At 45.8% G+C, this 52,972-nt stretch overlaps 1 protein-coding gene across 2 annotated transcripts; it reads left to right on the plus strand.

The window, feature by feature from the left end:
- Positions 1–14,257: 14,257 nt before the first annotated feature.
- Celf6 (CUGBP Elav-like family member 6) lies at positions 14,258–42,378 on the plus strand. Of its 2 annotated transcripts, XM_021171844.3 has the most exons (13): positions 14,258–14,554; positions 18,081–18,163; positions 26,606–26,654; positions 38,847–38,975; positions 39,070–39,149; positions 39,265–39,408; positions 39,505–39,637; positions 39,718–39,867; positions 40,078–40,140; positions 40,409–40,489; positions 40,577–40,720; positions 41,260–41,415; positions 42,067–42,378. In XM_021171844.3, exons 1-12 carry the CDS (start codon positions 14,293–14,295, stop codon positions 41,385–41,387), a joined length of 1,446 nt encoding a protein of 481 aa, XP_021027503.1. In that variant the 5' UTR covers positions 14,258–14,292; the 3' UTR covers positions 41,388–41,415; positions 42,067–42,378. The 2 variants fall into 2 exon arrangements, with proteins under 2 accessions (XP_021027503.1, XP_029337881.1); XM_029482021.2 differs by lacking the exon at positions 40,078–40,140.
- Positions 42,379–52,972: the final 10,594 nt, after the last annotated feature.

Raw genomic sequence — 52,972 nt, forward strand, 5'->3', positions numbered from 1 at the left:
TCATCTTCCAAGCTACAATGAGGGGCTATTTTTGGTTGCGGGGGACGTTCTTTGTCTGAAAAGTTAGGTGGTAGAAATGTACCATTAACCCAAATTGCCCAATTCCTGCCAGAAGGTCCAATTTGTAATGGTTATATCTGCATTGGAAGTATCTTGGGTTGTGCTCACCCAGCCTCCTCGGTGCTCATTAAACATCCCAAAGGCTCGGGCTGTGAGGTTGATACATTTTCCTGGTCCATTAATTTGAAAACATAAAGAACCCTGTTCTAATAAAGACCAATTTTCTCCTAATGGTGCTCGGGTGGGATCATAGGGTAGATATGGTAAATCTAATGTTCTATTAGTAGTAAAGAATTTTGGAAAAACTATAGCATCATGGAGAACTGGCATTGATTGGTTTAGGGAAAGTCGAGAGAATGGCCCATCTCTGTTCACCCATCATACTAGGAACCTGAGACAAGTTCAGCATTGTCAGGATCAGGAGCAGTTCTCGGGAGGTCAGCATCTTCCAAACCATCCTTGATTACTATCTTGCAGGTGAGTCATTCCGGCAGCCAAAACGGGTTGTCTTCACTCTGTGGAAAAACACAAACAGCTCCCCTGGATCTTATCAAAATAGGATCCGGGCCTTTCCACAGACCAGATAAGACATCCTTCCATTTCACCATTTCTTTTGGTCTATCAAGGTCTGAGCTATGTCGATTGGCTGCAGAGCGACCTTGCTCGTCAAGATTCAAAAAATTAAGTGTAAAGAGTGCCATAGATACAGCTACTCTTGGCACTAAGGGCAGAGTCTCATCAACTCCCCCTTTTTGTTTTATAAAATAAGACTTGAGTGTACGGTGGGCACGTTGCACAATGCCTTGTCCTTGAGGATTATAAGGAAGGCCAGTCAGGTGAGTGACATCCATTTGATGACAAAATTGCTGAAATTTAGTAGAGGTATATGCTGGCCCATTATCAGTTTTAAGAATTGTGAGCTTGCCCCAAGCACTCCAAGCTTCTAAACAGTGCTGTATAACATGAGAGGCTTTCTCACCTGTTAAAGGTGTGGCAAACATAACACCAGAGCAGGTGTCAATGGAAACATGTAAATATTGATTTCTTCCAAAGGAGGAAATATGAGTGACATCCATTTGTCAGACTTGTAATGGCCTGATGCCTCGGGGGTTTACCCCTACATGAGGAGTAGGGAGAAATTGACAACAGTTTTAACATTGGGTGACAATGTCATGAGCTTCTTTCCTGGTTAAAGTGAAACGGCGGTGTAATGTTTCAGCCATCACGTGGAAGCATTTATGAAACTCCCTTGCAGCCTCTGCCTGCTAGGACAGAGCAGCAGCCACAATTCTAGTGGCTTTGTCTGCCAAGTCATTTCCATGAGACATAGGGCCAGGAAGGCCAGAATGAGCCGTAACATGAATAATATACACAAGATGTCTTCTATGTAACAGGGCTGACTGAATTTGCTGAAAAATGTGAGCAAGCTTGCTAGAGGGTCTAATTAAGCCAGCAACTTCAAGCGGATTAACTGCATTAACCACATATAAGGAATCAGATACAATATTGAGTGGTCCCGGAAAAGTTTCAAGGACCTCTAGAACTACCAAACACTCTACAACTTGGGGTGATGTCTCATTATATTGTTTAGATGTTACTTGGCCATTTGCTACATATGCACCTATACCAGATTTGGATCCATCTGTATACACTACTACCCCGTCCGGAAGTGGGTGTTTGGCTGTTATTACTGGAAACACTATGGCTTGGCTTAAGGCAAACTGTAAAATTGGATGTTTTGGATAATGATTATCAATTTTTCCTGAATAGGAGGCAACCAAGACTGCCCAATCGTTAGTTGTTGCTGACAGGGTTTGAACTTGAGCAGAGGTATAAGGCACAATTAGCTTATGAGGTTCTTTCCCAAAATGAGTAATGGCTGCTTTTATTCCCCGAAGTGGAAGTTGAGCAACTGCATTAGGATACCACTCAATGATTTTTGCAGGGGAAGCATTAGGGTAGACCCACAATAAGGGTCCATTTTGCCATAAGACTGCTGTTGTTAACTGTGCAGTTTTTAATATGCACAATTCAAATGACTTTGACTTGTCAATGCGTTGTAATTGAGCATCTTGTAAGGCCTTTTCTATAGTTTGTAAAGCTTGACATGCAGCTGGGGTAAGTGCTCTGTGGGAGGAGATGTGGGTATTTCCCTCTAATATATCCCAGCATTTTTTGGAAATCATTCAAGGTATGTAGCCTGCCACTTCTTCCTCTAAGTCTGTTTCCTCAGAGGAGCTAAGTTCCTTATCCGATTCTGAGCTACTGACAGCTAGTGCCTTGAATTCATCTAATGGCGGGTAGAGGCTCCTTTCCTTATGTGCCTCTCCAGCTCGACCTTTCCTTTTCTCTCCCTTTCCATCCCTTTTTCTAATCTCTCCCAGGCCATTTTGTCCCTTATATCTCTTTTCCTCGGGCTCAAGGCCCGGGGAAAGGCCTTCATACTTCGGTGTACCTTGTTTCCTCTCAGCTCTTACTCTCTCTCCCCACTCTGTCTCTGATAGACTGTCTTGAATTTTGTCCAAAACTTTCTGCCCCGCTTCAACCATTTGCTGACAATCCTCGATCTTACCAGTTTCCACAATGGCATGGTCCCTGCTTTAAGTTTGCCGTTCTGCTGTTCCCTAACTAGATCTCCTTTCAGTTTGTCCCATGAGGCGACAGTTAATGACCCTGAGCAAGCATACCATGGTGCCACACGGTCTATCTCCCTGACAAATCCCTCTATAGTCTTAGTGGCGATTTTCAGGCCACACTGCTTCAGGACCGACCGCAAGGCCGTTACAACAGAGTGGGAGATTCCCATACTGGTCGCTGTCCAGGCCTGACTGTGACTGAGGATCAGTCAGCAGTTCCAGCGGAGGAAGCAAAACGAAACTGAAAGGGAAGGAATAATCGCAGTGAAAACAATCAAAAGGGCATCTAATTCTGGAGAAATTTCAAGACTGTACATACCTTACAGAGCCTTAATGTCCCGCAGTTCTGATTCTGGCCGGCGAACGGGGGATCTCCCTTGTGCCAGTGTGATGGTATAAAGTTCCCAGGTTCCTCGGCGCCACTTGTCCCAAGCTATGGTTCTCGCCGGCAAGAACACACTAGGACAACTGGAATCTTCTGCAGCAAAAGCTTTATTGCTTCTTCAGGAGGGAAGACCCCGACCCCGGAAAATGGGGTCGCTTATATAGCCCTCAGCCATGGCGTTTCAGCACCTGATGTGGCATGTCAGCTCCTGATTCGTTGCTCGCCCATCACCCCACTACTACGTCCTGAGATGGGCAGTGACTAAGTGTGAGTTCACTCTCGCACTTGCGCACAAGGCTTGTTTACTAGTTAGGCACACCGGAGGCCAGCACCATCTTATAATGGCAATTGCTCGTGGCTCGAGATTGCTCGCAGCACGGCTCTCCACAAGGCGGGGCATAGCCCAATCCTTGAAAAAGAGAAGTTTAAGCATAAACAAGAGTGAACCTAGTTTGTTTTTTACTATAAGATGGCTTTTGAGCCTACGGTGGTGGCGAGCTGGTTCTTCATCTCCCTTCCTCAGAACTCACTATGTAGCCTAGGTGATGCTTGAACTCAGAACAATGCTCCTGAGTTAGCCTATGGGTACTGGACTTACAGGCATGAAATCCTTGGTTTCCCCCTCTCCTCCTCCTCTCCGTAGTGTCGAGAATTAAATCCGGTGTTCTGCTTAGGCTGAGCAGGTACTGAAAGATCCTGGGAGAATGTAAAAGGTCATAGAAGCCCTGAAATTGGTAAAATAGATTTTATTGTTAGTAGAACTGGCTTCACTGATTTAGAAAAATAAAGGTGCACAATGCTATGGCCACTCCTCGAACCTGTGTGTCTGCCAATGTTCTGACCAGGTGTGTGCCCATTGCTGCACCTTCATTAGATTCTTTCCTTGTTTCCCTTCCATACCCATTTCTTGAGGAATCAATCATTTTAGAATAGATATTGTTTAGATCTGGAAATCCCCTACTCCCCACTTCTCCTTTCCCCCCTGAGGGCCTATAAAAACGGGGACCTCTTTCCCTCAAGGTTGACTCCTCTACCCCTGCGTGGGATATGAGTCGTCCCCAGAGCTCTGGCTTTCTCTGAATAAAGCCTCATGTGGTTTGCAACAAGCTCAGTCAGTGGTGAGTTCTTGGGTGTCCACTATTGTCCTGAGGCCTGAGCAAGGGCTCCTTTCAGAGTCTTTCAGTACTCCTCTGTGGGGTTACAGACTCCTTTTTTTTTGTACACAGCCTTTTTTTTTTCTTTCAACGTAATATTATTCATATGTAAACAAGTCTTTAGTGCCTTACTTTTTCTTATAAATATATTTGTATGTGTTTCTATATAATGTCATATGTATGTTTATCCACAAAGACATACATATATGTCCACATGTCCATGTCCTCTGAACTCCCTACCCCTTGACTGTCCCTCACACATCTTCACAGCTCTCCACTTCAGTATTACACAATTCCACCAGTGCTTAGGAAATCTAGGAGGTGAAATCTAGGAGGCCGAGCAGTGGTGGCACACACCTTTAATCCCAGCACTTGGGAGGCAGAGGCAGGCAGATCTCTGAGTCTGAGGCAGACTCCAGCTACAAAGTGAGTTCCAGGACAGCCAGGCTCACACAGGGAAACCCAGTGTTGAGAAATGGAAAAAAAAAAAAAAAAGAAAGAAAGAAATCAATCTAGGAATCCTGTTTAACTTTTTTCTATCCCAATCTTTGTCCATATGTGCTCATTCTACATCAACAGTTCTTAGGTCCATTTATCTCTGTTTACACTGCTCCATCTTGGCACACTTAGAATTGCATCCTAGTCGATGCACTTGACTTGATTCTTCCAGAAAAACAATTTTTAAAAATTGTAATTATGTATATGTGTTGTTTATGTATTTGAATATAGGTGCCCATAGATGCCAGAAGAGAGCATTAGATGCCCTAAAACGGAGTTACAGGAAGTCGTGTGCTTCCCAACATGAGGTAAGATCTGACTCGGGTTTTCTGGAACGGCCCTCACCACTGAGACATCTCTCCACTCTGAATTTCTTTTAGGTTTTTAAACATATTTGACTGCTAGATCTCTCAGCATGGAAGTCCAGCTTCCTGCTTCTAAAGGAGCCATGTCTTGAAGTGCCATCTCCTATCGCTCTACCTGTATTATCTACAAAGAAAGAGACTTGGCTCTAGCAAAAGAGGTGATACTTCCTTACCAAGTACAAACATTTCCATAAATGCAAATGTCTGAGTTTTGTAAGTCTAGATAAACATCAGTGTACCTCACGTGACACAAGTAGGCAATACATGTTCCAAAGAATAAACCTCATGAAGATAAAGGGAGCCACAAGTGCAGGAACACACCCGTAACTTCAGTATTTGGGAGGTGACAGAGGCAGGAGGCCCTGAAGTTCAGACATCCTTGCCTATGTAATGAGCTTGAGGTCAGCCTGGACTACATGAGACCCTGTCTCAAAACAAACAAAAACTCCCCAGAGCAGAACTTTATGGGAAAACTTATTAAATGTTTAGAAAGATCTAAGAAGACCCATATGTATATGTATAGGTATATGACATGATCATGGATTAGAAGTTTCAATATTCCAAGAGCTTAATATGATCTATAACATCAATGTGATTCCAAATGAAATCCATTTTTTTGAGATAAGGTCTCTCTATGTAGCCCTAGCTGTTCTGGAACTACCTATGTAGACCAGACTGGCCTCTAACGCACAGAGAGCCACTTACCTCTGTCGCTCAAGTGTTGCTATTAGAGGTGTGCACCACCAAACCCAGTGAAGTCCGTTGTTTGTTTGTTTGTTTGTTTGTTTACATATTGCATTAGTGGAATTCAAAACTAGAGCCTTGTACCTGCTAAACAAGCAGTCTACCATGGATGGACACTTTTAAGACCTCAGTTTTTATTTATTTTTTTATTTCTATTTATTTATTTTGGTTTTTCAAGACAGGGTTTTTCTGTATAATCATGTCTGTCCTGGAACTCTCTCTGTAGACCAGGCTGGCCTCTGCCTCCTGAGTGCTGAGATTAAGGCACACATGGTCTGTGGCACCATGCTAGGCTAACATCCCAATTTTTAAATTGTTGAATTTGGAAATGATTTTAAAGTAACTGAAAGAATAAAAATCCAAGAGTTACAAACTTTTTTTTTTCTTTTGTTTTTTTTTTTTTGTTTGTTTTGTTTTGTTTTTTGGTGTTTTTTTTTTTTTTTTGAGACAGGGTTTCTCTATATAGCAATGACTGTTCTGGAAGTCACTTTGTAGACCAGGCTGGCCTCAGACTCAGAAATCTGCCTGCCTCTGCCTCCCAAGTGCTGGGATTAAAGGCATGTGCCACCACAGCCTGGCTCTCTGTGTAGTCTTTGGTTTTCGAGACAGGTTTTCTCTGTATAGCCCTGGTTGTCTTGGAACTCACTTTGTAGACCAGGCTGACCTCAACTCAGAAATCTGCCTGCCTCTGCCTCCTGAGTGCTGGGATTAAAGGCGCTGGCCACCACCGCCCGGCTTCTGTGTAGTCTTGATCATCCTAAACACCATCTGTAATCTAGGCTGGCCCCAAACTCACAGAGATCTGCCTGCTTCTGCCTCCCTATTGCTGGGATTAAAAGCATGCACCACCACTGCCTGGTCCATTATCTATTCTTAAAGGCCAATACACATATTAATTTTGTGGAATATTACCACGACAATACCAGATGTCAAGAGTCATTATGAAACCAGGTATGGTACATGCCTACAACCCAGCACTTAGGAGGTGGAGGCAGAAGAATTAAGAGGTCAAGGCCAGCCTTTGAAACAGAGTAAATATGAGGTCATTCTAAGCTACATAGTAAATAAAATAAATGGATAGGTAAAGATCCTTTCCCAATCTGTTGGTGGTTTTTTTGTCTTATTGATGGTGTCTTTTGCCTTGCAGAAGCTTTGCAGTTTCATGAGGTCCCACTTGTCAATTCTCAATCTTACAGCACACGCCATTGCTGTTCTATTCAAGAATTTTTCCCCTGTGCCCATATCTTCAAGGCTTTTCCCCACTTTCTCCTCTGTAAGTTTCAGTGTCTCTGGTTTTATGTGAAGTTCCTTGATCCACTTAGACTTGACCTTAGTACAAGGAGATAGGAATGGATCGATTCCCATTCTTCTACATGATAACAACCAGTTGTGCCAGCACCATTTGTTGAAAATGCTGTCTTTCTTCCACTGGATGGTTTTAGCTCCCTTGTCGAAGATCAAGTGACCATAGGTGTGTGGGTTCATATCTGGGTCTTCAATTCTATTCCATTGGTCTATTTGTCTGTCACTATACCAGTACCACGCCGTTTTTATCACAATTGCTCTGTAGTAAAGCTTTAGGTCTGGCATGGTGATTCCACCAGAGGTTCTTTTATCCTTGAGAAGAGTTTTTGCTATCCTAGGTTTTTTGTTATTCCAGATGAATTTGCAGATTGCACTTTCTAATTCGTTGAAGATACTAATATCCAATATATATAAAGAACTCAAGAAGATGGACTCCAGAAAGTCAAATAACCCCATTAAAAAATGGGGCTCAGAACTGAACAAAGAATTCTCACCTGAGGAATACCGAATGGCAGAGAAGCACCTGAAAAAATGTTCAACATCCTTAATCATCAGGGAAATGCAAATCAAAACAACCTTGAGATTCCACCTCACACCAGTCAGAATGGCTAAGATCAAAAATTCAGGTGACAGCAGATGCTGGCGAGGATGTGGAGAAAGAGGAACACTCCTCCATTGTTGGTGGGATTGCAAGCTTGTACAACCACTCTGGAAATCAGTCTGGCGGTTCCTCAGAAAATTGGACATAGTACTACCAGAGGATCCAGCAATACCTCTCTTGGGCATATATCCAGAAGATGTCCCAACCGGTAAGAAGGACACATGCTCCACTATGTTCATAGCAGCCTTATTTATAATAGCCAGAAGCTGGAAAGAACCCAGATGTCCCTCAACAGAGGAATGGATACAGAAATTATGGTACATTTACACAATGGAGTACTACTCAGCTATTAAAAAGAATGAATTTATGAAATTCCTAGCCAAATGGATGGACCTGGAGGGCATCATCTTGAGTGAGGTAACACAATCACAAAGGAACTCACACAATATGTATTCACTGATAAGTGGAGATTAGCCCAAAACTTAGGATACCCAAGATATAAGATACAATTTGCTAAACGCATGAAACTCAAGAAGAATGAAGACCAAAATGTGGACAATATGCCCCTTCTTAGAATTGGGAACAAAACACCCATGGAAGGAGTTACAGAGACAAAGTTTCAAGCTGTGATGAAAGGATGGACCATCTAGGACTGCCGTATCCAGGGATCCATCCCATAATCAGCTTCCAAACGCTGACACCATCGCATACACTAGCAAGATTTTGCTGAAAGGACCCAAATATAGCTGTCTCTTGTGAGACTATGCCGGGGCCTAGCAAACACAGGAGTGGATGTTCACAGTCAGCTATTGGATGTATCACAGGGCTCCCAATGGAGAAGCTAGAGAAAGTACCCAAGGAGCTAAAGGGATCTGCAACCCTATAGTTGGAACAACATGATGAACTAACCAGTACCCCGGAGCTCTTGTCTCTAGCTGCATATGTATCGAAAGATGGCCTAGTCGGCCATCACTGGAAAGAGAGGCCCATTGGACTTGCAAACTATATATGCCCCAATATAGGGGAATGCCAGGGCCAAAAGAATGGGAATGGGTGGGTAGGGAAGTGGGGGGCGCTATGGGGGACTTTTGGGATAGCATTGGAAATGTAATTGAGGAAAATATGTAATAAAAATATTAAAAATTAAAAAAAAGATATGGTATAGCTGAGCCCTCAGGTAGTACTATGTCCAAAAAAAAAAATGAGTAAACTGTGCATAAAGACAAAAAAAATAATAAAATAAAATAAAATAAATGGATAGCTGGGCATGGTGGTGCACACCTAAATCCTGTAATAAGTAGTTTTGGCTGCCTGCTTTGTGCTCTCAGCTGGTAGCAGGCACACACCCACCCAGGAGCTATCATGGATCCACAGATGAAAGACACACACATATTAGCTCTTTTTAATACTTCCTTTGATTCTGCAACTGGGCTCTCCATAGCTAGCATGCCCTTACCTTTACTCCTGGCTCAACACCTCTAAATCTGCCCTCAACTTAGTTGCTGGTCACCTTCTGTGAAACCCAATGGTTTTGCTGCCAAGATACTTTCCAGCTGCCCTTCCATGGGCCGGTTTCCTTTTCCACCTACATTTTGGAAGATCTCCCCTCCATCTCTGAGTCTGTCCCCACCCCCCTCCCAAGTAACTCCATCTCCTCTTCCTGCCCTCTCCTCTCTCCTCACCTGAGGGAACCTGGAAGTATCACCTCTTTCTTTCCACCCAGCCATTGGCCACTGGCATTTTTATCAATAGATCAATAAACAGTTGGGGGCAAGGATCTTCAATATCAGTAAACGCAGATTCCCAATCAAATCAAAGCACCAGAACCACTCCTCTACAAATCCTAGCACTGGGGAGGCAGATGCAGACAGGTTTCTGTAGGATTGAATCCAGCCTGGTCTACATAGTAAGTTCTAGGCCATCCAGTGCTGCACAGTGAAACCCTGACTCTAAATAAATAAAACCTTTAACTGATGATAGGGCTATTGGATCATGAATAAACAAACTCATCAAACAGGATATGAGACCCAGTAAAGAGCTTATTCATACATAGACACCAAAATAGAGGTTAAACTAAAAATTAGCACGAGGACTCCTAACTCTTTTGAATCCCTATAGAATGGTGGTGGTAGAAACCAACTTAGAATATTGGTACTTCTCCTATGAAAATAACACAGACCAAATCGACTAATTTAAAATGAAGAAGGTTGCAATTATGTCTTCACTGATGTAAGAGAAGAACTGAAAAGTCCCATACCATGGAGCACGCCTTTAATCATAGCACTTGGGAAGAAACAGGAGGATCTCTGAGTCAGAGGCCAGCGTGGTCTACAGAATGAGTTCCGGGTCAGGCCAGGGCTACACAGAGAAACCCTGTCCCCCCCAAAACCAAAACCAAACCAAACCAAACCAAAACAAAACAAAACAACCCCCTCCCGGAAGCCTATTATTTGTCATAATGCTAGAGTGGGTAACTGGGAACAGGTTTGCCCCTGAAGGTGATGGGAAGGATTTAAAAACACTAGAGGGAGGAAACACTGCAAGTCATGAATGAGATGAGGTCTGAGAAAGACTAAGATTCAGCACCGAAAGCCTAGCATTTGAGATAATGTTCCACGATGGGCACAATTGCCAATTCTGGAGAATTGTATTCTGGAAAACACTTTGGATAATGTCATAGGGATGGGAATTCAGAGCTGTGGTCTAAGGATTCCCCCCCCCAAAAAAAAAATCTCTGGAGCTGGGGAGATACCTCAGTGGCTAGAAGGGCTTTCTGTACAAATATGAGGATCTGAGTTTCAGCCCTCAGCATCTTCATTTGTTTGTTTGTTTGTTTGTTTCATTTGTTTGTTTTAAAAGGCTAACTATGGCTATATGCACAACTATAATCCTAGTACTGTGGGAGATTCAGAGACAAGGGAATCACTGGGTTTGCTTGCTCCCAGTGGATGTCCAGAATCAATGAGAGATTTGTCTCTAAGGATACAGCAGGTCACATGATAACTTCTTTTGGCCCCTCCAATAACATACAGGGGTGTACACACATGATTGCACAACACACATGAATGTACCCTAAAAAAACTTTCACCCAGAGGTCTCAACTGAAGAGTGAGTTGGAAACAGATCGATTGCTCCAGAGGCTACAGCTCAGCTTTGAATCATCCTAATTACTCAAATTAGTTTGATTATCTCAAACTGATCGAGATGCCGGATGCCTTTGAGAACAAGTTTATTCGGGAGGAAGAAAATACTACTCTCCTTAACCTACAATTATTTCTAAAAATATTTTTTCAACACAATGCCTATCACATAATCAGAAGTACCCAGGCAAATAAAGAGAATATTAATGAGGGAATAATGTCAAAGAATTTCCCCCAAATTATCAACAGACAACAAATCAAAAATCCAGGAGTCTCGATGAGGGCCCAATGGCTTAAGCACTAGATAATAACCCTCATCTAAGCATATAATATTTAAACCACAGAAAGCCAAAGACATAGAGAATTGGGGTCAGGAGACAACCAGCGGAAATATCCCACCCACCTACAAAGGAACAGGGACAAGAATAGCATGGCATATTTAAGAAAGAAAAGATTTACCCACCACTCTTGAATGAAGAAATGAAAAAGGAACCAAATAGATGGTTATTTCTCTTGTTTGTGAATATTGTTACAATATTGTTACAATATGTCAATATTGTAACAATAACATTTTTAAACAATTAGTGTGTATTTCGAGTGTGTGTGTGTGTGCCACAGTACATGTGTGTGGAGGTCAGTGGACAACTTGTAGGAGTTTGTTCTCTCACACTACTATGTGAGGTTAAATTCAGGCCATCATGCTTGGTGGCAAGTGCCTTTATGGATACACTGAGCCTTCTCCTCTAAGGGCCACAACATCAGTTTTGTTTTGTATCTTTTTTTTTTCTCCCAATGTGATCTACATCAATGTAAATACAATCAAAGTTCCAGGAAGCTATTTTATGCTTTTAGTGATTGTCAGCTTAACACAAACTAGAGACACCTGTGAAGAGGAAACTCCAAACTAATTTCTTCCATTGGTCTGTGGCCATGTTTGCCAAGTGGGAGGGTTCAGTCCATTGTAGGAGGCACCATCCCTAGGCAGGTGGGCTTGGGCTGCATAATATCTTTTAAGCAAGCAGAGGAAGCAAGCCAGCAAATGGCATTCTCCCAGGGTTCCTGCCCCTACTTTCTTCAGTGATGGATGGATTGTGACCTAGGAGTTATACCATGAAATAAACCTTTTTCTTCAGAAGTTACTTGTGATCATGGTGCTCACTGTGGCAACAGAAAGCAAAGTAGCACAGGGAGAATTGGCAAGCTGACTCTGGAGTTTATATGGGGGGGGGGAGTAGATAGCAATGTAGCAAAAGATAACACAGCTGAGCATCCACAGCAACAGTGTATCAAAAGATAACAGAGTGGAGCATTGACGATATTTAATTTCCAACTTGTCACAGAATAAACAAAACCGTTTTTAATTTTAAAAGACCCAGTTATGCCCACTTTAAAAGTTACCTGCTTTAAATGTAACTACGGTGCTTGGAGGAACACCTCAGCGGAAGAGAACTTGCCTAGCAAGGATCAGTTCAGGGCTGAGCACGGTAGCACACACCTGCACTCCTAGCACTGGGGAAACCGGAGCAAGAAAGAACCCAGAGTTTGAGGGTAGCCTGGGCTATATCACAAGAACCTGTCAAAGAAAAGAAAAAAAGCTGCTCCACCAATAAGAAAACACAATTTGAAAAGTAGATCTATCCCCAAACGAACTACTAAAGATGGTATGCATAAATGACCATGAGAGTGCACACCCATGAACTCAGAACTGGGAAGTGGAAGCAGAAAGAGCAGCAGTTCAAGGTCCTATTCAACTCATAATTAGTTAGTGGCCAGCCCAGCAGTTAAGAGCAGCAAAAGACGTGGGTTTGATTCCCAGCACCCACAGGGAGGCTTACAAAACCCCTAAGTTCCATAACTCTAATTCTAGGGGATCTGACACCGTCTTCTGGCCCCAGTGGCACTAGGCATACATGTACTGCACATACATACATGCATATATATTCATGCATGCAGGCAAAACTCAAACACAAAATAATCAAAATTTTATAAATTTACTGTTTCTGTGATGTGTGTATGTGTGTATGGTGTGATTTATGTGGGGTGTGTGTGTGATGCATATGTGATGTGTGTGTGTGTGATGTGTATGCATGTGTGTATTTGTATGAGTAGGGGCAGAAACATGGGTCATGGCAAGCTTGCTGAGATCAGGAGTGGGCTTTTTCATTCCACGTTGTTGAGGCTCCCTCTTGTTTCTGTCCCTCTGCTAGCTGGCCCTCGTGACTCTCCTGTTTTTTTCCTCTTGTTGCCACGGAAGTACTAGGATTACAGATGCGAAGCTTTGCTCCTGGTTTTTCCACGCGGGTTCTGGGTATCCAACTCAGGTCATCGAGCTTGTTTATTAAGAGCCTTTATTGGCCATGTCGCCAATCCTTTATCTTTATGAATGTAGCTTGTGAAAGGGGGAGTGGGGAGGTAAACACTCAAGCACTGTGATTTGTCCGATAGCTTTTAAGATATCAACACACACAATGTATCAATTTCCGTTTCTTCTTTTGCCCTCAGCTCTACAGATGCTAGGGCCGCCTTACGCCCTAACTTCTTTGACCCACAGCATCCTTTTCAGGAAAAGAATATAACACTCCTGAGTCACAGACTAGGGAGGAACCAGGCAGAAGCTCTGAGTAAATATGATAATATAAGTTCTTTCGCTCTCCTGAGAAAGATATCAGTGCTTGGGGGCTTATTTTAGAATACAAGAGACGAGAGTGTGTTTGAGTCTCAGGAGCAAGGAGAGGTTGAAGATATAGGAGAGGTGTACGATGGAGCCTGGAAGGATGAGCTCCGCAAGACTGGCTTCGGTCGTAGGGATAGAGAAGTGGAAACCCTATCTGCCCCACAGAAAACGGTCCGGCTGTTGGAGGTGTGCAGGGAGAGATCGTCTGATCGTCTCCGACTCCAGCAGACAGCGCCACGCATGACGAAGCTACTTCCCATCCACTGCCACGCCCGCACACCCTCCACACACAGGGCAGCTGAGGGTCCGGTTGCCATGGAGAGCTGGAGCGCGTGAGCCCAGCCGCCCCTCTCGCCCCGCGCCCCAGCTCAGCCAACTCCTTCTCTGATTGGCCACCGCTATCTCATTATGCAAATCACTTGCGTAGACTCTCCCTGCTAGCTGTCTGACGTCACTAAGCTCGGGGGCTGGGGCTCGGGGCTGGGCTTGGCGCGCTAGGGCGGGAGCCAGGAGAGCTCTGAGGGGGACTCCAGCCGGACTCAGGCGCCCCGCCTTAGACCACGCCCATTTTCAGTCCGCCCCGCCCCTCGCTCTCGGCTGGGCCCCGCCCCCTGGGCAGCCCCCCGTCCTCGTAGGCGGGCCCCGCCCCCTCCCCCAGGCCCTCGCCAGCAGTCCAGGGAAGGGACGGCGGGACAGGCGGGACGCTCGGGAGGGCGGACGGGGCGGGGACATGGCCGCGGCGCCTGGAGGGTCTGCGCCGCCCGCCGGCCCCAGCCCGCGCTTGGCTTTCAGCACCGCGGACAGCGGCGGCGGCATGAGCGGGCTGAACCCAGGTCCCGCGGTGCCCATGAAGGACCACGACGCCATCAAGCTCTTCGTGGGGCAGATCCCGCGGGGCTTGGACGAGCAGGACCTCAAGCCGCTGTTCGAGGAGTTCGGCCGCATCTACGAGCTGACGGTGCTGAAGGACCGGCTCACCGGCCTCCACAAAGGTGCGCGGGGTCAGCCCAGCCCAGCCCAGCCCCAATCCAATTAGAGCGCAGCCCAACCCAACTCTGGCCCCAAACGCAGGCCCAACCCCAGCCCTACTAGAACCATCCCGACTCCAGTTCAGGACCTGCCCCACCTCAGTTCTGTTCCCTCCCCAGGCCCCAGAGCCCCAGAGCCAGAATTGTCTCTGTGGCATCCTTCTGACTTCACTCTGGTTCCCTAACACGTTCTTCACTCTAACCTCCAAATCCCTTGTCACTTCTCACATCCCAGCCATCCCCACCTCCCTGCTGAACCTCTCCACCATCCCTTCCACCAGACACCCAAAACCCTGGAATTTGGAAACTTATTCTACCTTCCAGCTCTGGAGTCCCCGATCTCCTGACCCCTGGACCCATGGTTTTCCTGAGCACTTTCTCTCTCTGGTGCCACCCTATTCAGGCCTCACTGCACACACATCTTGGATTTGCACTCCTCCTTCTGGCCTCGAACAACAAACCAACCCCTAGGGCCTCCATTTGACTTTCGGGTCTGACAGCCTTAAATACCTCATACCCAAATTCTCCTCTTTAGAATTCAGACCTAATATATACAGTCCAATTCACCCCACCCCCAGGAGGTTCTCAGAGATAAATGCCTTCTCACATTTGACAATAACCCAATATTCCATACATTTTTCCAGAACCCAACGCTCTTTACCTCTTCTGATTTGAATCCAGAATCCTAACCTCAGCTGGGAGCATCAACCTGCCTGTGTACCCTTCCTCTTAGGTTTTCCCCTGTGTGAATACACTCCTCCACCCCCTCTAATTCCCACTCCTGTGTATCTCTGCTTCCTCTCAATCCTCTTGATGGCTTCCTGTTTTCCTTTCTTTGCCAGCTGGTCCCAGACCAGAGCACTCTCAGGGTGGGTCAATCTAAGTGAGGAAGGAAGATGGGGATGGGGGGGGGCTCTTCTCATTGCCCTTCCTAGGAAGACAGAGGCACCGTGGTCCTCTCCAGCCACACCCCTTTCTTCCTGTAGAGAAGGGAGGAGACTTGTTTACACGCAGAAAAGTCTGTCCGGGCTGAGCTGGAATAACAGAGCCAGAATCATATCATGATTATTTGAGGAGACACATCTTCATTTCCCCACTGGGAAATAATGCGGTTTCGGGATTTTTGTGGGGGAAGGGTCACCAACTACCCTCCATAATCTTCCTAAGAGAGAAATAACAGGTCTTAGGGGTAGGTCCATTCTGAAGGCCTGTGAGCTAACATCAGACTGATACCTTTTTCAAGCTGGGAGACCCCAGGGCATTCCTTGGCATACTAAAGTAGAGGGCTTTGAGAACATGCCCATGAAAAAACTAGGCCATTTGAGTAGGGGTACAGATTCTACCTTTTGGGGGAGAGGTTATGTTAAAGTCCTATAAGGACAAGGCCACATCATCCAGACTTCCTAGAATTCAGTCTAACCCCCTGGCTGTCTTCATGCCCAGTCATTTGTGGCATTTTTTTTCCTAGACAGTGAATTCAGTGGGTGAGCATAAACCTCATCTTTGCAGTTGATCTGTAAAGCAAGTGCGTGGAGTCACTGCAGTTCTCACTCAAGCACTCCATGTCTGAACTGTCCCCTCACTCTGTCTTCCTTTCTCAGTTAGCACTAATCCCTCCTGCTCATCTCTTACTCACCTGCCCCTGTGGCCACACTTCCCTGTATCTCCAGCCTTCCAGCCTTATACCCTCTAACCCAAGCAATCTCAATGGGCTCTTTTTGGTAGCACCTGGTCCCCAAAGCTTTTTCTAAAGCCCCACTTCCAGTGTGAGGACATGTTATGATTTAGTGGCAGAACAGTAATGTATGTGAAACCCAGGGGTCAGTGATTTAGTCCTCCATTCACTCTATGCCTCTCCAAAGCAGATGTTGCCTTGTGAGATACGGAGGTAACTCAGAGGGCCTCTAAGTTAGCATCCCCACTCTCTTCGCAGCAACCAATGATGTCTGAACACTAAAGTGACTCATTTTCATTTCAATGGCTGAGTACTGTGGACACCAGCACAGTGCTTTGAAAACAACCCTAGCCTGGGAGTTCAAAGATCCCAAAGCTGTGACGGACACAATCTCTGGCTTCAGTTGCCCTGTTGATAAAATAAGACTCTGTCTAGGAATTCTCAATAAGCAGTAGGCAATCCATCCATCCTCAGGAGGCAGCTCCATAGAAGATACCACGGAAAAACAAAACAAAACAGGCCCCACTTGCTTTCCTAGCCAGCTCTGAGTGGAGAACTGGGCCAGCTCCGAATGGCTTCCCATAGGCATGTGGCCTTCTGTTGCTCCTTCTCCTTCCTCTACTTGAGAGGTCCGTTTTGAAAATACAGATCTTATCATGTCGCATCCCTAGTGAACACCCTCTAGTGGCTTCTCCATTGCTCTCAGGAAGGAGAACAAAATTTATTTGCGGTCTCTAAGGCTACATGTAACCCAATGCCTGCATTCCTCACTAGCCACTCTGCTCATACTTTCAAGACTTCTCCCATATCCAGCCTTCTATCTGTTTCTCCAACACACCACATTTTGGCTCAGTTTTCATTCACCACAAACGAAACAATCACACACCTCTTCTCACCTGGTTCAAAAGGATTCACTGTTCCTGTTCTCGAGAATTCATGGTTTCTATTTTATCGTCACCATTACTTGACCACTATGTATGCTAGGCAAGAACTCTACCATTGAGTTATATCCCGGCCCTCAGTGTCTTCTTGGAGGCAGTCCTCAACCTTTGGAGACAGACTCAGGTGTTCCTCGAGACATCTAATCTCCAAGACCTCTCCATCTCTAACCCATCATAAGGCCCAACCATAATAAGTAAGTATTGGATATCTTCAGGATGAGTGTGTTCTCAGTGAATATTGAAAAGGAAGAGAAACCTCCTTCAAAGTTTTCTAGGAAACTGCAGTTTCTGAAGCTGACACAGTGGGATAGTAGACCCTACTTGTTATCTCATCCCAGACTCCATCCCTGCCTCAAAAAGTAGGATTGTGTAGAAGAGTCCAAGCTGAGTCGAAGCCCTTAAACCTGAACCAAGCCTTACCGAACTCCAAACTTAGGAAAGGAAGTGTTGGGAAGTAGTGGCCTTCAATCCTTCATCTTCCTCCCCCTTTTTCCCTGCCACTTGGAACTGGACTGGGAAGGAATCAAGGCTGATCCTTGGAGACTATAAGTCTATATCTAAAATAGATGGGTGTTGGAGAGAAGCAGCGTGCTGCATTGTAGAAGAAGGCAAAGCTGCTTAGGAAGGTCTAACCCTTATGGATGGGCTGGGGAGAGGAGCTGTGCTGTGGGATTGGCCAGGAGAAAATGAGAGGGAGCCAGAGCTTGGGGCAGAGGTCCTAGGCATGGAAGACTTTCCATCACAGAGCACTTCCCAGGGCAGAGTTCATGTTTAAAGGATAGTGATCCCAAGTTTATTAACTTACTTGGATCTTACGAAGCAGAATGTTTAGGAGGTTTCAGAAAAGTTCCTGAGCTAAGCTCTTCCTCCTCAGGCTGTGCCTTCCTCACCTACTGCGCCCGGGACTCTGCCCTCAAGGCCCAGAGTGCACTGCATGAGCAGAAGACCCTGCCAGGGGTAAGTCAACCAAGGCTGGGGATGGGCTGGGTGGGAGTCACCTGACGCTTGAAACAATGCTCTACCCCTCTGTGCGCAGGTCAAATCACCATACAGGGCTGGGTTGGCACCAGCAGCTAAAAACAAGGTTATCTACCTGGGAAAGGGTTTATGTATGTGTTCCTTGAGAAGTCAAGCCTTGTATCATACTCAGTCTTCTGGCTCAAAAAGGGGAGGGGGGCTCAGGACTAAGTGTTTCAACCTATCTTTTAAAAGAGATATCAATGGGAATTTGGTTAGAATTTTTCCACTTTAACTAAAATCGTGATTTTGGGTATTATTGTCACTCCTGTGAGCATGTCTGTCACTCCGTGTGATCTCCACTCTTGTGCTCCTGGATGGGACTTTCCTGTGGTCTTTTTCCTGTAATATTTTGGGGATACCTTGACTCACCTAAATTGTCTTCACTCCATATTATAAACATAACTAAAGTTAAAAGATACTTCTTGATTTTATAGGCACTTGGGATTTTATGATCTGGTCTCAATTAATGGATGGTCACAAGCAAAGGAAAATCAGAACTTACCATTTGTGTCATGGTGACAGTTAGGGTCAAGCATGGGTTGCCAAGAGGAAACCATGGCTCCCAGCCTCATTTTCTCCTAGGAGACATTCAAGTGTCATGAGTAGGCAAAGTCTGGGACAATGTCTATTCCAGACTTAAGAAATTCATTGGTCTATAAAGAGACCAGAATAGAATAAAGGCACAAAGATGCAAAACATATCATGAGATGATGTGTTCAAGTAGATCTCAGATGGGGAAAGAAGAATTTAATGGGATTCAAACACAAAGGCATTATAACATGATAATTAAAGATACTTGGTTTTAGTCTTTCAGACTTAGATCTGAATATCATCTATGGCTCTTCTATAATTCCTTCAATTCAAGCTTGCAGTTTTCTCCTCTGTTGGGATTGGGTTGTACTAAGATCTTAGTTCATCAGACTGTAGTAAGGAAAGTCCCAGTAAATGTGACTGTTGCCTTAAAATCCTGACAAAGGATCTGATTTTCTGTAGATGTCCCAGGTGTCGAGAACAAGATCAATTAGAATAAGAACCAGGTACCCATTTCAGCTTTATTTTACAAATCAGAGCTTTCCATGAACTCACCAACTCTGTGATCCTGGGCAAGTTTAAAACCCGAGTGTTGCTGGACACACCTTTGATGCCAGCACTTTGGAGGCAGAGGCAGGCAGAGCTCTCTGAGTTCAACCTGGTCTATATATCAAATTCCAAGACAACCAGGCCTAGATAGTGAGACTTTGTTTCAAAAAATAAGATAAAACACCCGAGTTTCTTCATCTGTAAGACTGAATTCATGGGCCATGAGCTTAGGCGTGTGAAGTACATAGCACAGCAGAATGTAAACACACGGTCTGGGTTAGCTAGTGGTAGTAGCAGTAATAAGTGAAACAGAAACATTAGAAGGAGCCATCGTAGAAAGCATCATTCATCTAACCGTGGGAGCAAATGGTTCCTGCTGCAAGCACAGACATTGAGACAAGCTGGAACACCCATGCAGGAAACGGTGTGGTAAAAATTCAGAGCTGGAAGGAACAGGCGGGTGTGAAGCTGTTGGACCCACAGGGGAGGGTCCAAGAGAGCCTGGGCCAGAGTGGGGCAGAATCCTATGGAGGGCTACGGTTGAAGGGGGAAAAGGTGCAAGATTTGGAGATTTGGACTTCACTGGGAAAGCCCTGAGTAAACTAAGATGAAGACTTCCAATGAAATGAACAGTACCACTGGGGCTTTATAAGAATTGGGACTCTTTAGAAAAGGATGGCAAAGCTCTAGAGACCTGGAAGGATTTCTAAAGGAGAAGAGCAAAATGGTAACAACCAACAGTCATCAGCTCCAATGTTCATGGCGTTTTATGTGTGCCAAGTCATTTAATCCTTCGTGAAGAAGGTATTGTTATTGGTACCCCCATCTTACAGATGAGAAGTCTCGAGTCTTAAAGTGAACTGCCCAAGTTCATGTCTCTGAGCCCAGTTAGTCTACTCACTCAATCACTCCACTAGTTCATGAGAAAACTTGGTAGCAGACGGGTTCTTAGCTTCTGGAGAGTATAGCAATTGAGGGCTTCTGCCCTCTACCATCCTTCCTTCTGCAAACCTCCAGTGTGGCTTGGCTTCCTCTGTTACTGCCAACATTGGCTTTATTCCCCCTTCTCAACTTAACAAAGTGAAAATTAATATTTAATTATCCTCCTAAATGAAAATCAATGGCACTGTTGGCTAGCCCCGGCAACATCCATGCCATCAATCTCTCCTCTGCGCTTGCCAGGGGCAGCAGCGACTTTCTCGCCAGAGTGGAACAGGCAGGCAGGCGCCTAGCTTTCTGCAGGTACTGAGTCCCGGGCATAGCTGCCACCTGCTGGAGAAACAGGGATAAGACTTCTTTGTGCAGTTTTGCTGGACTCTGGCGGGACTGTGAAGGGAAGGAACATCTGTAAAAGCTGAGCGAATCCACAAAAAGAAATCCCGAGTATTCACGGGAAATAGCACAGATTGTTCTGGAGCAAAATCTCCTCTCAGATCCTCCCCACCCCCGTTTACCAACATTGCCAGTCTCTGCGGTCCATTGAAGCTTGGCTCCCTACTCAGGACTTGCTTCGAACTGCAGCTATCTGTCCCACCTGGCTCCCAAGTCCTGAAGACTTTTCCCGATGACGCTACTGCACGCTTTTTCTTTGAGCCTCACCCTAGTTCTAGAATCGTGAGGAGAAAGAGGCCAACTTTATCCCCACTTCTGGGATTAGGAGGTTGGTCTATCTCCCTGTCCATGCCCTCACTTCTATGGAGGAATCGACCCCTTCAGATATTACGAAGGAGGCAGGCATGCAAATAGAGGCATGTGTTTGCTTGCACACGTTGTGTCCCAAGCAAAACAGCTTGGAAGAGGGGAGAAAGGAGGAATTAAATCGAGCTACTTTCTAAGGACCAAACAACACTCTCAAGAAGCTTCCAGCCCATAAGTAATTCATTGTACCCCACTGGAGCTACACCTGGACGTGTGCATCCCAATCAGGAGTCGGGCGGAAGGAAGGGGCCTTTCTCTTCATATCTGAGGGTCTGGAAACCTAAAAGCCAAAGATCGCTTCAGAAATTCTGAGGATAATGTGAGAACAGACCGGAAGATGTCTCCCCCCGCCCCCCGACTTCCCACCGGCGCCTGCAAAGATGTCTGTGGCTGTGTGTGAGTGGAGAGCCCTGTGCATGCTGGGGTCAGAGGAAATGGGTCACACAAGTTCTGACAGTCAGTTGTGGGTGGATTTAAGAAGAGTTAGGGATGAAGCTTTAAAGATTGCTCTGGCTACAGTGTGAAGACTGTGCTGAAGAGGGACCAACAGGGGAGGCAAGATAGGACAATGTCACTTCTGTGGAGGAGAATGGTGAAGCATGCTGCCCTGGAACTGGGTTGATGCAGGCATGGAGAGGGAAGGGATGGGCTCATGACATGCATACAATCTCTAGAGGCTCGTGGGATCTGAGAGTGAGCTGGGTTAGACGTGTGGTAGAACTGAGTGCTGAAAATGATGCCCCTCGGACCCCTCAGCAACGGTCATTACTGATGAGGAATTCTGATAAACCCCCTTCCAGTGGGGGAGGGGGATGCTGGGTGCAGTACAGAATCAGCACAGAGCAACCAATAGCCCTAAGGCGGGTGTTTTCTAAGTCTATCATAGAAGTGGGATAGATCTTGCCTCCTTTTTGCCGACTGGGTCAACAGAACAGGGCCTTGTGCAGGTCGGTTACCTCTGAGCTTCCTCCCCCTGCTTCCTGGAGTAGATTGTTCTTTTCTCTCCCCTTTTTCCGAGGCTGATTTCCCCTTCATGGCCCTGACAGACGAGGGCTTGGAAAACTCTTCAGGAAGCAGATGATCAGCCAAGGCCAGGGCTCACCTGAATCCCCCGTGGCAAGTTTGAAGCCAGGCTGCCCAGTAGCTCTCATGAGCAGCGTTCCCCTCCAGCATGAGTAGCATGCCTAAACCTCAGACGTTCCCCATCATCCCTGCCTCCTGGGGCTGAGGCTCAGAGTCTGGGAATCAGTAGTCTCCCAACCGCTAAGCCAGAAACCTGAGAGTCAGCCCCCGTGTCCTCTCTTCCCTCAGCCTCACCCTCAAGAGAACTGTAGCTAGCTCATTTGTCCTGAACATCTTTTGGGTCTGTCCATTTCCTTCTACAATGGTCCCAGTCTCTCTCACCTTCCACCTGCACCACTGACTTTCCTGTTTCTTCTCACCCCAATCTTCTCTCTGCACCATGACAACTTAGGAGATGCTTTCCAAGACTAAACAGACCGGGCCACGCCCCCTCCTCCTTTTAAAATCCCTTCCTGGACCCTCCTAGCATGTGAAATATATCCAAATCAAAATCTGTGACATGCATTTTTAACAGCCTGCCCTGATCTGGCCCGTCCTGCCTTTCAGTTTCACCTCCTTTCACCAAAATGAAAACAAAACACCCTCCCCCAAATTATAAAAGCCAAAAAGACAAGAGGCACACAAAAAGATGAACAAAACTTTCCATATCTGGTATACCTACTAAGATCTGGCTACTGCAATTTTCACCATAACCCTGAAGTATGGGACCATAATTTCCCCTCACACCCCTCTTAGGAGCGGAGATTCTGAGACTGAAAGAGCTTAGAGAAGCTTCCAGTGATGTAACTAGGATTGAAGTTCACATCTGTCTCACAAGCAGCTTCTCCTTCAGGAGCTGGAGCCCTGGCTCCCTCAGGCTCGACGCTCCCTGTCTCTACTCTAGGTGTCTAGAATACTCCGCTGCCAGCCTTGCCTCTCCCACTAATTCTACCCACTCTGATCACAAGGCCCAGGTCAAACTATCTCAGTGGATTGTTTCCTGTGTCAGCCTCTTGAGCTGCAGCCAGCCTCGCTCATAGCTTCGTCTTGCCTTGTCAAGACAGACGAAGGTCTTGGTACCTCAGTGTCTCATTTGCATTCATGTCTTAAAAATGGAGTTGAGTGCCGGAGAGTGGTTCAGTCAGTAAGCTACTTGCTGTGCAGACCTGGGGACATGAGTTTCATTCCCCAGAAGACCCCACATACAAAGCCAACAGCAATGACCCATTCCTGTAATCCCATGGTGGCAGGAAAATCCCTTGGTTTGCCGGTCAGCTGTTCTAGTTGAATCAGAGAATTCCAGGTTCAATAAGAGACAGGATCTGAAAACAAAACAAAACAAAGCAAAACAAACAAACAAAAAAACCATAGAGGGAGCGCTTGTTAAAGGCACTGGCTGCTCTTCCAGAGTACCCAGATTCAATTCCCAGCACCAGCATGGAAGTTTACAACCATCTGTGACACAGTTCCAAGAGATCTGGTGCCCTCTTCCAGTCTCTGTGTACACCATGCATACACGTGATGCACAAATATACACGTAGACAAAACACCTATACACATAAAATACAAATAAATCAACTCTGACCTTCACACACACACACACACACACACACACACACACGTGGACAAGCACACACAGTGGACTTTAGCTGGCATGATGATTCCTATCACCCATCAGTCAGTAGGCTAAGGCAGGAGGAGTATCATGAATTTGAGGCTAGCTTAGGCTATTGGCAAGTTCTAAGGACAGTCTACATAGTGAACCTCTATCTTAAAATCAAAACCATAAATAAATAAATAATCATGGAGTTGCACAGTAGGATGCAAAAATCACAGACTTTACCAATAGGCAGACCTGGAGTGAGCCACAGAGTACCCACCAAATGAGCTTTCCTACTTGCTCTCATTCTCTCTCTTATTGTCCTAGAAAAATGTGTTTCTCTCCCTGGGCCTCAGTTTTCTCATCCAGAACATGGGGACAGTGGTACTATCTCCTGGAATGGTTAGAGGGATTTGAAGACATATGTATATGTCTTCATATATGTATAAAGAGTCCCAGGTGAAGGCTTGGCACCGGATGGACTCTCAGAAATGGGGCCCGTATCTTTTCGGTGAGCCTATGAAGGGAGTCTCCATCTAAGCATCACTGAGGCTCATCACAGAGCTCAAAAAACATTGGTAGCATGCCTGACTGGGAGAAGGCATAAGCCTTGAGCCTCTGAGGATTGGACCCTGGTGAGCTCACGTAGGAATTCATATGTACCATCTAATACACACTCTCCATCAAAAGGTCAGGTGGTTGGGAGGAGGAAAAGGAGCGTCCCCCCAGAGCACCAATGAGTACCATCTCCCAGGAAACCCAGCCAGGAGCTACCATGGAAACCGCTGCTGTCACGTGCGCTCGTCACTCTAGGCTCCAGAGAAAAATTCTCAGGTTCTATTTAAGAACTAATAAAATAATGATGGTTTTGCTCACTCCCAGTGATCCCCCCCAGTCCGGGCTTCTGTCCCTCTCCTTCCTCCTACCAGGCTCTCCTTGCTTCCTCAACCTGCTCTCTCTCCCTTCCTTTCCTACCCATTCTCACCAGTAACTCTCTTTCTTTGCCCTTTTCTAGGTCTGTCTCTTACTTTCTCCCATAATTTCTGTCTTGCTGTGTTTCTTCATCTCTCCCATGTCTCTGCTCTCCATAGCTCTGTCTCTTGGTTTCTCCTCCACACTCACAGGTGGCCATGCCTAGGGACTGGTCCTGTCCTCCTGGTCCCTGGTCCAGGCCAGTCCAGACCTGTCCAGCTCGCCCTGATCTGCTTGGATTGATCTGTCATCCCCTCTAGACTACAACCTGAGTCCTGTCGGTGTCTCGGCCCCCACCCACAGCCTGGTACACTGCAGGTGCTCCACTACCAGAGAGGGTGGGTGTGTCAGAGCCTCGGGTGGGAGGGAGGATTGCAATGGTTCAAGCTTGGACTGTTTTCCTTTCTTTTTCTTTCTTTCTTTCTTTCTTTTTTTTAAAAAAATGAGTCTTCCTCGCCCCTCCCACCCCAAAATTTGATCCAAAGAAATTGCTCAGCTGTGACTGCCAGGGTGTTACCATGGTTACTGGGTAGCACTTGTGGCTATGGTAACAGGAAGCTGCCTGTTGTCTCGGCAACGAGCACATTGGAAGGGATGGAGTGGCCCCTGATTGGTGCAGAAGCAGTACGTTTGCTGAGGGGAGGGGGTCAGATCATCACCTTCTCAGGCCAGATGGGCATCAGTTACCCCTTCCTCCAGGAACAGGAAGGCCGCTGTCCCTTCCTCCCGGCACTCAGCTGTCTGCCCCCAACATCACTCCCTCACATCCCACGCACCCAGCTTTTGGCAGTTTACTAAGACCTTCTGCACCCCCATTACCTCATGTGATCCCCACAACACCTATGAGAGAGGAAGGTGAGATGGGGATTCAATCATGAATTCACTTAGGGTGGTTGGGGGATGGGAAGGTGGGGGTATATATTAAATCACCTAGGAGCTTTTTCAGGTTTATACAGTCCCCCACTTTAAGAATCTAATGTGGTTCCCAGGTGATTTCTAACCACGTCTGATCAGGGAACCCTTGAATTAAAAGGCAAAGCCTGCCGGAGGAGGGAAAAGTTAAGTTGCTTTCTAGACTTATAACCTGAGGGGTGGAGGGTTGAGTTTGGGTGAGAGAGGAGCTGGGGTTCTGCTGTGTCGAGGGAGAAGTGCCAGTGGGCCTTTCTAACCACGATGCCCAGCGAGCAGCTGGGAACACGGGTCTGAGGCTCAGGAGAGAATGTGGGCTGGAGACATAGAGGTCTGAGTCATCCCCGGATAGCTGCTGAGGCTGAGGCTGTGGGTGTGGGTGAGGCGGTCCAAGAAAAATTGGAAGAGAGGGATGAGCGGGAAGAAGATGGCGCCTAGAGAACCCTAGCGCTGTCAGGGAAAGGGGCACCAGGAGGGATAGAAGGGGGAGTGCAGAGACTTGTCAGGCCACAGGCACAGGAAATGTCTTCCCTGATTAGTAAACTGAATCTGAGAGACAGTGGCTTACTTAAAATCATACAACCAGGAAATGGCAGTGTTAGGGGTATATAGCACTACGTCTGAGTCCCAGACTGTTTAATCTAAATAACACACAGCTATATTCTCAGTTTTAGCCATCACCACAAATGTGCGATAGCAATTACACCCTCCCACCCAGTTCCTCTCACTCAAAGCCTTTCTGTGAGTCCAGGAGCCTGAGGAACAGGCACCGCGTGGAGCCACCCGGAGTCTAAGACAGAAGAGTGTCTTTGCCCACTGTCTCCACCCTGTTTGCTCTTGAGCTCCCTGCCACCCAGCTCTTCAGGCTCCAGAACCTTCTAAATACCTGGGTTTAAGGAAGGAATCTTAGAGAGAATCTATAACCCCAGTGGGAATGGAGGGGGGCAGAGTGCAAAGGGCCCTGGGACTCAGAGCCCAAAGAGCTCAGTGGGAAGGAAGAGTGAGGTCTTGGGCCAGGCCGCCATGCTAAATGGGTGTGTTGGTCCCGTGTCTTTCAGATGAATCGTCCGATCCAAGTGAAGCCGGCTGCCAGTGAGGGCCGAGGAGGTAACTTCCCTGTCTGACAAACCACAAAGTGGCTCCTGTGTAGAGGACGGGTGGGCCCATTCCTGGAGTTAGTCCTCAGCCAGGGCTTATGACTGGGCCAGCCTAGGTCAGGGAAGTCTGGAATTGTATGTCTCAAGAAAGAGCTCAGCCATTGCAATTCAGACTCAGGAAGGGTTCTGGGGAGCGCAGACCAGAAGAGACAGAAAGGGCAGAAGCCGAGGAGGGTGCGTGTGTGCCTGTTGCCTTCCTCCTGGAGGATGGTCATTGCTGCCTTGCTACGTAGAATTTACAGGTGCACAAAGAAGCAAGCTGGGATCGCTCTCCTTTCCTAGAGACCTCTGGGTCCACTCATCCCTTTCCCAGGATGGCCTGACTAATCACCATAAGACATGAGGCTGGTGTGACATGTATTGTGAGCTATAGTAAGAAACTTAGCTGTGTGCTGTGGATCACAGATGTCTTTAAAATAGTCTTAGCTGCACTGTTTCCTGATAGTGAGACCGCTGTTTCTTGAAAATGAGAGTGGTGTGGAGCTTTCTATCAAACAGCTGTATTCTGTCTGGCAAGCTTCCCTGCTGCATAGGCCACACTGACTTCTTGAATCAGTTCTTGTTGTCTTTCTTGCCTTTGCATCTTCGATTATCCCAGGGTATCTGCCTACATCCCTCTTGATGTCTGATAACTCTCCTCCCCCTCTGATAAAATAGACTTGTTCCCTGTCTATCTTATTCACGATCAGCCATTGCTTTGTTATGAGAAAGAGTCTATCTTAAACTCATTTAGGGGAGAATGGAACTCAGTGGATAAAGACGTTTATTGACACCCTACTAATTCCTTCACATCCTCTCTTGATTTCCTGTCCACAATAACTGGGAGCTTTGGTGGCATCAGGGTTCTGTTTGGTCTCAATAAATATTCCTTCCTCCTTTCAGATTCTCAAACCTTTGCCTCTGATTCCTGGTCTTGAGTCAAGATATTATCAGCCCCTCATTGCCTTGGAGAGATATTTCTAAGTTCCTTTTCTCTTCCCACTCATGCCCTCCTTTTTCATCTCAGACTTTCCTGACAGGCTTTTCTGATGGTCCAGCTGCATACAAAACATGTTCAAAAATCTCTTCTCCTTGGGTAGCTCTGTCAGGCATCAAGGCCATTGTTGGCCATATTCTAAACCCTGCTCAGCCCACATACATGAGACAGTCCCAAGAATAATTCACCCATGAGTACATGAGTGAGCTGAGATGCAAACAGAACGAGCTGTAGTTCATCCAGCCATCCAAGCAATGTGTTCTAAGTTCCTCCACATTCGGGATACAGATGCCTGGCATACCTGGTCCCATGGAGCCTCCAGGTTACAAGAGAACAGGCAGGAAAAGAAACAAGGGGCCATTATTCGGTGTGAGTGGTGTTTCTGAAGGGAAAAATCTAGGATGGGCCTTCAGGGGCATGAATAAGGGGTAATATGCTATGCTAGGATACTAACCTATGCGGGGAGGTCCAAAAGAGCTAGTCCTGAATCCCCCATCAGAGCTCAGCAGGTGGCTGCTCAGCAGAAATCTACTCGGCCACGCCTCTACTCGGCCACGCCTCTACTTGGCCACGCCTCTACTCGGCCACAGTCGCATCAGCATGAGTATGAGGAGCAACTTCTGCCTCCCCTTTGTGTACAAATATTGCAGGTGTCACATCACTGACAAATTGTATACATGAAGCACCTTGCCTGTCTACCTGCTCCTGCTCAGAGTAGTCCAGGGGCAGAACACACGGACCTGGCTGAAGAAACAAATCTTCCAAACAGCTGCGTTTACTGCTTCTGAAGTTTTCCGTTACACAGCTTTATCTTGACAAGTGATGACTTTCAAGGACTATACGTTCTGAACACTTGCTTGAGTAATCCTTGCAATGTGCACGGCCGGGTTTCTCACTGCCTCCTTGCTACACTTTCTGGAGTGGGGCGAGTGTAGTCAATCTTGCCAAGCAGTTGGGCCTTTGCCATTTAGAAGCATTTTATTTACTGACTGATCTGCGCAGTCTAGAATTTGTGACTAATCAAACTGCGTTGCTCTTCTTATGGGAGATCACATAACTCTTCTAGATGAAAGAAATTATGAGTATGTGTGTCTCTGTGCGTAGGTGTGTATATATACGGATGCCTGCAGGGGCCAGAGTGAGCATTGGATCCCTTGGAGCTGGAGTTCTAGGTGTTTGTGAGCTGCCCAGTATGGGTGGTGGAATCTGCCTTCTGGGCCTCTGATAAAGCAGCTCGGCCTCTTAACCACTGAGCCATCTTTTTAGCTGCCACATACCTTTTCCAGGGTTTGCTGAATTTTAACACTTGCCTAACATGTGAGAAGCTTATTTTGTTGTCTGTTGTTTGTTTTTGAGACAGGGTCTCACTGTGTAGCATTGGCTGGCTTTGAACTCAGAGGTCCACCTGCTTCTGCCTCTTGAGCACTGGAATTAAAGCTGTATATCACCACCATGCCTGGCTGAGAAGCTCAATTTTTTTAAAGATGATTTTGAAATGTAATAAATGACACCAACATGAGACAATCTGTCCCATTAAAGTCTTATTTTAGTGACCTCAAATGTTCTAGGAACCTGGCCATACCTGTTACTGTATTCCATGCTGGTGAGCCTACATATATATATATTTTTTTAAGATTTATTTATTTATTATATGTAAGTACACTGTAGCTGTCTTCAGACACTCCAGAAGAGGGCGCCAGATCTCGTTGCGGATGGTTGTGAGCCACCATGTGGTTGCTGGGATTTGAACTCTGGACCTTCGGAAGAGCAGTCGGGTGCTCTTACCCACTGAGCCATCTCTCCAGCCCCCGCCTACATATTTTTATTCTTGCTTAAGTTGAAGTCTCTAGCTTACATCTGATTACTAATAGTTTCTGTGTCTGAGAAGGACACTTGTGTTGATGAAAACTTAATTGAAAAGATATCAAGGTTGCTGATACCTGTACTCCCAGAATTTGGGAGGCCAAACCAGGAGAATTACCATGGGTTTGAGACCACCATGGGCTACATAGGAAGTATCAGGGCAGCTTGGGCTATGATGTGAGTCCCTGTTTCCAAAACAAAAACCAAACTTTTTTTCTTTAATAAAAAAAAAAAAAAGACATTGGTACAGGTGAAATAATTCAACAAGTTAAAGCCTTTGCTGCTAAGCCTGATTTCCTGAGGTCACTCTCGAGGACCTATGTGGTGGGAAAGGCAATCAATGACTTTCACAAATTGTGCTCTTAGTGCCACATCCATGACATGGCACGTGAGCACCCACACAGTCAAATAAATAACAAAATGGAACATAAAAAAGACATCAAAGCAAATGCAACCTAAAATTCTCCCACTTTTCTTCTGGAAGAAATCATATGGGGTGTTTGTTTGTTTGTTTGTTTGTTTTGGTTTTGATTTCATAAAATAGAGATCAGAAAGTAATTTCAGAAGCCTGGAAAAGTAACCCTACAACTTATTACACAACTTACCTCTAAATTACTAAAGTGGAAACTACTTCAGCCTTTTGTTAAGTGCACTGTTAGATTCCAGATAAACCCAACGGGTTGACTTCTTCAGTACCTGAACTGTGGCTACCTTATCATCCATACAGAAATATTCTATCCTGCACACGTAAGCCTTTGTACAAGTGTTCTAGTTTTGGATTTTGAGGTCAATGCAATGCATTCTTTTAATTGATAAACATGGGGTTTGTGGTAGTAATAACCAATGTACACACTAATGTCCTTTTAGATGTTATTGATAACATGGAATCTTCCATGTTTCTCACCCTCTGCCCCGTGTGTGTGTGAATGTGTGTGTGTGTGTGAATGTGTGTGTGTGACCTATACATCAAACAGTATACTACTAAAGGAAAATGAATAGAATTTCCTAGAATGAAGCCAACTTCTATCACGTGAATAATAATTTATTTCTGTGTTGACCATACTTGGCATCAAAACCATTTTCTCCAGCATTTGGATTTGTTTTAAAGTGAACATTCAAATGCTTTCTGAAACCAGATGCAGTGGCTCATGTGATCAGTCCCAGACACTTGGGAGGCTGAGACAAGAGGACGCTTGAGCAACACCATAAGACCCTATCTCAATAAATAAGTTTAAAATGTTTCGTGAGATAAGATGCCAAAATTTATGTATTTCAGAATGAAAAACATTACCTTCAAATTATCTAAAATTAGAGGTAAGGATCCTAGGTCTATCAGAAATGATAACTGCATACGTTGGCATTACTTGCCATCAGCATAAGGGCCACTATGGAGGTTTCTTCTTCTTTTTTTTTTTTTTTCTTTCTTTTTTTTTTTTTTTTTTTTGGTTTTTCAAGACAGGGTTTCTCGAACTAGCCCTGGCTGTCCTCGAACTCACTCTGTAGACCAGGCTGGCCTCGAACTCAGAAATCCGCCTGCCTCTACCTCCCGAGTGCTGAGATTAAAGGCGTGCGCCACCACGCCCGGCTGGAGGTTTCTTATTTACATTGTCTCTACTTTGGACACACTAATAATAAGTTAAACTGTAAGTATAGTCATACTGGAAAATAAGTTTTTGTCAGGATGAAATCTTCAAAATCAGTGAACCACTAATTTGTATTTTCTTCATTTTCAATTTTATAATGTATTCAGTAAATTAATAAATCACAGTGGTGATTATTCTGTTTGTTCTACTTCCCAACTTAGATGTATTTTTTTTAGCTACACAAATCTTTACACATCCAGTATGCGTAAGGTACAGAAATAGATTAAGTAATCAATACACCCAATCAATACACTCTTTCTACTTTTTAATTAAGTAATTAATTAATTCAAAGCTTGAACTTGTAATCTTCCTGCTTCAGGCTCAGAGCGTTAGAATTACAGGTGTTCACTACAACACCCTGATTTAATTTTTGAAAATTATTTATGCGTGTGCCCAGTTTTCATATTCTCCATGAGTGTGGAGTTTCTGCAGAGGCCAGCAAAGTGTGTTGAATCCTGTAAACTTGGAGTGGCAGATGGTTGTGAGCCACTAAGTAGATGCTGGGAATCAAACTGGATCCTCTAAAAGAGCAGCCAGTGCTCTTAACCACTGAGCCATCTTTCTAGCTCCTTAATTTAAAGAAAATTATTTCTATTTTTTGAGGTTATAATTACATTATTTCCTCTTCCTTCTCCCCCTCCCCCAACCCTCCATATGCTCCTCCTCCTTCTCTTTCAAATTCATGGCTTCTGTTTTCATTAATTGCTATTACATACATATATGTATAGCTTCTTAAGACTAAAATATTAATGTTTAAATTCAAAGTGTTTTCTTAAGGATTTTTAAATAAGCTTTAAGTCATCTGATTTTGTTTGCTTGTTTTTACATTTTAAAATCTGGTTTAATTTAAAAGCCAGTTATCTGTTTTCACATTATCATTGTTAATTTTTATCATTCCATAGCTGTGAGGTAATTGCTGCCCACATTTACAAGGGTTTGCTTAACTATAAGACTGGATTTTAAGTAATAAGTATCTGTTACAATCTGACCAAGTGCTTTCTAGAATTTCAACTTATTTAGTCTCCCCGACCCCAGTCTCTTTCTTCCTCCTCCTCTTGTCTTTTTCTTCCTCCTCCTCTTCCTTCTTTGAAACAGAATATACCTTTTATGACAGCAATCCTCAAGATGAACTGGATGCTGCAGCAGTTGCCCCCTTGGGTTTAGGTGCTGTTCCTTCATAGAATCCCTATCTGAGTCTTGAGTAGACAATCTTTAGGTGTCTCACTGCCTAGTAGTGTTTCATCTCTTAGCCTTGGCACTTCAGGTATACTTTCTTTTGTGCTTGGCAGGGTAGCCACATTTGCCACAGGTCGACTTCTGAAAGTGGTAGGCCTTAAAGCCACAGTGACAGCTCACTGACTGCTTCTTATTGGGATGACGTCATCTTAAAGGATATCACTCCATTCATCATCTGGCTTCTGCCACTGAGATCAAAGAGCCCTACACATTCTTCTTAAAATAAATTTTAATGTGTGTGTGTGTGTGTGTGTGAGAGAGAGAGAGAGAGAGAGAGAGAGAGAGAGAGAGAGAGACTGTGTGAGTGTATGCCAAATATGTTGGTGTCCCCAGAGGCCAGCAGAAGGCATCAAGGGCCCTGGATCTAGAGTTTTGAAGGGTTGTAAGCTGCCCAGTTTGGGTGCTGGGAACCAATGCCAGTCCAGCAGAAGAGCAGAAAGAACTCTTTGTTTGTTTGTTTGTTTGTTTGTTTGTTTGTTTTCATTTATTGCCTTTTAAGAAAGGATTTCACTGTGTAGCCTTGGCTGTCCAGGAACTCACATTGTAGATCAGTTTGGCCTCAGACTCAGAGATCCACCTCACTAGTCCTGGGAGCAAATTCTTGTACAGTCAGCTGCGTATTACTGTTTCAGATCAGACACATACATTAGCAACAGCTGTTGTAATACCAGTTGATAGTCATTTCTATCTTTGGTCCTTAGGCTTCTTGAAAATATCCCCTCCCCCCCTTAAAAGTATCCCCCCCCCCGCAACATATACACCTCAAGTTAACTCTTTGCTTCCTGCAACGTGTTCTGCCTCTGAAGGTGAAGAAAGCCGTTTTCCTGCATCTTAGCTGGGTGCAGGTCATGCAGTGCAATTGTGTAACACTCTCAGGCCTTGGCTGCAGCAGAACCTAATGCTTTCACACACAGATGCAACCCACAAAGAGAAATAAACCCTGAGGTGGTTTCTCTCTTTAGGGTCCTGGTTCACTTTTTTTTTTTTTTTTTTTTTTTTTGAGACAGGGTTTCTCTGTATAGTCCAGGCTGACCTGGAACTCACTCTGTAGACCAGGCTGGCCTTGAACTCAGAAATCCGCCTGCCTCTGCCTCCCGAGTGCTGGGATTAAAGGTGTGCGCTCAGATAGGTTCACCATCCTTACCCCAGCCCTGGCTTTCCTGCATCACAATGAAGGGGGCAGTGGAATTTCCTTTCTATTTCTTGCTCTAAGTCCTTTTGTTGCCATCTTCCTTAATGTTCCTTTTTTAGGTTTTAATGGTAAAATACAAAGACCAGGGTCCTGATAGATGGATCAGTAGTCAAGAGTCCTGGAGGTCCTGGGTTTGATTCTGAGTATCCACATAGCAATTTACAAACATCTGTAACTCCAGTTCTAGATAATCTGATGCCCTCTTCTGGCCTCTAAAAACACCAAGAACACATGGTACACATATACACACATGCAAGCAAAACACCTATATGCATAAAATAATAAAAATTTTTACAATTCTTTGTCTTAACCATTATATTTACTAGTGTTACGTATATTCACATGATTGTACAATCAATCCTAAGAAGATTTTAATCTTCAAAATGTAAACAGCCTGGGGAGAGGACTCAGTAAAGTATTTGCATGCAAGTTTGAAGACCTGAGTTCCACTTCAGCCCCCACGTAAAAGCCTGTATGCCTAGATGTGATCACAGCATTGGGAGGGCTAGCCTAGTGAGCACCAGGTTCAGTGACAGACCTTGTGTCAAAAAATAAAAGTGATTGAGGAAGAGACCCAGTTGTCCACCTCTGGCTTCCACATCCACTCATACAGATGTGTACACGCACTCCCCACAACACGTACACAGAATGTGCATGCACACACACAAAACCCAACCCCTGAGACTCAATACCATTAAACTCCTCCCCGACTTTGTAGCCTCCAACAAACACCATTCTCCTTTTCTAAGGGTCAGGCTATTCCAGATAATTCAGGTGAGTGAAAACAGGCAGCATGTGTGTTTGGGTGACTGTCTTACTTTGCTCAGCATAATGTTGTAAAGGTTTATTCCTCGAGGTGGGATAAGTCAAACTCTTCCTTTTTAAGACTGAGTAGCAGCCCACTGGGTATGAGTGCTGCATCTTGTCTATCCATTGATCTGCCCGTGGGTGTGTCTGTTACTTTCACCTTCTGGCCATGGTGATTAATAGCATTGTAACGGAGAATGCAGACATGTCCTCAGGAACCTGCTTTCCCAGGGGACAAAAGCCACATGATCTCACTTGTGTAAAATCTAAAAAGGAACTCATTGAATCGTTTAGAATGGTGCCTAAGAGTGGCTTATGGGAGAAGGGAATGGAGAAAGGGGAGATGTTAGCCAAAGGCTCCGGGTTCCTGTTAAGCAGAGGAACATGTTTTAGTGAGTTGTTACAGAGCATGGCAACTGTAGTTAATAATGAATTGTCAAACAAAAAATGACTCAGCCATTAAGGGCACATGCTGCTGCTGCTGCTGCTTCTTCTTCTCCTTCTTCTCCTCTTCTTCCTCCTTCTCCTTCTTTTTTCTTCCTCTTCCTCCTCCTTCCATCCTTCTTCTTTCTTCTTCCTCTCTTCCTCCTTCCGTTTTTTCTTCTTCTTCTTTATTTGAGACAGTTAATTATTTGTAAAAAATGGCTCAGTGATTAAGGGCACCTTCTTCTTCTTCTTCTTCTTCTTCTTCTTCTTCTTCTTCTTCTTCTTCTTCTTCTTCTTCTTCTCCTTCTCCTTCTCCTTCTCCTTCTCCTTCTCCTTCTCCTTCTCCTTCTCCTTCTCCTTCTCCTTCTTCTCCTCCTCCTCCTTTTTTGTTTGAGACAAGGTGGGTTTTGTGTGTGTGTGTGTGTGTGTGTGTGTGTGTGTGTAACACTCGCTGTCATGGAATTCACTCTGTAGACCAGGCTGGCCTTGAACTCAGAGAGCCTGACCATCCTGGATATGGTCAGGGTTACCTGCTTGAGTGTTGGGATTAAAGGCCAGCAGGGAGAGAGGTTTTACTGCAGCAACTGCCCCAAGCAGGACTTTCTGGGGTTGTCTTTGGACTAAAAGACTAAATGTTTTCAGAATGGATTTGGTGATTGGTACTCAAAGGTTGCAACATTTTCTCATGATCATGACATCCCACCGATGTGGAAGTAGTGTGTTAAAGGCCCTAAATGGCAGAAATGTGTACACATCAGGCAAAGCCTTTTTTTTTTTTTTTGGTCAGAAGACAGATTAGACTGATTCTGGGCTCTCAAATCCATTCTTTTATACATCAGAAATCCTGACCTATATGACCAAATACACAAAGTAGCTTCATAGAGATGGGTATGTGATAGCATAAGTCACTTGCTTGGAGACTACAGAACCCAGAGAATGATATTAAACCCCCTGGAACTGCAATTACAGAGGGTTATGAACCACAATGTGGATGCTGGGAATCAAACCTGGGTATTTTGGAAGAATAGTAAATATCCTTACCCAATTAGTGATCTCTCCAGCTTCCATGCGATACTTATATTTCGATTTTCTTAAGGACTGAATTCCAGGGCATTGCTATGTTCTACCATTTTGTCATTTCACCATTTCTGAATTGCCTATAGTTCATGGTCACTGTTAACCTGCTCATTATCCTGTGAAACACTAACTCCTTGGAAAATAGCAAAAAAAAAAAAAAAAGTTCCAGAATTCAAGTGATACCTTGGAAACAGGTAGAAAAAACTAACTCATAATGAATTCTGTACCTCCCAGTAGTCCAGAACCATCAGCTCAATGCTCTGGTGGAAATTAAGAAATCAAGAGGTTCTTACAAGGATGGGGGGTTGGGGGCGGAATCGGAGGTGATAGCTAGACTAACGCCACCTTTGTCCCCCACGTGCTCCATGGACAGAAAAGGGTAACTGGAAGGCCATGTGCACACAAACCTCTTTACTCTGTTAGAAGTTTCATCTTAGCTTGTGTTCTCTTCTCACATAGGGCTACCTGGATGCTGGTCCAGGAGCATGACATTTCACAGAGCCTACCAGTGACATGCTCTGATATAAACTAGAGCACCGTGAGCCCCCTTAGCATGGCAGAGGCCTCAGGATTTTCTCTAGACATGTTCAGGCCCTTTGCAGGCATTGGCATATTTTAATTTCAAAGCTCAGAACAATAGCACAGACTTCTTTGTTGTTGTTTGTTGTTGTTGTTGTTTTCGAGACAGGACTTCTCTGTGTAGCCCTGGCTGTCCTGGAACTCACTCTGTAGACCAGGCTGGCCTCAAACTCAGAAATCTGCCTGCCTCTGCTTCCTAAGTGCTGGGATTAAAGGCCTGTGTCACCACTGCCCTGCAGCACAGACTTCTTAACGTTTGACGTTAGACATTTCTCTGACCACATGAAACCTGTTCTTCAATGTTAGAGCAAACCCATTAATTTCATATTTATGCAAGACTCCAGTCCACACAGATGCCATCTTCCAACTCCTTCCGTTCCCGGGAAGTAGAGCCCCATCTTTGGTGTTCCTGTCTCCTAGCCACCTGTGTAGCCCCTGTTCTTTCCTGCCTTCTTGACACTTCTTTCTTTCATCTGGCACTTTCCTTTATCTTTTCAATGGTTTCAAGGGGCTTTCCTTGGATCACACAGGGAAGATTTTAGCTCTCTTCTCTGGCTTTAGTCTGAGCATTTCTGCTTTTCTCTTACATCTTTACCTTCACCCTAATATTTTATTTGTTTGTTTGCTTATTTGTTTATTGTGTGTGTTTGTGCACACATGGCACAGCGGTGTATGTGGTGTTCAGAGGCAACTTGTGGGAGTGAGTAATCTCCTTTCACTATGTGGGTTTATCAGGTTTCGTAGCAAAGGGTTTTTTTTTTTACCCCCTGAGCCAGGTCACAAGCCATCATCTTGATATTTTTGCTGAAGCAATATCTTTTGCCACTTTTTAAAGAGGTTGGGAAGACAGTGGTCTGTTCCATGGGCTCAATTCTCCCACTAATGCCTGTGGAAGCAAAAATACCTGCTGGACTGAACTCTTTTTTTTTTTTTTAAGATTTATTTATGTATTATAAATACACTGTAGCTGTCTTCAGACACTCCAGAAGAGGGAGTCAGATCTCTTGTGAGCCACCATGTGGTTGCTGGGATTTGAACTCTGAACCTTTGGAAGAACAGCCGGGTGCTCTTACCCACTGAGCCATCTCACCAGTCCCTGGACTGAACTCTTACTCTGAGCCTGAGAGACAGTAAAGAGGTTAAGGAGTGGGGTTTTCCAGAGCGCTGGGATCTCAACTGCAAAAGCTGAAGCCTGGTTTCCAACTAAGCCTTTTCCCAGCCTGCACCTCACCATACACTGGCAAGCCCCATCCCTAGTCTAGAGGCTTACTTTAGTACAGAAAGAAGCCAGATCCTAACAGTAGGTCCACTGGTTTTTACTTCTCAATCCCAGCTTTCGGATAGTGCTTACAGAGGTCTGACTTGGAAGATATACACCTAATCCCCAGTTCAAATCCAAGCCCCTCTAACTCTGCTTCTGAGACACAGGCTCAGTTTACAATCCCATCCCTTTCTCTGTCACTCCCACAGGCAATGTGGGTGCATGGAAAGATCACTTGCTCTCAGCTGATCGTCTAGGTCTACAGACAGAACGTGTTCTTCCAAAGCATATACAACAGAGGAGAAACGTAACCCGGGAGAACATGCCAAAGATCAGGTTACAGGGCGCAGAGAGGGCCCTGGAAGCTAGGCAAGGAGATGGAAAGGGGGTAGATCTGAGGATTAGGAAAGGGGGCTCGGGGGCTCAACAGGCACGTTGGGAAAAATGCTCATGTTAAAAGCTCAGAAAAGCAAACTTCCTCTGGGTTCTTTGATTAAGTTTGGTGTAAGGATCCACCACTCCAGAGCTAAGTGTCTCTTAAGGCTAAGACCGTACACTAGGAGAGCTGTTTTCCATGCTCGGTTTGTTTATTTTGTTTTGTTTGTTTGACAGAGCTCTCCTTAATTTGAGCAAGAAAGGGCACTGATTTGGCCATTGTCATGAAGCTGACCAATAAGGCCATGGTCAAGCATCCCGCCCTCCAGCATGCTGAAAGAGTCTCCAGTAGCATTGCCCAACTCTTAACAAAAAAAGGTCCAAATAGAACACGATATGTAGAGGGCTCTGCTCCCCACCCCCACTCCCACCCCCAAAACGTTTAAGACTGTATCCCTCCTCACAAGAGCAGCAATGAGTGTCTGTGAGCTTCTTCAGGGCACAGGTGTTATGATGGAAATTTCAGTTGAGTTTCTTCCCTCGAGATCTGCCTGTAGGTCACTCTGCCCCTCAAAGAGACCCAGCAAAGAGACCCTAAATGCCTTCCCAGAACTAGACTGGTTAACCACCTTCCCAAGCTCCTGAGGCGACTCTGGGGAGTCTAAGAACACTTAGGGTCCCTAGGTCATTTGTGGCTTTGTCTCCAGAGGACCGGAAGCTGTTTGTGGGGATGTTGGGCAAGCAGCAGGGTGAGGAGGATGTCAGACGTCTGTTCCAGCCCTTCGGCCATATCGAGGAGTGCACTGTCCTGCGGAGTCCGGATGGTACCAGTAAAGGTGACCTGAACTGCCCCCGGGATTTCCCTGGGATGACCCTTTCTTAGCTCTGACCTCCGCAACCGAGTCATTCCATCCTTCTCTCCTGCACCAGGCTGTGCCTTTGTGAAATTCGGGAGTCAAGGGGAAGCCCAAGCTGCCATCCAGGGACTACACGGTAGCCGGACAATGACGGTGAGAGCTGGGGATCTGGGCTAAGGGTGAGGCCACAGGCTCTCAGTGTCCCAGGGCAAGGGGAAGGCACTGGACTCTGAACACAGTCAGGTCATCACACCCTTCTTCTACACAGGGCGCCTCCTCCAGCCTGGTGGTTAAGCTGGCAGACACTGATCGGGAGCGCGCGCTGCGAAGGATGCAGCAAATGGCTGGCCAGTTGGGTGCCTTCCACCCGGCACCGCTGCCCCTCGGAGCCTGTGGCGCCTATACCACTGCGGTAGGTAGCTGGCCAGGGTGGGCGGGAGATGCGGGTGGGGAGGTAGGACCCAGTGGCAGTTGCTAGCCTCTGAGGCCTCTACCTTCCTTCCTCAAGATCCTACAGCACCAGGCAGCGTTGTTGGCCGCAGCGCAGGGTCCCGGGTTAGGCCAGGTGGCCGCGGTGGCCGCCCAGATGCAGCACGTGGCAGCCTTCAGCTTGGTGGCTGCACCGCTGTTGCCTGCGGCAGGTAAGAGACCCAAGAGACTAGAGCCATGGTTGGGATAGCTAATAAAGTGCCACTCCTGATTCTCTTACCTCCACCTACAGCCAATACATCCCCTGGTGGCAATGGCCCTGGTGCACTCCCTGGCCTTCCAGCGCCCATGGGAGTCAATGGATTCGGCTCCTTAACCCCCCAGAGCAACGGACAGCCAGGCTCTGACACGCTCTATAACAACGGGGTTTCCCCTTACCCAGGTGGGTCACCATACTCACTGACCCAACCCACCTGGAAACGGAGTGGGAAGAGACGCTTTCCAGGCGAGGACCTGCTTGGGGGGAAAGGATTGCATCTTCCCAGCTGCCTTTCTTAGTGGTCCTCCACCTCCCACACTCCCACTCAGGGTCTCTCCCCTGGTCCCTGTCCATCTGCCTTCATCGTGGGCCTTGGGCCCCCTCTCTCTCCAGCCCAGAGCCCCGGTGTGGCTGACCCCCTGCAGCAGGCCTACGCTGGGATACATCACTATGCAGGTTTCATTTGGCACTGCCCGGCCCGGGAGCGTGGGTGTTGGGTGTTAAAGGGCCTCGGAGAGAAGTAGGAGATTTGAGGGAGGGTTAGGCTCTGTTCCAAGGAGTCAACCCTTCCATTCTATTCAGCCCCAGCTCCAGCCCCAGCAACCAGTCTTGGGACAAAGATTATGGTGAACTGGGTTGAGTCTGTCAGAGCTGGCCAGGCAGATGGGGATCTGTGGGGAAATGGCTCCTGGGGGTCACTGCCTACTCCCACCTCTGTCTCCAGCAGCCTATCCCTCGGCCTATGCCCCAGCGAGCACAGCTTTTTCCCAGCAGCCTTCAGCTCTGCCTCAACAACAAAGAGAAGGTGAGGGACTGAAAGCTGGAGACGAGGGTTATTTGGAGGGTATTCCTCAGGGTTCCTCTCCTGAACAAGCCTGCTACTGTTCCACAGGCCCCGAAGGCTGTAACCTCTTCATCTATCACCTGCCTCAGGAGTTTGGGGATGCAGAACTCATACAGACATTCCTGCCCTTCGGAGCTGTTGTCTCTGCCAAAGTCTTTGTGGACCGTGCCACCAATCAGAGCAAGTGTTTTGGTGAGCTGATCCATCCCTGTGCCTCAGCTTTTTCCCAGCAGCCATACATAAGCCTTAGGGGCCATACCATACATAAGGCTTCCAGAGACTGAATGTTATGGGACAAAGTATGGGCAAAGCAAGCCTTATTTCGGATCACTGGAGAATCTTGGGTAACTAGAATGTGAGAGATCAGGAAGGTTTCAGCTTTTGGAGTTTATCCGGAGCAGGTGGAGTCTGGGTTTGGAATCGAGAGATGCCTCCAGCCCCCAGCTGCAGCTCTGAGGCCAGAATAGGAGGAGTGGGGCAAAGAAAGCAGTGAACCCAAACCAGGGAAATAGTCTGACCAACTCACCATCCCTTCCCCACACCAGACTTTCTTCTCACCCTGCCGGGAATCACACCTTTAGGAAAGATTTGCCTCTGTTAAGCTATGCACACATACATGTTCACATATTTAAGCAATGAGAAGTTACACATGTGATGGTCCCAGGATGGAGATTAGAAAGAGAGTCTGGCAAGCTGGATTCCCAAGTAACCTGTCTGCCCACACCCTCCAGGGTTTGTTAGTTTTGACAATCCAACCAGTGCCCAGACCGCCATCCAGGCCATGAATGGCTTTCAAATCGGCATGAAGAGGCTCAAGGTCCAGCTAAAGAGACCTAAGGATGCCAACAGGCCTTACTGATCTGAGCTCACTGACCAGTCACAGACAGGTAAGTTCTTGATGGATGTCAGGCAAATGGGTCCCAGGTCACAAGACCCTGACAGCTTTATGACACTGGGGGGTACTGCCCTCTGAGAATATACAGGAATAAAGAAAAGAGCCAGGGTCAAGGGTGACAGTGACTGAGATTCTTTCAAACCAGAGTCTAAGATGAATTAGATAACCCTGATGTTTCCACAGTCTTGGAGAGACGATTCCTAGGAAAATTTAGTCCACTCTAGTCTAGCAAAGGCTGCAGTTTGAATGAAGAAGAAAAGAGCTAGTGAGGAGATGAAGGGAGAGAAGCAGGGTCCTCAAGAGCTAGAACTACAGTGCTTAGTGGGCGACAGGCTGCGAGGTGACAAGGCCCAGGTCCTGCAACCTGGAGAGATGTGCTGTCCTTGCAGGCCCTCTCCACCTCAGCTCACTCAGGCTGCTCCAGAACCTCTGCAGGGCATTGGCAACAGTGATCTGCCTAGGATCTAGGCAAGGGCTGGCCAGGATGCTGCTCAGAAGGGAAGGCCTGACAGCAGAGATGGGGGGGGGAGAGATGGGGGTGAATGGGAAGGGTGAGGGGGTGGGGGATGGAGTCGCTCTTGTCTTACCCTCTAAGTGACATTTCCTTTCTCCCGTCTCCTTATGAATTAATACCCAACAACAGAAACTGAAGAATGAAGAAAGGAAACAGAAAAGCACAGAAATGCTGGAGAGGCCCTTCCGGAAGGAGTGGCGGCAGACGGAGGTGGATCGGACCCAGGGCTGGCGCCTGGGGCTCAGGCCACTCATCATGTGGGTTGTTCCATGGAGTGATCAGGCTGGCAGGGCAACCAGTGCTGGCTGAGGATCGACTGCTCTAAGGGAACCAGCAGAGGGCCTCGGGGGTGCCAAGGGCTTCTCAGCAAGGGAAGCCCAGACTTACTTTGTTCAAAATCATATCATTCCTTAGTGTTTAGGGACCAAAGGACTATTGCTTTTTTTAAGAATATATATATATATATATATATATTAAAACAAAGGAAAAAAAAACAGGAGACAAAAAAAAAAAAAAAAGACAGTATAGAGTCTCATAAAAGCTGCCTTTAAATATCCCCAGGAGACAGGGTGAAGGAGACCCTTGATAGCCCCAGCCTAGGCAGAGGAGGCTGCAGAAAGATTGTCCTGTGTCTCACTCCTTCTTAAGCGATTCCCTTACCCCGCCCTTTAGGAATATGATAAAGGATGTGACGTCCAGGCTCATAGTCAAGCAACAAGAGGGTTGTGGAAGCAGTGAACCTGCAGTCCCCAAATGCAGATAGTATCCCTGGAGAGCCTCAGGAGAGGCTCAGGCCTGTTCTGGTCTTTGCTACCCCAGGAGGCCCCCAGCCATCGGAAGTAGGAACCTGCCTTTCCTTCCTGACCCCCTTTCCTGTGGAGCCACAGCCTCCGCAGGTAGGAAGAGAGAGAGAGAGAGAGAGAGAGAGAGAGAGAGAGAGAGAGAGAGAGAGAGAGAGAGAGAGAGAGAACCTTTACCTTCCCAGTCCAGGTAGACCAAGGCTTCACCTTTGGCTGAGCTGAGACACCTCCTGTTTCCCCTCCCCTTGCGACTACCCCAGTGTCCCCTTGCTCCAGGCCACCTTCTGTCTCTTAGTCTAAGTTTGCCCACTTGTAAAGTAGACTCAAGGTCTATGTAGAGGGCTGTGACAACAGACGTGGAAGGCTTGCTGCTGTAAATACTGCCACTGAGAAGGGGATCATTCTCACTATGTAGGAGCTTCAGAATTAGAGGTCCCCCTTTACCCAGGACCTGGGAGGGAAGTAGATGTTTTGCCAAAATACTAATTCATTCCTTTAAAAAGTCCATCTTTCCTATGCAAGCGTGTCTCACATGTGCTTACCCAAGGTGCTTTTAGATGGTGAGCAGTGTTCAGCTTAGAAGTGGTGTGTGCTCTGTCTGTCCGTCCTTGTCTGTATGTTGTGTACAGTGGGTGCCATATAAAGCTGGTCAACGGTGGTGCTTCCTGCCTGCTTCTGTGAGATGGGCAAAAGAGTCAGCTTAGCACACCACAACTCCCCTTGCCTCCGTCAGCCTTTCCTAGGCCTGTGGGACCTTGAATACCATTTTTCCCTGTGGGAATAATTTATATTCCCATCCTGAAGTCATGGATCTACCTAGTGTGAGGCCCCACAGAGTGGGGGATACTCTGGTCTGACACTGGAGACCTGCCATCTGATATCACTGGGACAGTGAAAGATGTGGGTGGAAAAAAGGATAATTCCTTCCAGGCCCTTCCTAAGAACATGTGTTCTTGCCTGTCCTTTGTCTTTAACTAGTTTTGGAAGTAACGAGAGTGAAAACTAGATTTGTCAGTAACATTACCAGGCACGGTGTGGTTTATATCCACAAATAATTGCCAGCTGGGAGAGGAACTGGTGTTGAGGCACATACATACCAGCTCGTGTTAACCCACAGATGGAGTACCTCAGGTACAGGTGGAGATATGCAACATCTGCCCACTCAAACAGATATTCATGGGCCTGGAGACATGCTCAGTCAGTATGTGTTTACCTTGTAAGCACAAGGACCCTGAGCTCAGTTCCTCAGAAACAAAACCAACCAACCAAACAAACAAAACAGAAAAACCCACAGAACAAAAACAACAAAACAAAACAAAAACCAGGCATGCAGTTGTAATCTCAGCACTGGGGCAAGAGAGACTAGTGAATCTGTGTCCCACTGGCCAGCCATTTCAACCTAATTGGTGAGATGAGTTTGAGGACAATAAGAGATCCTATCTCAAAAAAAGCTAGGTGATGGTGCCTGAGGAATGACAGCTGCAATTGTACTCTGGCCTCTGCATGTATGCTTACATACACTGGCACAAACAGAAGCAAACCTCCGGGACTCAGGTAACTACCAAGTACCAGGAGTTAAGGGAAATGGATAGACGCATATGGTCTATACCAGCAAGAAAACTACTAACTCAGGCTCAAATGTTGGGAAAGATCCATGAAAGTCTACCTGAAGATTAAGGAGAAGAATCACCAAGGGTGACCGGGGATATTCAAAGTCTTTGAGAAACTACATCATTTTGAAAAAGTATTTATGGCCAAGAAATAATCACGTATTTCATATTTTATTATGTTATAGATAAGTCAAGACTCTCATACTATTCCTAAATCTACTCTGAGCCTTAAATCAGATCCATGTCAGGGCCTTTGAAATAAGCAAACTTTATGCTGCAGAGTGTGAGTGAAGGCCTGGCAGACACTAGATCCCTAAGCTTCGGGGGTTGGTGTGATCTAAAGCAAGGGTTGGCCAATTATGGTCTGTCAGCCACTCCTGGCCTGTGACATGTTTTTATAATGACCTACAAATTAAGAATGATTTTTTTAAGAATAATTTTTTAAAATTTTTTCAAGGATTTTGATATTTTCTTTTAAACTGTATGTGCACCTGTCTCTTTGTGGGGAAGTGCCCATGAGGTCAGGTGCCCACAGAGGTCAGAAGAGGGCATTGGATTTCCTGGAACTAGAGGTACAGGTGTTTGTCAGCTGCCAGGTGAGGGTGCTGCAAACTGAACTTGGCACTCTGCCAGAGCAGTGCACTTCTTAACCACTGAGCCCTATCTCCAGTCCAGGGCTTTTTTTTTGTTTTGTTTTGTTTGTTTGTTTGTTTGTTTTTTAAATTATGTCAAAACAAAATGTCAACACAAAGCTCTATGTGGCTTACAAAGCTTGAAACATTTATCTGGTCCCTTACACGTGTTTCCCGATCCTTGGTAAAGTAATGGAAGATTTGTAGAATGTCTGAGTTTGAGCCACCTGGTGTTACGTCTGTTTGTATGTGTATGTAATAGTCTGGCCCTTTTCAGTTGCAAGTATCAAAAACTTAACACAGACACCTTTTAGTCTTTAGGAAATTAAATAGCTTACAGTAGGTCAAAGAACATCCCTGCCTTCAGGCATCTCTGGGTCTCGGGGTTTAAATGACGTCTCTACCTCCTGACTCTGCTTCCTTTTATAGTTGATCTCACAACTTCTAGCTCTAAAACCTAGGGAGGATTTTCCTCAGCCTTGAGCATGTGCATACCTCTAAGATGGAAAACTGGGCCACTTTTTTTCATGTATATGAGGAAGGGGGGGTAGTAATAGTTCCCTGATGGGAAAGATAACCTGCAGATAAGCAATTCACCCAGTACCTTTTACCTTCTGTAGCATCCACTTAAACTTTTACCGACAAACATACAATTCCCAAACTGTGACTGCCTAACAGTGGAACAATCCTGGTCCCAACTAAAGCAGACAACAAATCTGCTGAGAGACAGAGCAGTTACAAATGCAATTGTTTTTACTCAATCCTGGCTTCTTGTGATGTGCGAGTCTTGATCAGGTCTAGATGTATTCTTAAGATTTTTGCACTATGTGTCCAAAGGGTCATTTATCCACTCCTACATAATCAATATAAAATAGTAGATAGAGATTGGACCATATTTTTTTTAAACAATACTCATCCATTTAGAATAAGACAAAAGACTCCAATCTACAGCACTTGCTTCTGGATAGTGGAACGACTGCTTTAGCTTTCCATTGGGAATAACTCCTTTGCTGCCCTGTTGTGGACATCCCTGAGAAGATAGCATGAAAGTATCCCTCATCCATGTTTTCCAAAATTTGGATCTAAGGGTTGTCTTAGTAATTCAGTACCCCCAGGTCCATTCACCAGCTGTGAAGATTAACTGATTCCTGAGTTTGATATAGGTTATTAACTACCATAGTTTCTATAAACTTGCTGAGTGCTCTTTTTTCGAGTTTTGATCTGGCCCTCAGAAATTATACCTCTTAGCAACTGTTCTCGGTTTATTTCTGTTGCTCTGATAAAATACCTTGATACAAAGCAACGTAGGAGAGATAAGGACAATCTTACAATTCCAGGATATAGTCCATCACTGTGGGGAAATCAAACAGGACCGTCAGACATCTAATCACATCACATCCCATCCCAGAGCAGAGAGAAATGTGTGCAAACCTTTCCAGTGCTTTGCTTGCTTGTAGTTGGCTCAATTTTGCCACTTTTACACAGTTCAGGGCCCTCTGCCTAGGGACCGGTACAAAGAGAGACCCACGGTGGACTGTTTCCTCTATCAAGACACCCTCACAGACATGCTCACAGCCCTATTCAATTATATAGACAATTCCTCATTAAGACTCTTTCTACCATGTGAGACTAGGTTGTGTCCAGTTGACAATGACCATAATAACAATAGGTCACAATAAGAACATTCCTCTGCTCCAGCTTCATGGTTTCTATAACAGGCTGCCATCCTACTGCAGAGGCAGCTCCCATTCCATCTTGGATGATCATATTCCAGCAACCTTGGCCTTCACCAGGTAGTCAAAATTCTGAGTGGTCCTGACATCTAGGTGTCAGCCTGAAGCAGATACTTGTGCAGGACTGAGGCAACCACACAAGTGCTCATCTGGCCACCAGTCTACAGCTTCCTGCATGCCTCCCTCTCCAGTCGGTTTTAACATGGAGGCTACGTCAACAAAAGACTACTGCAGAGGCCCTGTCAGCTAATGCTGGATCTGGAAGCCTTTGAAACCTAAACAGCTTGGAGACTGTGAGCAGAGTCTTCAGCCCTCATCTATTTTTCCCTAGATGCCACTCAGGTATCCTGAATGCAGAGGGAAAAAAATCCATTTGGTTTGAGAAGACCATGGTGACCTCTGGCATTAGAAACAGCCCTGGCTGTGCTGCCACGTGCTCTGATTGTATCTGGAGGCTCACCCCTACCTCAATGCAGCAGAATGTTGCAGGATATTTGATCACACTTCGAACCCCAAGATTGTGTTATTTACTGAGAAACTCTGCTTCTAGTTATGGTGTGGTTCAGCCCTTATAACACACCTTTAAAATCTCTGGCTGGAATACAGACATATCCTTAGTACACACCTTTAGTCCCAAACAAGGAAGCTAAAGTTAGTTTGCAGAAGCAAGTGATGTAATTGAGTGGCAGAAAAAAAGAGATGAATCAGAGAAAGAATTGACAGAATAGGATCTGCCCAACTCTCATGAGGAGGAAAGGGAAGCTACTTGAGGGGCAGTCCAGAGAGGGGATGGAGGCAGTTTCACCTGGACAGTTTTATAGAGACAGGTTGCAGAGAAAGAACAAGCTAGACATAGGTGAGAATGAGAAGGGGCCAGAAGTTTCTAAGTAGGAACTCAATAGTCTACTTGTGGCTCTGGGCCTCCGCCATGATCAGTATATTTGTATATCATACAGCCTGGTGCTCTTTGATCTTAACAAGCTCAGAACCAGGGTCGATCAGATATCTGGCTCCCATCCTGCAGCTTGGATCTACACTTCCAGATTTCTCTTCTGCCCTCCTTTGAGTTGACACTTGGCACATATTTGGTCACATCTCTACAGACCTTACTTAACCGCTAATCACGATAGGCTGAAAACTGAGCCTGGCATTTTCCAATAGATGCCTTTGATGCTTAGCAGAAAATTCAGGGACTCAGAAAGAATGCCTGAAGAAGGAGCCTCATCTTTCAGGTAAGTAGTCAACAAGTGCCCTGACATAGCCACCTTGGCTCTGAACCCCAGCAGAAAGCTATCCATCCAGGCTAGATTAATCACAGTTGAATAGGAAAACTCAGCTACCCATTGTTAGGGCCCTGTGTTAAGATGAGGACTTTGATTATATCTCTGCATCTTAACAAGTCCTCTGGAAAGCAGACTCTAGGACAAAGATTAAAATAATGGCTTGAGACCCATGATGATGAATGGGGTGAAAAGAGACAGGAGGCAATTGAAAGATGATTTAGCACTGTGCTGACAACTGCTTTACATATGCTGGGAAGAAAAGGCAAGTCACAGGACAGTGCCAAGTTTGGTTCTAAGCATGTGGTATTTGCAAGGAGAAGCTGCATCTTTGAACAGTTCACAGAGGGGATTTCAAATGGGGTTTATTCATCTATACCCCTTCCTCATCTCATCTTCTCACTGGCACTCCACTAAGCAACCCCCAGGTAGTTCTTGGTGTGTCATTTGCTCCTTGGGTGTTGGGAAGGCCAATGTGCATTTCTACAAAGATGAAGAAGCAGAGAAGTTACTTGCCATAGGCAGGGTGCTACCCTACAGAGCAAGGAGGAGGTCACTTATGGCATCCAAGAAGATGCATGAAGTTTGTGCCCAATACATTGTACAGGATGGAAGGACAAGTGCCAGAACACTAGCATTGTGTTCCAAGCCAAGTACATCTTAATTTGAAAGAGGAAGTCATTAAGTGTGCCTTTGATGATCAGGATTCTGTCCTTTTTTTTTTTTTATTTTTTCCTGGAAACTCCTAAGCGCTAAATTCCATTATTTCCTGGCTCTCTCACTTCGGACCTTTTGTTCTCATTCACTTTATATTGTGGGAAAGAGGGCTGGGGAGATGGCTCAGTGGTTACAGTGCTTGCTGCACAAGGATGAAGACCACAATTCAGATCCCCAGAGCCTACCATAAAAAGCCAGGAAGTGGACTGCTGTAATTCCAGCCTCGAAGGAATGGGGGGGGGGGGGATCATCAGAGCAAGCTGCCTGGGGGACTGGCTACACTGTCGAGCTTTGAGTTTGACTGAAAGATGCTGCTTTGATGAATAAGGTGAAAGAGGAAGGACACGAGGACATGACCACTCCATGGTGTGGTTGAGGAGAAGGTTTTTATTATAGATATGAGGGAGAGCACGGCCAGAGGCACCTGGAAGAGTCTAAGGCAGGGAGAGAAAATAGCAGACTAAACATGACCAGTTTAGCCTAACTGAATCGGGCCATGAGAGGAGAGAGATGGGGAGATCAGGAGAGGACGGCCAAAAGAGAGCCAAGAGGACAGAGGGCAAAAGAGGACACATGGCCAAAATGGCAGGGTTATATAGAATGAGAAGTGGGGAGCTGGGGGAGCCTGTGAGCTGGAGAAGTTTAGGATGGAGGGTACATGAAAAGAGCAACACAGGCAAGAGCTTGCTGAGAGAGCCTGGTGGCCAGCAAGCTCTTTGTTATGCTAATAGGCACCACAGTTAACATTTGTCACTTTCTTTTGGACCTAATGGGAGAGTTGTGATGAAGGCTTCGCAGCATCAACCTCTGATCTTCTCACACACAAGCATACACCTACACCTACAAACATCCATATAAACACATGCGCATAAGACACCTATGAAAATGAACAAAAGATTAGGAAAGAAAATTTGACTGACATAATTGCCAACATGCACAATTATTTTAGTCTTGGCAGTCTGGATTGATGGCCCAAGACAGCAAAATTGTAGTGTTTAGCTTCTGTTGAAAAGAATCTCAGGAAGAAGCCGACATGCTCTAACATCCAGACATCTTCCTTTCTAATGCAGCCCTGAAATCTCTTCCACCTGTTGATGAATATGTGACCGATACGCAGTATAAATGGTTCATCATATCACATAACAGTGGATTTCTAACCTCCCAGGCCAGGATGACCAATTGCTTCCATTTTACCTCAGCTCCATAAACTAACTGAGTGTTGTGCAGTCTGTTGCTCTCATACCCCATTCTGTGCCCTGGATTAGGACTGACTCCATCACACAGAACAGGGATTGACACAGAGAAGCTTAGGAAGGGAAGAGAAGTGTAGGAGCATGGCTGACCTCATGCAGGATTGCACAAGGGATTCAAACAAATGCCGCCAGGTCTCTCTCACTCTGCTCCTTACAACCATCTACAACTTCAGCTCCAGGGTACCTGATGCTCTCGCTGGCCTCCATGAACCCTGAACACACACACATACACACACTCTTTTTTTAAAGGCTGAGCTAGTTTATCATATTTATATGTTGAGACCAAAGAATGGGAGAGAAGAACAATTGAATCCAGATAAAGGAACAGAGTACAGGACAGAGCAAAGTTGCTGAAAAGGCAAAACACAGTGGAATACAGGACACAGTGAGAGAATAGCCTTGGGTTGGAAGGAACTCTTTGCCTCATTTCAAATAGAAAGACTGGGAGAGAATGAGTATTGGGGGTAAGCACTGGCCTAGATAGAGTGAGTCATAGACAGCCCCCTCCAGGTCAGAGGTCAGAGGTCTTCAGAAAGGGCTGGGAAGCTTCCAGGAAGTTGAGACTAGACTCCCTATTTCTCTGCCTCTTCTTTTATTCTCATTGGCAGCTTGTCTTTCTCCATCCTCATCCCTCAGAATAGATAGGGTGAGGTCCAATCAGACTCTTAGCCTCTCAGCCTAATCTCACAATCCCAAAACAGAACACCCTGATTAACACGTCTTGGATGAGGAATTCACTCCACAGCTCAGTCAATTGCAACTTAGGCACCAGAAATCTCAGGAAACATACCCAGGGCTATGTGTCTCAAGCGTGGATGTAGAAAACACAGTTTCCAGAGAATGAGCTCATGGGCTGGACCGACTGCAAAGGATGTCTACCCACAAGCTCCAGTCTATAAAGCTGAGTTATTTCCTTCACTTTTGCATTAATCACTCTGCTTGACAAAATACTTGACAGAAACAGCTCATGGAAGAAAAGCTGTGTGTCTGGCTCATGATTTCAGAGAAACTTAAGTCCATCGTGGCAGAGAAGGCATACTGTGTGGGGGTGGGGGATGGGGGGAGGCTCAAGAGGGAGTGGCTGGGATCTTATGTTAGAGTCCAGTGGCCTTCACTCCATTCTATCCCTCACTCCCAGTCTTGTGAAGGTCACTTGGGGCAACCATTGTTTCTCTGATCAGAGGACAGGGTTTCACTAGGTGTACTGACAGAACTGAGATTATAGTGATGTAGGTCCTGGGGTGGTGACTCAGTCAGTAAAAATCTGCATGAAAACTTGGAAGACTCAAGTCAGATCCTCATTACCCATGTAAAAAGTGGGGTGCAGTAGTACCATCTGTAATCCCAGCATTGGAGAGGAAGAGACAAGAGAATCCTTGGAGCTTGCTGGCCAATCAGTCTATCCATTTATAAACAACTCTTTTAGTGAGAGTCTCTCTCACCCCCTCTCCTTCTCTCCCCACCCCCCTCACCCCCCCCCACACACACAGAGGGAGGGAGGGAGGCAGGGAGGGAGGGAGAGAGGGAGTAACTGACAATGGAAAATGAAGAAAGCCAGGAAGAGCATAATAATCTATAAAGCAGTTAAAATTCATTGAGTACAGGAGCATGAGAGGGAAGGGTTAAAGAGAGGGAGGTTGTGGGATTCTACTGTGAACTATTGCACTCTGAGACTGGAGCATATCCCTCAGTTTTCTTCAGTTATTACAATGTAACAAAACACCAAAATCTGTTAGCAGTCAGCAGCCTGGGGATCCTTGGCTCGATCCAGTTGAGACTCATGAGTAAGCAAGGAGAGAAACTAGAACCAGGGGCAATCCCAACGGTTCAAGCCAAGCATGCAATAACTTAATTTTCTCTTCTTTCCTTCCTTCCTTCCTTTCCTTCTTTTTTTCGAGACTGTTTCTTTGTGTAGCTTTGTGTGTCCTAGAACTAGTGCTGTAGACCAGACTAGCATCACAGAGATCTGCCTCTGCCTTTCAAGTGCTGGGATAAAAGGCATGCACCACTACCATCCCGCACTTTTTTTTTTTTAAGGTTTTTTTATTTTTAATGTATGAGTATCTGCATGTACACCTGCATGCCAGAAGAGGGCCCAAGATTTCACTATAGATGGTTCTGAGCAACCATGTGGTTGCTGGGAATTGAACTCAGGACCTTTGGAAGAGTAGTCAGTGCTCTTAACCCCTGAGCCATCTCTCCAGCCCCACTTATTTTTTTTTAAAGATTAATTTTACATATACGTATTTGTGTTTTCCTGCATATATGTGCGTGCAACGCATTGGTTCCTAGTGTCTGTGATGGCCAGAGAGGGTAGTAGATCTCCTGGAACTGGAGTTACAGATTATTGTGAACTGACTCTTAGGTGCTGGGAACCCAACCCAGGCCTTTGACAAATGCAGCCACTGATCTTGGCTGCTGAGCTTTCTCTTCCATCCCAACTAAAATGTTTCATTTAGTTAATTTCTGAGATGGTTTCATATATCCCAGGCTGGCCTTTAATTGGCTATGTAGCTTAAGACTTCTAACTTAGCCGGGTGTGGGGGCGCACGCCTTTAATCCCAGCACTTGGGAGGCAGAGGCAGGTGGATTTCTGAGTTCGAGGCCAGCCTGGTCTACAGAGTGAGTTCCAGGACAGCCAGGGCTATACAGAGAAACCCTGTCTCGAAAAACCAAAAAAACAAAAACAAACAAACAAAAAGACTTCTAAATTGATTTTTATGCCTCAACTTTCTGAATGCTGAGGTTACATTATACACATTACAGGCACGACACGGGATTTACACACCTGTGCATAAACTAAGGGTTTGTGGTTGCTAGGTAAACACTCTTCCAAGTGAGCTATGTCCCCAGTCCCTTGTGTGATGAGAAAGCCTGGGTGCGGTCGGTACACCGAAGCAAATGAACATGGGAGCAAGTCAGATTTCAGAATTTTAACTTTTGATTCCTATTTTTGTCTGGCTTCAAGCTGCACCAAAGGGGCACCTCAGTATCTCTATATAGGCAATCT

Source organism: Mus caroli, unplaced genomic scaffold (genome assembly GCF_978045245.1).
Source record: "Mus caroli unplaced genomic scaffold, Mus_caroli_1 scaffold_11, whole genome shotgun sequence".
Taxonomy (NCBI): Eukaryota; Metazoa; Chordata; class Mammalia; order Rodentia; family Muridae; genus Mus; species Mus caroli.

Coding starts and splice junctions, on each gene's coding strand:
- Celf6 (XM_021171844.3), top strand. CDS start 14,293: ATGGCCGCGGCGCCTGGAGGGTCTGCGCCGCCCGCCGGCCCCAGCCCG. Junction 26,655..38,846: donor TGCCAGTGAGGGCCGAGGAG/GTAACTTCCCTG, acceptor CTTTGTCTCCAG/AGGACCGGAAGCTGTTTGTG. Junction 40,141..40,408: donor TGGGATACATCACTATGCAG/GTTTCATTTGGC, acceptor CTCTGTCTCCAG/CAGCCTATCCCTCGGCCTAT.